The sequence below is a fragment of the Saimiri boliviensis genome, chromosome 5 (assembly GCF_048565385.1).
Source record: "Saimiri boliviensis isolate mSaiBol1 chromosome 5, mSaiBol1.pri, whole genome shotgun sequence".
Classification (NCBI taxonomy): domain Eukaryota; kingdom Metazoa; phylum Chordata; class Mammalia; order Primates; family Cebidae; genus Saimiri; species Saimiri boliviensis.
Window position 1 is genome coordinate 88661141 of NC_133453.1, and position 65067 is coordinate 88726207.

At 38.6% G+C, this 65067-nt stretch overlaps 1 protein-coding gene across 1 annotated transcript; it reads left to right on the plus strand.

Moving 5' to 3' along the window:
- Window positions 1-39239: 39239 nt before the first annotated feature.
- Window positions 39240-58653, plus strand: RND3 (Rho family GTPase 3). Its single transcript, XM_010330268.3, has 5 exons — window positions 39240-39661; window positions 40144-40231; window positions 51876-51985; window positions 55110-55244; window positions 56607-58653. The coding sequence occupies exons 1-5, from the start codon at window positions 39512-39514 to the stop codon at window positions 56856-56858; spliced, it is 735 nt and encodes a 244-aa protein (XP_010328570.1). The 5' UTR covers window positions 39240-39511; the 3' UTR covers window positions 56859-58653.
- The last annotated feature ends 6414 nt before the right edge of the window (window positions 58654-65067 follow it).

The following is a 65067-nucleotide window of genomic DNA, read 5'->3' on the forward strand; positions in this document are numbered from 1 at the left end:
TGTATAAGTTACTCTGCTATTCCCATGGTTACCAAAAGGGGAGAAAATACAATACCCTTCAAATTTCAACTGCTTTGCTTTTCAATCCCAAGCATAAAGTGACCTTCATCTGAACACTGTCTCCTAGAAAGTTTATTTTTTCTCCGGATTTGGATATGACCTGTCCCTTTGAAAACAATGTAAAAATATCCCAGACAAACAACAATAACACTTATCTCCTATGCACATAATAAAAGCTAGAGTTTTGCATCCAGCTACACTGCTTAACTTTAAATAATTTGAGGGGATTGGACAGCAAGGAAATTACCTAGAAAAATATTGTCTGACAAATATTTTTAAACGAAGCAAAATAGAAAGATGGAACAAATGATTCTTTGAATTGGGTTGTTGGGCCCAATAAGCTATGTGAAAGATTCCAATTAACTCCAGTTAAAGGGGCTATGTTAAGTTTTGTAGTTAGCAGGAGTTGTTAAGATACAAAAGGACAAACCATCCAGGTTTTGTGGCTCATCATTTTACCAACTCTTTTTTCCTCAAGGAAATCCAAGAAAGCAAACAAACAAAACAAAACAAAAAGACTTGTAAACCAGAAATAAAATTCTAAGGCCTCCTCAACCATCTGAATAGACTTTCTCCTTGGCAGGGCACCCTTTTAAAATGTGACCTGAACTGTTTCGGGCCATGAAGGGAAGTGGAGGTCAGACACGTCTCATTACATCTCTCCAGCATCAATGTCAACACAGACCTTACGTCTCATAAGAAGCATTTAAAATCTATTCTCTCTGAAGCCTGCTACATGGAGGCTGTATCTGCATGATGAAACTTTGGTCTCCACAACTTCTTAACTCAGACATTTCTTTCTGTTGATCCCAGGTCTTCAGATGAACTCAGCCAACTGTCAACCAGAAAATTTTTAAGTCTACCCGCAAACTGGAAACACCCCACCACCACCCACTTACACCCAGCTTCAAGTTATGACACCTTTCTGAATGGAACCAATGTATTATTTATTTATTTATTTATTTATTTAAATGGAGTCTTGTTCTGTCACCCAGGTTGGAGTGCAGTGGCACAATCATGGCTCACTGCAACCTCTTCCTCCCAGGTTCAAGTGCTTCTCCTTGCTCAGCCTCCTGAGTAGCTGGGACTACAGGCACGTGCCACCACGCCCATCTCATTTTTAAAGTATCTTTACTAGAGACGCATTTCACCATGTTGACTAGGCTGGTCTTGAACTCCTGACCTCAGTGATCCATCTGCCTCGGTCTCCCAAAATGCTGTAATTACAGGTTAAACCGATGTATTTCTTAAATGCATTTGATTGAAGTCTCATGTCTCCCTAAATCTATAAAACCAAGCTGCATCCCAGGCACCTTGGGCACACGTTCTCAGGACAACCTGAGGGCTGTGTCATGGTCACTTATATTGGGATCAGAATAAATCTCTTTAAATATTTTACTAGAGTTTGACTCTTTTTGTTGACAGACTGCAACAGCAATGCAACATATATCTTGGTTCTTCTTATCTAAATAAATCTGTAGTCTGTAGTCTTAGAGTCAGCTCAAGCCTTGTTATCAGTCATAGAGGAGATGGTCTAAGATTGGTGTTTCCAGCAAAGTCCTTTCCTGTTCTTGTCCAGGAGCAACAACACAACAGAATGAACACAAGCAATTCAGTACTTTCATTGTGTCCTCAGTATGAGCCCACGACACTAAATAAGATTCATAGATATTCCAATTCTTGTGTTCAGTGTACTTACAGTCTAGTGGGGAAGCTAAACACCTAATTTTACCTTTTACCATAATTTAATTTCCTCTTTTGTGCTTTTACAAGAAAATGAAATAAGAGTTCAAAGGATGAAGAATTAATATCTCTTTGGATTCAGAAATTACTTTCTAGAGGCTGACTGTGAATGTGTTAAAAGGGGAGGATTTGAATAGGTGGCAATCAAAGGGAAGATTATTGCATGCAGAGGATGTAGCATCAGCAAAGGCAGGTAAGTTGTATTTCAGTCATAATTAGTTTATAATTCGTGTTACAGGGAGAATATAGACTGCAGGCAGAGACCAGTAGTGGATAACTAAGTAGGGGAATTCTATGGCAGTCCTAAAATGTTACTTTAATAAAAATTCACTTCACCTTGTAGACAATGAAGTCATTAAATATATATTTAAAAAGTAGTGGTTGAGCTTTCTAAGGTGCAGTTCTGACTGTATCTATCCCTTGAAGGACTGTATAAAGCAAGTGCAAGGAGGAGATATATTTAATGGGAAGCATGGTGTATCAGTCTGTTCTCACACTGCCATGAAGAAATACCTGAGACTGAGTAATGTAAAGAGGAAAAAGGTTTATGGAAGGGGAAGGAAACACATCCTTCTTCACCTGGCAGCAGCAAGGAGTGCCCCCAAAAAGGGGGGCAAAGTCTCTTATAAAACCACCAGATCTCATGAGAACTCACTCTCATGGAAACAGCATGAGAGTAAGTGCCCCTATGATTAAAGTACCTCTCACCAGGTCCCTCCCATAACATGTAGGGATTATGGGAACTACAATTCAAGATGAGATTTGGTTGCGGACACAGCCAAACCATATCATTCTGCCCCTTGTACCTCCCAAATCTCATGTCCTCACATTTCAAAAGACAATCATACCCTTCTAACAGTTCCCCAAATTCTTAACTCATTCCAGCATTAACTGAAAAGTCTAAGTCTAAAGTCTCACCTGAGACAGGGCAAGTCCCTTTGACCTATGAGCCTGTAAAATCAAAAGCAATTTAATTTCTCTCTAGATACAATGGGGGTACAGGTATTGGGTAAATACATCTGTTCCACATGGGAGAAATTGGCCAAAACAAAGGGGCTGTAGTCCCCATGCAAGTCTCAAATACAAAAGGGCAACCATTAAACCTTAAAGGTCCAAAATAATCTCCTTTGACTTCATGTCTCATAACCAGGTCAAGTTGATACAAGAAGTGGATATACCATTCTGGAATCTGGAAGGATGGTGGCCCTCTTCTCACAACTCCACCAGGCAGTGCCCTGGTGGGAACTCTGTTTGGGGGCTCCAACTCCACATTGCCCTTTCACACCACCCTAGCAGAGGTTCTCCATGAGAACTCTGCCCCTGTAGCAAACTTCTGCCTGGACATCCAGGCATTTCTATACATCCTCTGAAATCTAGGTGGAGGTTCCCAAACCTCAATTGTTGTCTTCTGCATAACCACAGGACCAACACCATGGAAGCTGCCAATGCTGGGGGCTTTCACCCTCTGAAGCAACATCCTGAGTTGTACTTTGGTCCCTTTTAGCCATGGCTGGAGTGGCTGGGATGCAATCCTGAGGCTGCACACAGCGGGGGGTGGGGAGGGCGCTGGACCTGGCCCCAGAAACCATTTTTCCCTCCTATCCCTTTGGGCCTGTGATCAGAAGGACTGCCGTGATGGGAAGGACTGCTGTGAAGGTCTCTGACACACCCTGGAGACATTTTCCCTATTGTCTTGGTGATGAACATTTAGCTCCTTGTTACTTACACAAATCTCTATAGCCGGCTTGAATTACTCCCCATAAAATGGATTTGCATCATCAGGCTGCAAATTTTCTAAACTTTTATGCTCTGCTTCCTCTTGAACACTTTGCCATTTAGAAATTTCTTCCACAAGATACGCCAAATTATCTCTTTCAAGTTCAAAGTTCCACAGATCTTAGGGCAGGGACAAAAAGCCACCAGTCTGTTTGCTAAAGCACAGCAAGAGTCACCTTTGCTCCTGTTCCCAAGTTCCTCATCTCCATCTGAGACCATCTCAGCCTGGACTTCATTGTCAATATCACTGTCAGTATTTTGGACAAAGCCATTCAACAAGTCTCTAGGAAGTTCCAGACTTTCCCACATCTTTCTGTCTTCTAAGCCCTCAGTCTCCAGGAAGTTCCAAACTTTCCCACATTTTCCTGTCTTCTTCTGAGTCCTCTAAACTGTTTCCAGCCTCTGCCAATTACCCAGTTCCAAAGTTGCTTCATTTTGGGATATCCTTATAGCAGCCATCTACTCTACCAATAACAATTTGCTGTATTAGTCTGTTCTCATACTGCTATGTAGAAATACCTAAGACTGGGTCATTTATAAAGAAAGAGGCTTAATTGACTCACAGTTCTTCAGGGCTGGGGAGGCCTCAGAAAACTTAAAATACCCTTCTTCACATGACAGCAGAGAGAAGTGCAGAGCAAAATGGGGGAGAGCCCCTTATAAAACCATCAGATTACCTCCCACTGATTTCCTCCCATGATATATGGGGATTATGGGAACTACAATTCAAGATGAGATTTGGGTGGGGACAGAGCCAAACTATGTCACATGATCTGTGGTTTCCAGAAAAGCCAGTGATGGCTATTACCACCATGCTGAGACTTTCATCTCTCCACTCTCCCCTGGGTCTGCCCACAACACTTCATTCCTCCTCACTCTCCCCCCACTTTCCTGTGCTGAGAATCCAGATAAGCCCACTCCATCATCAATCCTTGTTATATTGGTAATATTTCATAAACAATGCATATGCTGTCCAATGTCTCTATATCCTTAATATTTAGATAAAGAACCAGGCAACAATAGGCCTGAGATCAGAATGCTTTCTGGATAGTACAGTGGTTAACTCCACAATAATGTCGTACATCCTTTATTTCTGCACCACTCTCATCTTCACTGCAGCCCTACCTCTGGACCCAGGCAGCCCTATGGACATCTCTGGTGCTTCCCAGTGTTGAGGATACAAAACAAAATACACTAGAGCTGAAAGAGTGCAGTAAGATGGTGTCCACAGAAGAACATCTCAGGTAGGAGACCTAAAAGCTAGGGACCTTGGTTATGCCAAATTTAATGTCAGCCCTACCTTAGCCATACCAAAAAATACATACACCATGCATTTAAACAGGGATGATATCACTTCCAAGAGGTGAATATTGGTTTTTGGAGGGGTGAAAACATCTAACTTGTGCTATGTATAAAACACAGATACACATACAGTACATAAGCAGATACACAGTACACCTGTGCTATTAAATTGTTATGGGGAAATGTTAACTTGGTACTAACATGTTAGGAAAAACATGTCTAAAAAGGCTCAGAGCAATGGTGAGAAAAAAGGTTGAGAAATGCTGTCATCAGAGCCTCAACCTTGCTCAAGGGGTTTACAGGGGAAGGGGAAAGGGGGAAGGAAAAGAAAACCTCTGAGAAAACCCCACCTTGACTTTTTATGCCATGAGCCAAGGTGGAACTGTTTGAATACTTCAGCATCCACTCTCACAGGCTGAAGGTAGCTATTCAAAAAGCTGATGACAGAATATGAGACTGGCAGTTCTTGCCAGGGTAGAGAGAGAGCCAGGGCAGAGAGAGTGTGGCAGCGGGGGAAGAGGCAGGCCTGCCAGCTTCAGTGCGGTGCATTAAGTTTGAGGGTGGGGATTTCCCATGGCCTTCCTTAGAGCTTAGGCTTGTAGGGACAGAGCTGGAGTTCCCCGGGTATTGCTTTGTACTCCGGAACACGCTTGCAAGGCTGAGCTTAGCCCTAATGCTGTCTCTCCAAGGCCTCAAAGTCTTTCCCTTCTTGTGGAGTGGGGAGGTGCTCTAAAAGGAAGTGTCCTGGCTACATTGGACCTTTGGTAAGCCAGTGGACTGACATGGAAGGGCACGTGGGCAACCAAATCCTGCTTAGAGTGATGCCATATTCTCCTCTTTGCGGCTAAATAATAAACAGGTGGAGAGAACCAGTTGTGGTCTAGGACCATTCACAACCTCAGACAGGGAATCTTCTGTGTTTCTATTAGAGTTTCTATGTCATTGTTTTATCCACCCACAAACAGGTGGAGTCTGGCCCAGTATCTGAGACTCGGGAAGAGGGTGGGAGACTGAACACAATCAGAGCAAGAGGAAGGAGGTGGCTCAGCAAGGAAGGCATAAAATGTGAAGGATGATGGGGGAGAGTCAGAGGAGAGCAGTGGGTGAGAGAGACACTGCAGAAGATGAAGGTAGGGTTATCAAGGCTATTTTAGCTAAGGAGGAAGAAAATATGAAGAAAATTATTCTGACAACTAATTGGCTAGATACATAATTTTCTCTATTTATGCTGTATGAGAAAATTACACACATCTATATATGCCAGAAAATATATAGCCCCATAAAAACATGCAAACACATGCATATCTCATCTTATTATGTATTTGTGTGATATTTAAGTATGTAATTTTCTAATTTGATAATTGTTTAATTAAGTTCTTCTTTCAAGGTCTCTTCCTTTGAATTTCCTTTTGTGTTCCTATATGTAAAGGAGAAAGTGAGAGGATACTTCCCAAAATGGAAAAGCATCAAGGTGGGCAATGAAAATTTAATAAGGCTGTCACTCTTTAGATCTTTAAGGCATTTCTTGTAAAGGGTGAATAATATTCAATAGAATTAGTTGCTAAAGGATTAGGGTACAGTTTTTAATTATAAGTTTATATAGGTAAATGTTCAAGGGCTTGCACTGACAAGCTTCAAAAGAAGTAAAGAAGTTATAAGTACTGTGGGAGGAGATACAGGTCCACAAAAGGAAGTAATATTGTTATCCCACGTCATTTCATGTAAAATCAGCTTTGGAATTTATGTTCATGCCTTTTATGGTTAAAAAAATGAAGACTTGATTTGCATTCGTAATATGTACTCAGGTTCACATCCAGTTAAATCCAACTAAGCTCACACACCCATGTCATTTTGACAAGACTGAGGTGTAGATGAAACTAAGGATTCTCTGTGTTGTTCAGACCAACGTTCTTTCTCAGCCTGCCAAGAGGAGAGGAAGGACAGAGATTTTTTTACCTCAACTTCAAGAAAGAAAATATGTCTTGCTTTTCCATGTTTCTAATGTTTTTTAAACCCAAGTTGTCCACATCATTATCTCAAATCTGCACTTATTTCAAAACACACACACACACACGCACACCACACACACACACACACACACACACACACACACACACAAGCACAGAGAGAGAGATTCTGCCAAAGTCATATTCACTACCTTGGGAAAACAGAAGATTTCAGTCCATTCTAAGTTTAAAAAGAAAAACTATTTAATTATATGGGGGTACTAACATGGCATGGAGAAAAAGAATTCTTAATCATAAATCAAAATGCATTATAGAAACCACGTGCTTTAAAAAATAATGGTTTCCATCTTTATAAAAAAATTACAGTATTCGAAAATTGTAAGCTATTGTACCTAATTCCCTCCATCATCCTGCGTAGACGGGGAAGAGCCACCTGTCATCGATGCACCAGAAATAAACCTCTGTATTCAAGTCTCTATGCCTTTTTAAAAGGCACTGCCAGAAGCACCGCTCATTCCTAACTGCGCAGGGGGTTCAGCTGCTTTAGAGTGCTGATTCTTCCCTCAAAGCTAACACATAACTTGGGATGAATATTTTGTGTGTGTGTCTATGAGCTGGGCCTTATACTTGGGTTTCTAAATATGTTTTTGTTTGCTTAGTTGGTTGGTTGTTATGAGTTTACTCATGTCTCTATTGTATGTATGTGAAAGAGTCCAATATTGGCATTACTAAATTCAGATTCTAAACAAGTACTTAGGCATTACAAAACTGGAAAATATGAGAAAAGGATGCTTCGTTCAGGCTTCATAAATCTACTTTATCATTTCATTTTAAATACTCTAAAAAGGATTTTTTTGCAATTAAGACCTTTTGTTCACAACAATTTCTCCAATATGGTTTTATTTTACAAAAGAGCAAGGGTTAAAAGAGGTGAATAGATGCCAAGATTTGGGGAGAATGTTGCTGTGTTTTCTCTTTTGTTGTTTGAAGAATTTGGGGTGGTTTTATTGTTCTTTTCTCTTTTCAAAATCCAGTTAATATAAATGCTTTTCTAATTGCAGAATCTGGCTTTGATGTCATTTAATGAGACATTCTTGAGGAAGTACAAAGTAAAAATAACATAAATAGTTACACTGCAATTATTAAATCATCATTCCACCATGATAAAACCCAATATATGGTGAAATGAAAGTCATCTGTTCTGTAGGCAATGAGAGAAATTAAAATCTTTTAAATAAAAGAAAGAAACTCCCACGTGTGCAATTGTAATACTGTGAATCTAAATACATGGTCATTCGTTTCTTAAAAAAATATTTTGATGAAAAAGCAATTTTCCAGATAGAAATATATACATTAAGAAAGAGCTTCTCTTCTGAAAAAGTTTCAGTTTTGAACATGTAATGCCAATACTGATGAATTTCTTTTACTTAGTCACACATTTGTCCCTTCCTGAGATGAAACAAACTGTATAATCTGTTGGTTTTCAAAACAGTCTACCTTAATTGGAATAGAAGCTAAAGAGACAAAGATAAAAAAGATTTCAATTGAAATAGTATGGCCTTTGCTAAGACATAGGTCACTATGGCCACCACAAATACAAAGTCAAAAGATCCTGAATCATACGGGAATGATTGCCAAATGCTGCTTCTCCACCGAGGAGATATTTGAAAGGGCAACAACAGAATATTATTTGTAAAAAAGGTGCTAAAAGGTTTTTTAAAAAGCCAATTTCTTCCATACTGAAAACGAAAATGAAAAAATATATATATATCCTAAAAGAAAAACAGGAATCTCATTTTTTCTAATTAAAGTGACTGAATCTATAAGGAATTTTAATTTCTGCAAATGGCTAAGAAATACTGAGAGCGGGAGAATTATTGTCATGCCAGATACAAGCAAGGCGGTTTGCATATCTTGAGGCTTGCCATCACCTATTCAAAAGCTATTCAGAATTGTTTTAACTTCACTAAAAATCCAAGAGGAGTTTATTGTAACCTCTGCAGTAGGAACCTACTCAGCTAAAACTTGCAAAATCGAATTTTTATGATGTTAATGAAATTTGAAGACTTTAAAATTTGATAGCCATGGCAAGAAAACACTCTAGAGAAAGGATTCTACTATGTTAGCCCTACGAATAATAACAAACGTTTCATTGGCTTCTCTGATGAACCTTAACATGTTCTCTATTAACGTTTTAAATGGGCAACTCTAAATATTGACACAACCATTAATAATAATACTTTTAGGGTAAAAGAAAATTTTTGAACCATTGAATTCGGTAACTTGGGTCATGCTCCCTTTTGCTCACTACTTCATATCTTTTATGTAGATTACGCCTATAAACATCTTGCTTAAATTTCATGTCAGTTTGTAAAGTCAATGGATTAAATCATTCAAATGTACCTATTTAATGGTCAATAACAATCCCTAGAAACCTATTTTTTCATCTGTAATACTAGAAGACTGAATTGATTGATCTTGAAAATCCTTTCCAGATTTACAGTTCTTATTCTAATAGTAAAAGAAACACGGAAAAGTTCCAAACAAAGTTGGACAGGAAGCTAATATTTGTAATGTCACATGGAGAGATTAGCTCAACAATTTCCATTAATAGGAGTCATATGGTGAAATCCCCTAGAGCTATTTAGAAACAAATCTCTGATTGCTTAGAACTACAGGTAGAGCCAATTTACTTAGACTTTTTTTTTATTAAAAAATTCAGGGCATTCAAAGGTTATGCTCTGTCTTTCTTGGGATGGAGTAATAGACACTTGGAGACTAAAGTTGTGTTTTTCAATAAATACTGATAGAGGACTGACCTGAGTAACACTGGGTAGAGAAGAATGGGAGATGCTATAAAGGTTACAGTAACAGAACTGGGCTGTGGACTGGCATGTTACAAGTGTTTCAAGGCCCCATGGTTTCTTGTCTAGCGTACCAATTTTACTGAATAACTTAAACAGGGAAAGAGGTATTGAAATACTATAAGCAGTGTGTTTGCCATTTTATTTTAAGTTGGCTGTTGGATAGCTGAGGCAGGATTCGAAAAATGCCAAAGTCCAAAAAAGGAGAAACCAATCAAAGGAAGTTTTTAAAGATTTAAAAGAAACATTCTAACATGTTTTTTTTCTTTAAAAGTCAGTGTATTTGGATGGAGAGGCTGTGTAGGGAACTGGGAAGAATTGCTATTTTCATAATTATGTGAATTTATAAATTAGTCTTGAAAATGGAATCTAATTGTTTTTAGAAAGTTGCCAGGTGTTTCATATTTCTGTAAATATGAAAAAATTTCATATTCTTGAAAAATCAGAATAGAAATATTAGAATGAATGCTTTAAGAAAACAAAGGACTGTTTCTCACATTTCTAATACTCATCCTTCACTTGCTCCTTAAAAATATTTAATTTAATGGCAATGAAATACATAGATTTTAAAGAATTTATTAAAATTTTTGAGAATAAAATATATTAAAAGAAAAGTCTACAAAGGAGTTGGGACTTATATTTGATTCATACAATACAAGCATATACTAAAAATTCAATAGGCATGTCAAATCAATGTGTATAAAAAGTTAAGAATTCATAGAAATAAAAATTCTTTCTTCTCTGTGAGTTCTTTCCTGATAATCCATAGGGAGTTTTAGGTGTTCTTTCTTTCCTGTCCCCAATAGGCATTATGTTATAAACTTACTGGAGCAGAATTGTTTCTTTATGGGTCTATCTGCTCTTGTCCTAGAGGCTCTTTGAAATCAGGATTTTCTTTTCACCTTAGTATCTTCTGTGATTACTGGACAGAATGAGCATTCAGTACAAATTTACTCAATAGCTTAGTATTGCTTTGATTTATTTTTAATGTAAAGAGAAAAGTCACACAAATAAATAATTTTATCCAAGTGTTTAAAGCCCTGGAGGGTAATATTGAAATACTTATAAATTAAAAACCTAAAACAAACATCAGCCTGGGACAAAATACTTGTATCATATATAATAAAAGGAATATCCCAAAGAGACAAAGAACTATACAATAATAAGAGAAAGACTAATGACTAAATAGAAAAGTCATAATGATGGAGAGATACAAATAAAATATATAAATGACTAATAAACATATGAGAAGATGAGGGAATTATTAGAGAAAGTAAAATGAAAACAACAGTGAACTAGCATGTTTGCCCATTACATCAAGTCCAATTTTAAAACATCGTTAAGATCAGTGTTGGTAAAGACACAAGGAAATACCTTCTCATATATTGTTAGTGGGCATGTTAAATGGTACTGCCCATTTCAGGGACTGAGGTTTTACATTCGATCTATTAAAACTGAAGGCACATGTATCTTTTGAACCAGCAATTTGACAACTTGGAATTAATGTTAGAAAAACAGCCAGGCGCGGTGGCTCAAGCCTGTAATCCCAGCACTTTGGGAGGCAGAGGCGGGTGGATCACAAGGTCAAGAGATCGAGACCATCCCGGTCAACATAGTGAAACCCCGTCTCTACTAAAAATACAAAAAATTAGCTGGGCATGGTGGCGCGTGCCTGTAGTCCCAGCTACTCAGGAGGCTGAGGCAGGAGAATTGCCTGAACCCAGGAGGTGGAGGTTGCGGTGAGCCGAGATCGCGCCGTTGCGCGATCTGGGTAACAAGAGTGAAACTCAGTCTCAAAAAAAAAAAAAAAGAAAATAAAAGAAAAATATTTGCACAAAAAAGCATGTGCCCGAATGCTTCTGGTACATTTTTGTTGTGTATTAGTGAAAAATTGGAGGCAAGCTAAATATGTATTAATAAGATACAGCTGAAATAAATTGTGGTGTGTTTATCTGCAAAATTCTGAATGGTCACAGAAAATAATAAGTTGACTATGTGTTCATAGACAAGAAAGTGCACTCGTGACATTATGTATGAAAAAGAAAGTTGTAGATGAGTATCTATAGCATGCTCCAATTTTTTTGGTAAAATACATAATCACAAAAACTATGCATGCTAGTGTCTGGAAAGATGCATAATGTCAATGGTTATTGACTACTGTAGCAGAGACAAGAGACATCCAGAGATTTTCATTTTACTTTTACATGTTTTTGCAATGAACTTAGTTGCTATTTGAGAATTCTTTAAAACACAATGTTTCGACTGGGCATGGTGGCTCACGCCTGAAATCCCAGAACTTTGGGAGTCAAAGGCAGGTGGATCACCTGAGGTTGGGAGTTCGAGACCAGCCTGACCAACATGGTGAAACCCTGTCTCTACTAAAAATACAAAAAATTAGCCATGCTTGGTGGCGCAGGCCTGTAATCCCAGCTACTCGGGAGGCTGAGGCAGGAGAATCGCTTGTACCCAGGAGGTGGAAGTTGCGATAAGCCACAATCATGCCATTGCACTCCAGCCCGGGCAGCAAGAGGGAAGCTGTCTCAAAAAAAAACAAAGCAAAACAAACAAAAAAAAAAAAAACAAAAAAAAACCCACCAATGTTTTAAAAATGTGAAATGCAGGGCTAGGACTTTGTATGCCTGAAATAAAATTTGTAGCATTAAATATGATGTTTTAATCTTAAGTGTTTTTAATGAGTATAATACTTGCATGTAGTTTAGAAAAATCAAACCATACAAGAGGAGTTTATGGATCAGTTCGGATGCTTTTGCCTGTAAGGAACAAAAGTCTTGATCAACAGACGAAAAAAAAAACCAAAAAACAAAAAAAACAAAAAACAAAAAACTAAGGCAATTATGATCTCAGTTTATAGTATGCCAAAGGGAAGGCAGAGTTGGTTGATTCAGCAGCTCATAGATGGCAGGAAGGCTGAGTTCTTTCCAAGTCTCTGTATTATTCTCAGTGTGAATTTCACCGTTAAAAGGCTACAATGGCTCTCGTTGTCCCATCTAGATATGGGAACTTCATCAGGAAGAGGATACAGCGTATCTCCCTATAGTTCTCTCTCTAGCAGCAAGGGGCACTTTTCTCAAAAACACCCCTTTCATACCTCAGAACCCTTCCTTTTGCATTTCATTGGTCAAACTAGCATCCCAGGCAAAAGGAGGATTATCCTTGGAGTTTTTGGTAGAACTGGCCTCCCTTGAGCTCCATGAATAAAAACAAAATCTGGGTTCACTTAGAAGGGAAAAAGGGGTGGATAGATGCTGAACAGTCAATGAACAATGTCCATTACAGTGCATTATAAAAAGGAACAGCCCCTTTTTTTGCTTCATTACCTCCTTCTTTAATCTCTCATGAAAGAACAACTTTTAACTCTGTATTTCTTAGATAGCTAATTCCTTAGTTAACTCTGTATTTCTTTTTTCTTTTTCTTTCCTTTATTTTATTTTATTTTATTTTATTTTATTTTATTTTATTTTATTTTAGACAGTCTTGCTCTGTCACCAGACTGGAGTGCAGTGTCGCAATCTGAGCTCACTGCAACCTTCGTCTCCAGTGTTCAAGCAATTCTCCTGCTTCAGCCTCCTGAGTACCTGGGACTACAGGTGGGCGCCACCATCCCCAGCTAATTTTTTAGCAGAGATGGGATTTAACCATGTTGGCCAGTATGGTCTCGATCTTTCGACCTTGTAATCTGTCTGCCTCAGCCTCCCAAAGTGCTGGGATTACAGGTGTGAGCCATCATGCCCAGCTGATAGTTAACCCTGTATTTCTAACAATATGCTTAAACTGTTATAACTTGATTTATTAAGTTTAAGGTTAGGTATAGAATTGAAAAGAAATTAGTTTATGTTCTCTACCACCACTGTTCATCTTCTCCCAAATGTAATTACATCATTATTTTTGCTTCTTTTAAACACTACCTTCGAAACTCTAAGAAAAATTATATTTACATTTTAAATTTCTTATTCAACGATAGATAGTATCTTATGACTCCACGCTTTTTTCAGCTGAGGCTTTACTCATTTCCACCATTTTCTATAGCATTTTTCCCTGGCTGCAAACCTTCCAATTTCTATCATTGGCAATTTTATTCTGACATTGACATGTCCATAAGATTTTATAAGCACGGGCAAATTTATATTCTATAAGCATTGTTAAGATTTCTGTGCTGTGACTATAGTTTTTTGCTTAAAGGTTGAAAATCAGTAATTGTTATTTATATTAGCACAATTATACACTTTTCAGTGCAGTTTCCTTTTGCGTAAGCTTTTCTATTGATACTTTCGTTTTTGTTGTTCTTGAACCGTTTGCTTTTATCGTACTTTCAATGGTTATCAGACTCTTCCTTTGTCATTTGTTCTCTGTAGTTTCGTTTCTGCCCTTCTCAGAGTGATCCTTTTAGAGTTCTTTCTGCCTTGCCTCTGTCCTGGTTGCTCTGTGGGCCTGCTGGGCAGCTGCCCTTCTTTGACTTCCTTCAACTGTTCTATTGCTTTGGATAGATTATTTATTTGAGTTCTCACCTCTTTTTCCTTGGCCTTTCCCTCCTTTTGCTGAAAAATATTCTCAAAAACTCCTAGGAAAACTTGCTTGGAAGGTTGAATCTCTTCACAGTTTTATTCTGATACCATGGTTATTTGATAGTTTGACTGATTTTTATATCACATTTCCGGCTTGGAAGGCATTGTTTTATTGGATTATCATATCCAGAGTGATCTATCTATCTATCTATCTATCTGGATATATGTACACATATGTGTGTGTATATATATATGTATATATTATATATGTATGTATGTATGTACAATTGACCCTTGAACAACATGGGTTTGAACTGCATGAGTCCACTTATATGTGGATTTTCTTCTGTCACTGTCATCCCTGAGACAAGACCAAAACCTCCTCTTCCTCCTCAGCCTTCTCTACCTGAAGATAACAAGGATGAAGATCTTTATGATGATCTACTTACACTTATTGAAGAGTAACTACATTCTGTTTTCTTTATGACATTCTTATTTTCTTTTCTATAGCTTACTTTATTATAAGAATACAGTATACAATACATATAATAGATACAATATGTGTTAATCAACTGTTTATGTTATCAGTAAGATTATGAGTAGTTACGTTTTTGGGGAGTCAAAAGTTATATGCAGATTTTTGACTGCATGCAGTTTAGTGCTCCTAACCCTCATGTTGTTTCAGAGTCAACCGTGTGTGTGTGTGTGTGTGTGTGTGTGTGTGTATGTGTGTGTGTGTGTGTACACTGAAATTTACATATATTTTCTCTGGAAGCTTTTAGAGACTTCTTTTTAATCTTAAGTGTTCTGAAATTTCCAGCAGATGTTCCGACATATGTGGTTTTCACTGATTTTCTGTAGATGTTGTTGAGTTCCTTCAATATGAATGTCTCTGTCTGTTTCTACAAGAAATGCTTTTGATTTTTTTATACTGCATCTTCTCATCTGATTTTATTATTTTTTCTTTCTGAAACTCATTATTTGGATAATATATTTGCTGGATTGATTATCTTTTTAAAATTTTTTCACAACCTTCTTTCTTTCCCATATATAATCATTTAACTGTTTTGCAAAAGATCTTATCTACTTATATGCTTCTTTTTTTTTTTTTTTTTTTGAGACGGAGTTTCGCTCTTGTTACCCAGGCTGGAGTGCAATGGCGCGATCTCGGCTCACCGCAACCTCCGCCTCCTGGGCTCAGGCAATTCTCCTGCCTCAGCCTCCTGAGTAGCTGGGATTACAGGCACGCGCCACCATGCCCAGCTAATTTTTTGTATTTTTAGTAGAGACGGGGTTTCACCATGTTGACCAGGATGGTCTCGATCTCTCGACCTCGTGATCCACCCGCCTCGGCCTCCCAAAGTGCTGGGATTACAGGCTTGAGCCACCGCGCCCGGCCTCTTTTTTTTTTTTTTTTTTTTTTGAGAGAGAGTCTCAATCTGTCATCGGGCTGAAGTTCAGGGGTGCAAACTTGGCTCACTGCAATCTCCGCCTCCCTTGTTCAAGCGATTCTCCTGCCTCAGCCTCCTGAGTAGCTGGGATTACAGGTGCGCACCACCACAGCCAGCTATTTTTTTTTGTATTTTTAGTAGAGATGGGTTTTCACCATGTTGGCCAGGATGATCTTCATCTCCTGACCTCGTGATCTGCTCACTTTGGCCTCCCAAAGTGCTGGGGTTACAGGTGTGATCCACTGCGCCTGGCCTTATATGCTTCTTTTATAAATTTTGCTTTGTTTTTTCTTATCCTTTCAGCAATAATTTTTAACTTCTAGAAGCTCTTTCCTTTTATCTGCCCATTTTCATATTCTTGTGTTTTTTGATGTACATAATACCATCTTCTTAAATCTGAGAACACTGTTTAGAGATTTTTGTTTTAGCCTTATCTGTGTTCTGGATTCTTTTATTTTCTCTGAGGTAAATATCTTTATTTATTTATTTCTCTTTCATGCTATAGGATTTCCATAAAAACCTTGTTTCTTTGTTGTCTTATTATATTAATGAATAAGGCAACATAAAATCTCACTTTGGATGATAGTATAGAAGCAGGTATCTTTTTTACAATCTCCATAACCAACAATTTTCTCTCCAGGGAGAACTAACAAGGAATGAGCTATCATGCTTTGGTGTCCCTAAATGGCAGAGTACGGAGAGTTGATGTGGATTGTCAACTCCCACACCTTCTAACCTAAATTTCCCCAAATAATTACTTCTGCTTCTTTAGAGAAAAGTCCTTTGGTTGCTATGGTTGCAATGGCAGTGGTAGTGGCAGTGGGTAGATACCTTGATGCCAGGCATTTTGTTACTGGAAATCAACTGGGTTGTACTCAGAATTTAATGTTTCTTTTGCCATTTCCACAGCTTTTTCTTTACCTTTAGAGGTGTCTTCCATTTCCGAGTCCTAACCTTTTCAGAGTTCCTAAGTGAGGATGAACTCCAGCCAGGGTCATGGCTCTCTCCACATGAACTCACGGTTGGCCAACTGCATCACCCACCAGTCCTTCATTCCCTGTTTTCAGAAATCTGTTCAAAGTTTTTGTCTACTCCTACTATATATATAGTAGGAGTAGACATCCACTATATATATATTTTTTACTGTTTGGGATTTTATCGCCTTTATTCTCTACTACTATTTTAATGAGGTTTCCTGGGGTGAGGGGGGAGTGATAGGCGAGAGATAAACACATGTACTCAATCTACCATTTGGAACCAAAAAGATCACAGATAAGCTTCTAAAGACAAATTTTCACCTCCTGTTTAACATTATGGTTTACAGAAATCTTTACCACTTACAAGCAGCTTGTCATGCAACATTTTCTTTAATCTTTACAAACTCATGAGATAGACAAAATTATCTCTAATTTACAAATAACAAAAATCAGCTGCAGTAAGATGGGCTTTGTTAAGGTTAAAACACTAATTAGAACTCAAAGTTAAGTATTGTAATTTTATGTAATTTTATGATTTTGGTACCATGGCCAACAACATAACTATGTTAAGAGGTCATTGCTTTAGAGATGTGCCTCAGTTGCTGACATTGTTTAGGATGAATGATAGTGTCATATAAAGAACCCTTGGCTGGAGAAGTCAGGAGGCTTAAAATCTACTGTCATTCCTCTGAACTAATTAACCACAACTTCACAGGCTTTTATTTCCTCATCTGTTAAGTAAGAAGGTCAAATGCAATAATATTTTCAAATTTCTTTTCAGCATTCATGTTTTATGTTTCTATAAACGTGGAAAATGTGATCCTCGATGATATTATCTGAGGCTTGATAAACCTCATATAGAAGTGTGTTTTGGGCATGTTGCTTTGGATTTAAGCAGACAGTGCTCTGCCTTTAGTGGGATGGCATTCATCAAGAGTTTTCCTAGGGCATCAAATTAAGTCTAATGATATTTAATAGTTAGGACTCTTGCCTAATTGGGACAGTCATGCTCACTTAATTGAGATGCCTCTAGGTAATTGTGTGGTGTATCTACAGAACTTGAGGTGACCAGAGACTAGTCATGTTTTGCACTTAAATAATTCCTAGTGCCAATTCAGCAGAGCAAAAGCAAAGTGAACAAACTCTTCTTTAGAACAATAATCTCTTCTAGGTAAAAATAATCAATTTTCCTAGGAAGAAGATGACTTGTCAGTTGTCTGGTAAAAATCAATTGGTACATGCCACTCTTGCTTCCAGAGAGAAGGCTAATCACTGATAGGCTGGTATAATACGTTGAGCACTCATCATAGGTTTGTATCATAGCAGGCGTAGTGGTATGGTGTTGTCTTAGAGAACCTCATAATCCACACTAAAAGACAAACCCATATAGAGAAAAGAGGTAGGTGCTGACTCTGAGGTATAAGAAAAAGGGAGACTTCAAACATGTGCACACATACACACATGTTTATTAGACAAATCAAAGCAAAGCACAGGGTCATAGATTCTTCTTTACAATCTCCATAACCTCAACAGGAGGTGTGCTGAATTTAACACCTGGCTGTTTTATCTGTCAGTCTTCTTTCTTTAAGACTGAATGAGGTTTCTGGTTTCTTAAACAATTGCTATATTGAGGTTTGTTGCCATGAACGATGAAAATCTTCATGTTTTTCAATATATTTATTCCATTCTATCCTCCACTCTCCCTATGACAATATTTTCCTTATAAGTAGCATTTAGGAAAGTTTTAAAATTCAGAACTTCATTATTTTAACATTTATCTACCTGCTGGGGAGGTGGAAGTGGGAGGATTGCTTAAGCCCATGAGTTTGAGGCTGCAGTGGGCTATAGTAGTGTCATTGTACTTCTGACTGGGTAACAGAGTGAGACCCTCTTTCTGAAAAATAATCATCATCATAAAATAAAATAACAAGTAATTTTTGAAAGATCTAAATTAAAGCACATTGATTTAAAAAACACATAGACCTATAAATTATGATTTGATGCCCTTCTGAGGACACCTTTGGCTTTATCTGATATATACTGATATCATATAATAGTGAACATACCTAGAAGAATCACAGTATTTCCTGAGTAGTTGCACACTGCACACAGACAATTTGTTCTTAATCCAAATAATCTCAAACCACATGTCCCATATAATCACTGCAGTTGTCAACGGCAGACTCACACTGATTTATTTTTTTCCACAGGGGTGGAGCTGTTTAGATCATTGATTTAACAAAGTTAAAGGTGTAAGTTTAATTATTGCTTTTCAGCAGTTTATATGACATTTGGGCTCAGTAACACCACTGAGACTTTTTTCCCACCCAAAGCAGGAATGTTCCATGCCCTTGCTCTAACCCCATCTGAACCCAGGCACTTACCTACACTATTATTAGCAAAAGTGTTTTACAACTCACTGCAAAAGCAGAGAGTTACCTTTCTCTACTATCTCACAGAGGCAATCAGACTGGGGCAAGAGACCAATGGTGGTTGAGCAAATATGCTATCAGGTAGATTTCAGCATCCCAAAGAATAAGCATTTATTTAGCATCCCTCTTTCTCTTCCCTTTTGGTTCCACCTCACCTCTATGTCTGATGTGTACTGAGTAGTAAATGGGTAGTTTTCATGACAATGGTTTGGGCTATGAGAAAATATTCTCTAGCTTTACAATATTTGTGATTTTGATTTTCAATTTTAATTATGTTGTTCTTGTTATAAACATCCTCAGTTTATGACACAGTGAATATATTTCATATTAGTTTATAATACTTTAAGTGCCATTGAAAGGTTGTCTGCAATTTGGGAAGCAGAGTCATGCCATTTTTCTATTTGATGCTGTGTTCCTGATAGGTACTGAATAAATGACAATCAATGCTGATTACTTAACTGCTATTGATGTATTTCATAAAATAACCTATACAATATTTTATCAATATGTTAGTCCATCTAATGAGCATTAAATCTGCCAAGAATAATGTCATATTTATTACATAATTCTTCTGAATAAGGTCATCTTATGACCTTTTCAATTCCTAAGAATCTCGATTTACTTTGAAATTCAGATTTATTGGATCAATTTATAAGATCAAAGTTGTGCTATCACCTCACAGACATAAAAATCTGCTCAGCTATAGACTCAGGTTACACTGGCATGCATTCTGCAGCAGAGTTTTAAATTTAATTCTGGACTTTAAATAAACCTGGATAGAAGCTAGAAAGATTGCTGGATGGAGTACTGAGGAAAGCAAGGTGAAGCTGAGAGTCAGAAGGCTGGTCAAGGTTGCATAAGTGCCTCAGTTGCTAATTTGCCCATGGCTTTCTTTACACCTCGGTTTTATAATTTTTATAGTGGAGATACAGAACTGAATCTCTCTGACCTTCTATCATGTTAATGTTTCTTGCATCTCACGTAGTTATTATAAAGGCGCTCCAAAGCTATGGTGATTTTCTGAACTCAAAAGGCGGTGATATAACAAAGGTTGTTTTCTAATCTACGAAATGTCTGAATGTATATTTTTTCGAGAAATGTCTGAATGTATTTTATAAATATAAAAGTCTATCAAAGTTGGGCAAAGATACAAATGTATTTTACTTTTAAAAACACAAGCAAAAATTTAAAAATCAAGTCACATTTAGTTACACATTTAAGTAATTTTCTATCTAAAAAAAAATTTTAGCAATTGAGACACTACCAATAAATCTCCATATTTATTTTCTGTTATAGGCTGAACTGTGCCCTCCTCTATCCCAAGTTCATATGTTGAAGCTGTAACCCCTAATGTGCCTGTATTTGGAGATACGTCTTTAGGAGGTAAATAAGGTTAAATGAGGTTACAAGGGTGGGGTCCTAATCCAGTAAAACTGGTGGCCTTCTAAGAAGAGGAAGAGAGAGAGAAACCTCTCCTTGCGTATGCACAGAGCACAGGCCATGTGAGGACATGTTAACAACGTGGCCAGCTACAGGAAGATAGACCTTACCAAAAACTGAACCTTGCCAGATCTCAATTTTTGATTTTCCAACCTCTAGAACTGTGAGAAGATTAATTCCTGTTGTTTAAACCGTGCAGTCTGTGGTATTTTATTACGGCAGTCTGAGCTAAGCCATTCTCCATATTTAATAAAAGTATTAAAAGTAAGTTAAATATTATGCTGTGGAAACTCATGGGAGTCCTCAAGATAGATCTGGTGCTATTCCGTCTGAAATATTTGGCTCTCTGGAAATAGTACTATCTCTTAAGAAATTCACTCTATTAGGTTGCAGGACAGAAGATCTTACTCTGGTATAGTTCTAACTGTCATAAGGCATTGTGGAATTAATATTCAGGTGATGTTTAATATATGTGTAGTTTTAAACTGAACAATGGCAATAGTCATCTATTTACAACCATTCAAGATGATCTGTAAGATTCATTTTGTACAAAATAGAGAGGGGTATAGGTGTCCCCTGTAAGATGAAAGAGTACTGTGGGCATCCTACAGGGCTGCAGTGTGGTCACTCCAAGCTTTCCTGGATTTGCCAGGGGGTTCTGTCCTCTCTCACAGTGAGTAAGCAAGCACAGGGACAAGCAAAGATATTAGGGAAGTCAAAGATGAGTGTTACTTTCCTTGTCACTACAATCTAAAGAATGTAATTGAGTCATTGTCCGCAAGCACAAAGAAGATAAAAGTTAAGTGACCGGCCCACAGTGCTCATTCAGAGGAAGTGAAGAATCAAAATCTGAAACCAGCTCTCCATCAGATATTCACTCCATTGTTCAAGCTTTTATCCAGTCAACTACACATGATTTTTCTCTCTGTATGGAGATATGACTAAGCCTAGAACATGAATACCACAAATTCTATGACACAGAAAAATATTTTATAATATACTGTAAGGTATATACATTTCCTCGATGAAAAACAACCTAAAATATTAGATTTTTAAAAAACATTTATGCCATTCCAAACAACCAGATGTTATAGAGCGAATGTTTTTTCTTTATAAATAAACTTGGTAGCATAAGGACCCCACATATATTCAAGAAAACAAACTTATGTTTTTTCCTTGGATGGTTCTCATTTTGTTATTTCTTATAGTAGTGCATTGAGGAAGACAAATAATGCTTTTGTTGTATGACCTTTGTCACAATTATTTATAAATACTCTTCCATAATAGAAAAAAATCAACTTCTAAATAAACTAAAAGATAGTTAAGTTATTTTTCTTGATTGAAAGTATTTGTCTAAAAAAGAACTTTACTTTTAATTATTGAATATGCTATATTGTTTTATTTGTAGTAGGGACTCTTTCTGGGAAAAATAACTAACAAAGAGCAATCTTTAATTTCTAAAATCATTGATGTTGCTCTATTTTATTTATCTTTTATATAATACAGATTTTAATGTTACTTGAATTTGCTTTTCATTTTAAAACTATCATGCAAACAAAAGCCCCTACAAGTAATTTAGTTTTAATTATAGTTTTTAATGTAGTTTGTAGCGTGAGTATCTTATTTCTACCATAAACCATGCAAACAAAAACCCCTACAGGTAATTTAGTTTTAATTATAGCTTTTAATGTAGTTTGTAGCATGAGCATCTTATTTCTACCATTAACTAATAAGTTATTATTTTGAACCATTAACAACCTGACAATTTAAAATTTTGCTGCAATATTTATCAAAAATTCCATTTGCCATTGACAAGCAATATCATACTCTCTAATAAATCTGAGCACATTTTGGTCAGCCAAGGTGAATGCTTAAGTAATTTGTCCCACCTAACACCACAATTCTGTAGTTTACAATAAAAGACAGAAGCAGTGATATCACAAGAAAAGCTTAGCAGGCAGTTAGCTCACTCTGGGAATGGCATTAGACAGTACTAAGACTGAAAACATTCAACTGACCTCAAGTTTTGTTTCTCTTTCTTGGAATGATGTAGCAAGAAAAATAGAAAATAGCAAAAAATAAGAGCAAATAAAAATATCTAGCATGAAATTTTAGGGATCTTGAACAAATATTTTGTTTACTTCTCTCATTTGTAAGTTTTACCATCTTCGATATGTACGACTATGTCCTAATTTTTAAAAGAATCAAACCTCTGGAGACCAGATATTATACCCTACCATACTAATTAGTAATACTTCCTATTTGGAATAGTTCATGTGTTTCCTAAACTCTGAGTTTTGCAAATTTTTGTGCATTTCCTCTTGTTTAGTCCTCAGTGGAAATGAAGTTCCTTGTTAAAGAAGATAAAGGATGTCTAGTCACCATCTTTTAAATTAGAACATTTCATAGGCTTGATGATTGATACAGTTTGGTTGTGTCTCTATCCAAATATCACCTTGAATTGTAATTCCCATAACCCCTACATGTCATGGCAGGGATCCAGTTGGAAGTAAGTTAATCATGGGGGTATTTCCCTCCATGCTGTTCTCGTGATAGTGAGCTCTTATAAGATCTGATGGTATTATAAGGGACACTTTCCCTTTTGCTTGGCACTTCTCTCTTCTGCTGCCATGGGAAGAAGGATGTGTTTGCTTCCACTTCTTCCATGTTGTAAGTTTCCTGAGGCCTTCCTAGCCTTGCAGAATTGTGAGTCAATTAAACATCTTTCCTTTATGAATTACTCAGCCTTGGGTAATTCTTCACAGCAACATGAGAACAGACTAATACAATGATAGATATTGTATCTGAGCTGTCATTTTCTTTCTAAAATAAATAATCTCACTATCCTGTATATTTTCTCATCTCCTTTAATTTCAAAATTACTAGTTCACACTGAGAACTGGAAGGAGCAATAGACAGATTAAGAGTTAAGGCTGTAGTCACAATTCTGTCATATATTAACTATGTGGCTTCCAATAACTTGCTTCAACCATTCTGAGTCTTATTATCAGTTAAATGGGAAGTTTGGACAGTTATCTATAATTATTCTTGTGTATCTAAAATGAGTTCTAACTCTTCCCTGAAATTTATATAGTTCCCCTACATTAATCAGGGAATCCAGAACTGGACACAGCATGCTGGTGCTAAATATATAAGCAATGTCATTATTCTGACATGTTTTACAACTATGTCTGAATCACAGTCTCAAAATAGAGTTTTTAAATTATTGGACATCTGCAGTCATATAGTAATTTTATTATCCATGTTGACTTCAAGATTTTTTTTTTTTTTGCTAATCTTGCTCATCCTTATGAGCTTTGAAATGTTTAACTTTGTTTTCAGCTGAAGATGCACCTATTGACATGCCTTTTGTTTACTACTGATTATTCCTCCAACATGTCATTATATACATATGACCTGGACAACAGCTCTCTAGCTTTTATGTCTGACAATACATCATTTACTCCCTTAATTATTATTTCCACAAATCACCAAAGAAAACATTTATCATTGTCAGGGGTGGTGCTGGCCCTGGAAAAGAACCACCAGTGTTGACACTGATCCTCTGATAAATCCTCTCATTAAAATGACCAAGAATAGTGATCCACCCTAGAACCTATGTTCCCAACTGACTTATTTTCCACTTCTCAGTTTATTTGCTTCTATTTAGTGCTATGTGTTCCATTGATCTCCTTTTCTTGAGAGATACAAAGCAGCTCAAGCTGAAGAGTATGAAACCTATGAATCTATTTAGATAACACATGAAACCTAGGAATCTATTTAGATAACACATGGTTAGGAGAAAGAAAGGCAGTAAAAATTACAGCCAACTGAACTCTGTCAACCAATATATCTTTAAATATAAAGAGCTCAAAAACTCTAATTACAAACAGAGATTATCGGAATGGGTAACAACACAAGACAACTATACGCTGTCAATAAAAAATCCACTTTAACTATAAAGACGTAAACAGTCTAAAAGTAAAAAGAGGGCTGGGCGTGGTGGCTCATTCCTGTAATCCCAGCACTTTGGGAGGCTGAGGTGGGTGGATCACAAGGTCAGAAGATCTAGACCATCCTGGCTAACATGATGAAACCTCATCTCTACCAAAAATACAAAAAAAAAAAAAAAAAAAAAAAAAAAAGCCGGTGTGGTGGCTTGCATCTGTAGTCCCAACTACTAGGGAGGCTGAAGCAGGAGAATCACTTGAACTCTGGAGGTGGAGGTTGCAGTGAGCTGAGATCGTGCCATTGCACTCCACCCTGGGCAACAGAGAGAGAGACACTGTCTCAAAACAACAACAACAACAACAAAAAGTAAAAAGAAAAAATATACATCATGTAAATACTAATGACAAGAAAGCCATTGTGACTTACATTTATATAGGAGAAAATAAACTTCAAACAAGAGGTGATATGCAAGATAAAGAGAAATACTTTATGATAATGAAAGGTTGAACTCATAAAAAAATTTTAAATGTGTTACAACCATAACAAAGCCTCAAAGTACATAAAACAAACTTTATAAAACTAAGGCAATAATCTCTTCCATATTAAAAATCTATAAAAAGAAATACAAATCATTTTAAGTAATCGAAAGAAAGGAAGTACAGATAAGAACAGAAATAAATCTCAAACAATGCAAAAATCAACAAATTAAGTTTTTTCAAAAAGTTAATAAAATTAATAATCCTCTAGTGAGATTAAGAAAAATATAAGGAAATCACAAAATATCCAAGTCAAGAATAAAAGAGAAACTATCACCACAGATCCTGTAGACATTAGAAGGATAATTTTTTAAAAATGTATTATGAACAGCTCTATGCCAATGATTTTGATAACATAGATGAAAAAGATGACTTGAAAAATATAATTTCCAAAGTTATAAAAGAAGGTATGTGCAATCTGTATAGCAGTGTACATGTTTCAAAAATTGAACTTGTAATTAATAACCTTCCTACAACAAAAAACTTCTGGGCCAGATGCCTTTGGGAGTGAATTCTACCAAACATTTAAGAAAAAAGAAACAAAAATCAATCTTACACAAACTTTTCTAGGAAGTAGATGGTGGGCAGGGGTCTGATGGTGGTGGTGGACAGTACACACATCCCAATTCGTTTTATGAGGCCATATAACCCTAATACCAAAATCTGAAAAGGGATTATTTTGTAAATTTTTACGAAAGAATTTACAAGGAAATATTTCCCATTAACATACAAAGAAAAAAATCCTTAACAAAGTATTAGTAATTAAATTCCTGCAATATATCAAAAGGACAATACATCATGACCAAATAGTGTTTATCTTTATACAATATTGGTCTAGGTAAGGTGGCTCATGCTGGTAATCCCAGCATTTTGAGAAACCGAGTTGCCTTGACCTCGGTAGGTAAGGAGTTCAAGACCAGCCTGGCCAACATGGTGAAACCTAGTCTTTATAAAAATACAAAAATTAGCTGGACATGGTGGTGCATGCCTGTAATCCCAGCTATTCAGGAGGCTGAGGCAGGAGAATTGCTTGAACCTGGGAGGCAGAAGTTGCAGTGAGCCGAGATGGTGCTACTATATCCCAGCCTGGATCAAGACTCTGTGTCCAAAAAAAAAAAAAAAAAAAAAAAAAAATATATATATATATATATATATATATATATATATATATATAGGTTTACATTCAAACAATAATCAATGTAAATAATCTATTTTGTCAAAATTGTTGGCATAGAGCTGTTCATAATATATTTTCTTATTATCCTCCTAATGTCTGTAGGATCTGTGGTGGTAGTTCCTCTTGTATTCTTGACTTTGATATTTTGTGATTTCCTTATTTTTTCTTAATCTTGTTAGAGGTGTATTAATTTCATTAACTTTTTGAAAAAAACCTTTTAAATTTGTTGATTTTTGTGTGTAAATCAAAAAGGAGAATAATCCCACGGTCACTTCAATACATATAGAAAGGGCATTTAACAAAATTAAACAAACTCCCAGTGAACTTCGGATAGAGGATAACTTTCTTAATATGATGAAAGAACTCTATGAAAAATCTTCAGCTAACATTATACTTAATGGTGAAATACTAAACATTTTTCCACTAAAACAAATAAAAAGTATATTTATTTCACTAATTTGATTCAACATTGTACTTGCCCTAATGATTGCAAAAGACATAAAAGTTAGAAAAGAGGAATTCAAATTGTTTTCATTTCAGACATGATTGTATATGAAGAAATTCCTAAAAAATCTACCCCCTCCCAAAAAAAAGCCAAAAAAAAAAAAAAAACCATAAAATCTACAAGATCTACTAGATAAGAAGTGGTGCCATGATTTGATCAAAGTTCGGGAATTCAAGACAAATACAAATACATCAATTCTATTTCTATGTGCTATTAACAATTGGAAATTAAGGCACAAAACATCATTCTTTCGGGATACATTTAACAATATATGTGCAAGATGTGTACACTGGAAACTAAACAATATTGCAAAGTTATAAAAATGATACAGTGGGCAGGGTGCTGTGGCTCGTGCCTATAATGCTAGCACTTCAGGAGGCCAAGGCAGGTGGATCATGAGGTCAGGAGATCGAGACCATCCTGGCCAACATAGTAAAAACTGGTCTCTACTAAAAATACAAAAATTAGCCAGGTGTGGTGGTGTGCACCTGTAATCCTAGCTACTCAAAAGGCTGAGGCAGGAGAATTGCTTGAACCTGGGAGGTGGTGATGGCAGTGAGCTGAGATTGTGCCACTGCACTCCAGTCTGGGCAACAAAGCGAGACTCCATTTCAAAAAAGAAAAAAAGATACAGTGGACTTTTGGTACTTGGGGGAAAGGGTGGGATGTGGCTGAGGGATAAAGGACTACAAATTGGGTTCAGCATATACTGCTCGGGTGATGGGTGCACCAAAATATCACAAGTCACCACTAAAGAACTTAATCATGTAGCCAAACACTACCTGTTACCCCAAAACCTATGGAAATAAAAAAAAATTAAAAAGAGAACAAGAAAAAAAGAGAAAACAATTAAAGTACCAGGCTAGCTATATTATGATGTTTTACGTGTCTACAGTGTCTTTTTATATGAGCATCTCAGAGGACATTACTGATACTTTGATTTTGCCCCAATAAACCTACTTTTTCAATTAAAAATAAATAATAAATGGAGGGATATACCATATACATGGGTTACAAGACTCATTATTGTTAATATCCCAACTGTCCTCAAATTAATTTATAGATTCAATGTAATTCCAATCACATACACAGCAGGAATATTTTTTAAAACTAAAATTTAAATGGAAATGTAAAAGGCCTACAATCAGTAAAACAATCTTGCAGAAGAAAGTTGGAGAAGCTAGTGTACAGAATTTCAAGACTTAGTGTAACACTCTAGGAACCAAGAGAATGTGGTATTCACAGGAGGTAAGATAATAGATTAATGGTGCAATATACAAAGCCCAGAAACAGTCCTATCCATTTATGGCCAAAAGTTTTTTTTTTTTTTTTTTTTTTTTTACAAACTGTCAATAAAATTTATTGGCAAATGATTTTCTTTTTCAACAAAAGAGGGTGGAAAAGTAGATATCCATACCAAGAAAAAGTGATAAAGATGACCAACTTTTTATATTGTACACAAAAAATTAAGCAGAGAAGTATTACAGAGTTAATGTAAAAGTTAAATCTATAAAATAAACAACTGGAGGCTCTCTCTGTGAACTTATGTTCTGGCAACAATTTACAGACAAAATGCAAAGAGTACTGATTGTAAAGCGAAAAATGGATAAATAGGAATTATCAAAATTCAAGACATTAATAAAAAATAAAAAGTTAAGCCACCTACAAAGATAAAATATTCTCAATGCATATAACTAACAAAAAATTGGATACAGAATATTTTTTACAGACTTCTGCAAATCAATAAGAAGATAAACACCTAATAAAAGTGTGCAAAACTTTTAGATAGACACTTAATAAAAGATAATATATCATGGCCAATAAACACATGAAAATATATAAAATACATTAGGGAAATGCACATTAAAACTACTAAAATATCATCATATATCCATTGGCATTCCTAGGATTAAAACTAGTTAACGTCAGAGAGAAGGTAAAGCTATGGATGACTCACACATTGCTGGTGGAAAGTAAAATAGTACAACCACTTTGGAAAACCGGCAGTTTCTCCTAATGTTAACGGTACACATAACCTTTGACCAGCGATTCTAATTTTAGATATTTACACACAAAAAGATATCCAAAACGTTGGGTAAATGGTCACTCCACTTAATTTATAATCATAAACGTTGGAATTAATCCAAATATCCTTCAACAGAAGCATAGATAAGCAAATTGTAGTATGTTCACACAATGAAATACTACTCAGCAAAAAAGTAACAAACTAAAATACGTGCGATCACATGAATGCATCTAAACAATATGTTTATATTATGCAATACATCCAGTCCAAGAATAGGCAAAACTAATATGTGGGGGTAAAATCAGAATAATTGTTGTTCCTGGAAGAAGACAGATTGACTAGGAAGGGGCATTAGAAAATTTCTGAGCAGTGCTTTGTATCTTGTTTGGGATATTGTTAAAAGGTGCATACATTTGTCAAAATTCATTCCTTGGTACACTCAACATCTGTACGTAATTATACTTCAATGACATAAAGTATAAAAAGAAGCTCTTCAAACCCCCAAATCTGGCATGTATGGTATGCCATATTTATGCAGTTATATTTCTGTGTGCACATTTAAAGAAACCAGTTTGTTTGCCCTTGTTAGAATCTACTCTTCCGAATTGGATTTGAATGAATTTTTTCAATGCCTTATAAATATTATTTAGATGAGACAGAAATCCAATATCTTACTGATCAATGATTTCAACATGATATATAGTTGAACTCATAAACACAAATATAGAACTGCTTGCAGAGGATCTGGGGCCTAGGAAAATGAAGCAGGTGCACCGAATCTTGCATTTGGGAACCTGCATACTGCGGGCTTTTGGGAGGCAGGACATAAAGGATACAATTATTTCAATTGCTCTAAAAAATAATCTGAGTAATAACCCATAGCATATGAGAGTCATACAAGATCTCAGAGTTCTTATAGGTCAGCCCAGTAATGGTACATGTGGAGAACTTGACACCCCAAGAGGTTAAATATTTGCCCAAAAACACATAGCTTGTTAGTGGTAATCTTGGGCTAAAATCCAAATATTCTTATTCCTAACACCATGTGAAGTCACTGTATCTGTATGCTTCTCACAGCTATAATTACTCACCATTTTCAAAGCAGAAGTGAATGGATGGACCGTCAAGATATTCCAGTCTAAATATTTTTTTTTAATCTCCCCATCCCCTTTATGGCTTCCTTTGATATATATTCCAACCAGATTTAGATCAGAAAAAGGAGAGTGAGTAACTAACTGCTTGCTCGAGCCCATAACCCTTTAGGGCTGGGTCATGACTGAGAAAGAATTTTATTGCAAGGTAATTGCATTTCAGTTTCTTACAGCAACTTCCCTACAGAGGTTTTAAGATTAGAGTAGAATGCATTGCATCACTGAATGCAACTGGCATGCATCTATTCCATAATGTGAGCATAGAAATTCATTTGTAATTACTGTACTCATTGTAATACGGTTGCCTTTTTCTTTCTTTCTTTCTCTTTTTTTTTTTTTTGGAGGGAATTTAAAGATCATTTGCATTTTCAAGATACAAGCAAAATTTTACTCTCCAAATTACAGCCTCATTTTTTGCAGTCATTGTGTAATTTTAGAAAATGTAGAGATCTTGATTATATCCCATATTTCCTTTGGAAGATTGAATTTGCTGTCTGATATTCTGTTTATATTTTAATGCAAACTATTTTTTTTCCACACTAGTGAAGGCCTTCAGGGCTGTTGTGTGTATGGGAAAAGTGAACATCAGGGACCTGGGATTACCCAAATAATTTGCTCTCCAAAGGATTTCTGTTATTCTTGTACCCATTCCCTAGCCTATGCCCAAGCCATTCTGGACTGTCACAGAAAGAGAATTTATGGTTAGAATTGCAGTTTCCAGAGTTTTAAAAATTTATGCACTGAGGAATGTTTGAGACCCCTGTGAAAAATTCTATCCACATCAGTCAGTTTGGGAGGACTCAAGGTGTCTTATAACCCATAGGCAACTTGAGGTAGGTGAGCCCCAGAAAACTGCAAAGTCTTCTGATTCTCTTTTCTCCAACTCTGTTTGACCTCTTTTTAAATTAACATGGGAGGTGAGGTAAAAAAGAGTTGGAGAAAAGAGAATGAGAATGTTAATTAACATGTATGGGTTTTGCAAAACTTCCATGTTAATTTTCTGCAAGCGGGTATTGTGAAGTCATATAAAAAGAGAGAGGCTTAGCAGGGAACAGCCAGAGAGAAGGAGGACCAAGAAGAATAGGCCGGGACGCATTCAACAAGACTGTTGAAAATGCACGCTGAAAAGTCTGAGCTAGCATTAAACCATGAATTTGTGTATTTCAGACTTTTCTGGAAAGCACCATTCTTGGAAAGTTCCCAAGACATATTAATTGAGCAATAGCTAGTTAGCTTTTTTGGAAAATGCATGAAAGTTGAATGACTTCCATTGTACTTTATAATAAATAAACCTCTCTTTTGGAATGCTAATAAATATTAGCATTTCTTTTTAATTCTTGATTTTTAATAAAAATAAACACATTCACATTTCTTGTTTTTTTTTCCTTTCCTCACCATGCCAAGATTTCTGGTGTATCACAAAATCCAGTTTCACGTGTCTGTCTTAATTCTACATGAGCCACCTTATGTGCCCTGGTGCCAATGTGTTAAGAACCATTAATGACTTCATCTAGTACTAACTTGGACTTCTATATGTGGGACTTGATGACATGGAGTACTTGGGAGAGCAGTCATTTGATTGATTTCATAGTGTGGCTGTGACAGTTTAGAAGCACTATGGGGCATTTTTAGAGGCAGCATTAACGTTATATAAGCCAGAACAAAATGTACTGGCATAAATCCTCAGTAAATATTTATTAAGATCAATGGCTTCAAACGATGTGCTGACTGTAGCTTTTTGCTCAGTTAGAATTAAGATAAATTATACTATTGATGTATTAGGACCTCCTCTTTGCTTTGAAAGCACAGGACAGTAGTTCTTTTTTTCTCACATAACCTATATACCTTCCTCGTCACCAGAAATGGCACCACAATGCTTTCATGTTCCTTTAATTTGCGGCCAGTTTGCCCTGGTTTGGTAACAATGATGTGACCGACAGAAATGTCTTAGATAAGTGCCAGTATCAGATTGTGATGACTCATTTGACCTCTATTTACGTGGCCAGTGTTAAGGTGTTAACAATCAGTTCACAGTCATACCCTACAGTTATCAATGAGTAATATCTCAGCTAGCACTGTAAAAAGCAGTGAAGACTAAGTCAACACAGCCTTTCAGAGCACGTTACCAGGAGCTTGTGATGGAAAAGGGCACAGCAGGCCCCCAACATGTTTATAGAATGTAAGATAATTGTTGGTCAAGTTTATACTTGGCCATGAAAGAGTACTTTCCTTCTCCCTGACATGTTTTTTCAAAAATAAGTAGTTGCAAGACCTTATCTGGTTCTTCATGACTTTATATATTCTTGAGTGCTATTTTGAACATTTGGGTATATTTTCCATGATGCCCTCTTCCCCCAGACTAGTGTCCTTCAAAGGAAAGAATAAAATTTGGGGTTTTAATATATAGCCTGGATATAAAGAAAATTTAACTAGATCATTTAAAATAAAAACACCAAGTGTTTTAATAATTAAAAGAAAAGAAAATAATTTTTTTCCCATTTCTGTGACAAAAAGAATCAATACTGTCATATTTCTACTATCTTTATCAGGTAAGCCATAAACTAATTGGTAAGTGTATTTGGCTGCTACCGATTTACTTGAAACTATGATCTGAATTACTGAATTAGCTCTGCTGAAGTCAAATCAGTTGTGTCAAAAGGAAACATCACCCTCTGCCCACCAGAAGAATAATAAACTGGTCTACAGCAGTGGTCTTCAAATTCAGAGCCAGTAAACACTAGTGAGCCATTATAAGCTTTGTTCACAAGTTACTCAGGATTTAAGTTCTAATAAAACCCCATCTATGGCACTTGACTTTTAGACAAATATGACAGACAGAGTACAAGGCTTAGATATCTCCTTATAGGTTTGCCATCAAAATTTTTGCAATCTCCCCTCTAATCCTGGGTACAGTGGCCTAGAGAACACCTGTGTATTTTTTATTTGTTGGCTGGTTAGCTTTGCCTTCCAAATTAGTAGCCCTTGGCTCAAACATATTTGACAACTACTCGTGTCCAGAACACATTAGGTTAAATGCTTTAAAATCTACTCTCTGTGTTTGCCTTTGCCTGGGATAATGACTCTCTTCAAGACATCCTAGCCATTGTTTTCTGTTTCCTCATTTTGAGTTCAATAATAATAACATAGTGGCTACCAAGTGTTTTTTTTCTTAAATAATTACTGCATTTAAAAAATTTTTATTAAACTAACTCTGACCTCAACTAGGTTTTCACATTTGTTGTTGTTGTTGAATATTTCAATAGAAGGGCAAAATTTTCCACTTAGAATCTTTCCAGAAACTTGATAGAACACCTTTAAATCTCTCTCTCTCTCTCTCTCTTTTTTTTTTTTTTTTTTTTTTTTTTTTGAGATGGAGTCTTGCTCTTTTGCCAGGCTGGAGTGCAGTGGCACGATCTTGGCTCATTGCAACCTCCGTCTCCCAGATTCAAGTCACTCCCCTGCCTCAGCCTCACGAATAGCTGGGACTACATGTGCACGCCACCACACCTAGCTAATTTCTTGTATTTTCGTAGAAACGGGGTTTCACCATGGCCAGGATGGTCTCGATCTCCTGACCTCATGATCCGCCCACCTTGGCCTCCCAAAGGGCTGGGATTATAGGCATGAGCCACCGTGCCCTGCCTAAATCTCTCTTTTAAGCCTTAGATTAAAATACTCATGCCAGGCGCGGTGGCTCACGCCTGTAATCCCAACAGTTTGGGAGGCCAAGACAGAGGGATCACAAGGTCCAGCGATCGAGACCAGGTTGGCCAACAGGGTGAAACCCTGTCTCTACTAAAATACAAAAATTAGCTGGGCATGGTGGTAAGTACCTGTAGTCCCAGCTATTTGGGAGGCTGAGGCAGGAGAATTGCTTGAACCCGGGAGGCGGAGGTTGCGGTGAGTTGAGATGGTGCCACTGCACTCCAGCCTGGCCCCTGGCGACAGACCAAGATTGTAAAAAAAAAAAAAAAAGAAATGTCACCTGACTATGTACATAACCATGAAGAACTCAGCTCAGTACATCTCATCAGCTTGGCAGTGAAGCTCTGGCAGTCTCCAAAAGAAGGCCTAATTGCTGCTCAATAATGATCTGTTTTCCTTTTAGTACTCCTAAAATATTGGAAAAGGTGTATCTTTGGAATGTACTACATGTTTCAGGAAAATAACGTATAAAGAACTCATCCTTAAAAGGGTTTTCTTAGAGCAATTCCTTAAATATTTTTCATATTTCATTGACAAATTGACATAAAGCATAATTGGCTGTTTAGTAGATAATCAATGGGTCTGATAGTTTTGTATTTTTGTTTGTTTGTTTTCTTTACCTAGGAAATAATGAATTATAAACAAATGGCATCAGGCATCAAAGATGCTGAAATTTGAGAGGGGCAGTTGGAAAGAGTTATTTGTGCCCTATAATATACAGAACCAAAATCATGTAGTCTGGGTTTCTAATGAATGCAACGGACTATGTGTCAAATTTACTATGAACGGAGAAAGGGATGATCAATTTCAAAACGACTTATTATTCAGTGCTCATGCAGTTGTGTCATTTCCTGTTGGCTAAAGAGTGAGTACTAAGTCAACACAGCAACGGTAAATCATAGCAGTCAGCATTAATGAGGAAAAGCAAGGCTGAATGTTTCAACTCAGTCTGGAGTGCTCTTACCACACAGCCTAGACAACTTAGTGCTGTGTCCTTGAGAGGGCAGATAGACATAATTTTAAGAGAAAATAAAGGAAACGATTCTCTTCCAAGAAAACAAATTCTTCCCAAATAAGCAGTTCAATCCATTAGATTTTATGGATCATCTTTCCTTAATTCCTCACTTAAAAAAAAAAAAGCCTCCTATTTTATTGATGTTATATAAGGCCAATTGAGTGATCACCCTCTTCTGACTACCCCAAAAAGAGACATTGTGAAATCCCCACCTTTCAGTACAGAGCAGTTTACAAGTTTGCACTCTTGTCTTTAATTTTATATTGAAATGCCTATATTTGAAACTATTTAATATCCATCATCTTAAGTTCTCAAAGAGAATGCCCATGACTCATATTCATATTTTGTGACATAACATCTATGAAGGCATCCTGCACGTTTTCTTGCTTTGATGTCAGCCATCTCTCTGCTCCATTGACGATGCCTCTAAGAGACCTGTGCTTCTTCCTCATTGTGCGCTTGCTCCTTCCAACACTTCTGCTGGAGTTGAAGAGAGGCAGGTGGCCATGGAGAAACAACTAGTATTATGCCTTATGATTATTTCACTGTGGGCCAAGATCTTCTTAAATACACTGAACATGAAAAGGGAGGTGTCTGTAGTGTGTTTCTAAAGAATTCTGGAAAGTGCTGGGCACATAATTTTCTAAGCAGTGCTATTGTGCAACTTTAAGGAGGCAAATGTCAACATCCTCAGGTAAGGATGGAACTGCGGAGAAGAATTCAGTCAGCATTTGCCCAAGGACAGACAGTGCCTTGGTTTAGTCTGGTCTAAAACCCAAGTCCCTGACTTGTAGTCACTCGAATCACAGAAACAATTGTTATCCGTCTTGTGCTATCCCTAGATGGGGACCCTCTCAATTGTTTCTAATCTCCAGGCCTGGAATCAGCCCTTTTTGTGTCAAAGGGGATGTAGTTTCTATGGGAGGAGAGATTTCCTCTAATAAGTAAAGGGTTAGCCCTGAAGAAAATAATTTTTAAACTCAAGTCTTTTAGGGCAACTGAATGTATTCTATTAACTAAGTCATAGAGAAATATTTGCTATTGGTTTTCTATTCTCTTGGTCTTAAGGAAAAATCAGAAAAAGGAGAGAGTGACAGGAAGATGAAAGAAGACAAACGAGAATAACAAAAGGAAGGATGCTAGGTAAAATACAATCCTCTCAGGTGAGGCTTCACATTTTCTAAATGAATGTGTTTCTTAGGGGAAAACCTTTTATTGCAGTCTAAAATTTTAGTCTTTTCCAGGAATTTAGGTATACTTGGATCTCATATTCTCATTGAAGACGAGCAGTTTCATCAAGGTTTCACAGCTAGTGAGTGACAGTGCAGAACAAGAACTGGAGTTACTCCATTCATTCATTCATTCATTCATCCATTCACGGAGTCATGCTGCTATCCTGCTCCAAGTCCTTCCATGACTGACTCCACATTACCCTGAGAATGAAATCCAAAATCTACAGCCAATTATTCAGCCCCTGGCTACTTCCTTTTGCTCCCCAACCTACGCTCTCCCTCCTTCGGTGGGCCTCAGTCATTCTGGCCTTTCTTCTGTTCCTCAAACCTGCCAAGCCCTTCCCCTCCAGCCTATACCCTTTCTATTATCTGTGAGCGTTTTTCTGCTGGACCATGGGTCTGATCCCTGCCCTACTACACTTTAATCATCGTTTGACCGTGTTTTCTATGAAGAAAACACAGAATGATCTTACATCTTCATTTACCGTTTATCTCCTGGCTGGAATGTATGCTTTGTGAGAGTAGCGAACAAGTCTGCCTTGTTTACTGCTCTAACTGCAGTTCCTAGAACAGTGCGTGGTTTACAGCAGATGCTGAATAAATAATTGTTAAACTAAATGTTAGATGAATTTTAAAATATATTAAGTATTCACTTCACACTAAACACTAAAGATTTTAAAAAGGAAAAGGAAGAATTCTCACCCTAGAGGGATTCAAAGCCTGGTGACTTCAAACAGTTGGTTTTTCTCCTCTATTAGACATCCATTAAATTTTGCTCAGCAACTGGCAGATTCCTGGAAATTCAGGTCACCTGATTTCCAAAAATAGTCATCCACCATGATTCCAGATGATTCTATGGTGAAGTGATCATGCATCTTGTTTTGCCTGGGATAGACCCTCTTTCCCTCTGTTGTCTAGCCACAATCACTGGTAGTGTCCCTTTTTGCTCTCAAAAGTATTCCAGCTTAGATGATAAATTATGTGGTTACCCTATTCATTGATCAGCCAATTCTTAAACACTCTTAATTCTTTCTAGTTAGAGTGATTTAACCATATAAGCTACATCAATTCAGGAATGTGGAAGGTCAAATCATATCTCTGGAAAGGGGTAACTTATGAAGTTAAAAATAAGACAAAATGGGATGGACCCAACTCCAATTAGTGAGTCCACTAATGAAGCCGGAATTTCTCAAGACACGTTCAACAGTCATGAGAAGTGCAAATAAGATTTTACATGCAAACTATAACATAGGTCAAGGACTCTTTATTGTGCCAGAGACTGTTCTGCACACATCACTTGCATTTCCTCATAATTACATTATGACTCCTATTTTACAGATGGTGAAATTGAGGCTCAGGGAGGCTAAATAATCCATCCACAGTCATACGGAATATGTGAAGCTAGGGACCCAAATACACCTCTTTGTGATCTCCTGCCTCAACTGCTATGTCCATTGCTTCTCAAATAAGTAAACAAACAAACATGTAAATAATTCAATAAATGTTTGCTGTCTTTAAGTCGTTTTGGGAAATGCTAGGTTAAACTGTATTAAATAGGCTGCTTTTCTCTAGGATTTTTACATGTTTGTAACATATCAGTGTGCTTGCTGAATCTTCAGTGAGTGATGCGGACACAGTGTCACCCTCACTAATTGGGCCATGGCACCCTTTGTGTCAGGAGGCACTAAAGCTCTGAAGAGCAAACATTGGCAAAGGCTGCTCTAGGAACCCCAGCAGGGCCAGCAACCTACTTGTCTGTGGGTCAGCCTTCCACTTGTGTAAACACAGACCCACCGATGGAGTCCGAGTCACTGCTTTTTGAGGGGGTTCCAATCTTCTCAGCCCTGAACAGGACAGCATTCTTGGATCCCCTACGCTTCATAGGCCTACCAGTCCACTACGCCCATCAGTGCTTTCGACCACTCTTTATTGTGCCTTTTCGCTTCCCATGTTGAATGTTCCGCTTTGTTTGTTTTCACCCCATCTTCTTCTCATTTAAAAGCCTAGGAGGCTCCATCGGGGACCATGTAAGTTGGTTTTGGCCAATGTCCTACTACAGTGTAACGATTGAAACCTCCTGCGCATTTGCGGTGCACGAGAGGAAGATGAGAAAAAGAAAGACTTCTGATAGAAAAAGAACAAATGTGTGGGCTATTCTGGTCCTTTCTAAGACTCTTGCTTTGGGGGAAGAGTTGGAGGGCTAGGGAGATAGATGTGGAGGAGGGGAGAAGAGAGAGTGGAGGGTTGTACCTGCATTTTTTAGCTAAAGGTGTTTGTGCCTTCTGAGTCCAGCCTAGGGTACTTTGATTCCACGAAGATGGAGGAGGCTATAGATAAATCATTAACAGACAGTATCAAAATCTGTCCACCTCTCACCTGCAAATGCGGAGAGGTGCAACTCAGCTGACAAGTATTTGTGTCCCGAGCACAGTAGGGTTGAGTCTCCAATGGCCTTTGTCACTCAGTCATGAGCATCTTCCACTTCTCTTTCTTCTCGCCTCCCACCTCCTGTCCCCACTCCTCAAAACCTTTCTGCCTCCACCTTTATGACTGAAACTGACAGATTTCAGAAGCCATTCCACTACTGTGACCCAGCCACACCAGTTCTTGCATCGGGAATAAACAGGCTGATCTATTGGTCCATGACCTATGTGCTTGACACAAACCATTAAAAAAAAAAAAAAAAAATAGGGCCGGGCGCGGGGGCTCAAGCCTGTAATCCCAGCACTTTGGGAGGCCGAGGCGGGTGGATCACAAGGTCGAGAGATCGAGACCATCCTGGTCAACATGGTAAAACCCCGTCTCTACTAAAAATACAAAAAACTAGCTGGGCATGGTGGCGCGTGCCTGTAATCCCAGCTACTCAGGAGGCTGAGGCAGGAGAATTGCCTGAACCCAGGAGGCGGAGGTTGCGGTGAGCCAAGATCGTGCCATTGCACTCCAGCCTGGAAAGTGCGAAACTCCATCTCAAAAAAAAAAAAAAAAAAAAAAAGAAAAGAAAAAAAATAGAACCTTAACTCTTCAGTACCCAAGATTTGCTTTCTATGTTTTATAACTGTGCTTTAACTAGGGTGGTAAATGTTTTTGTTTTCGTAAATGCTTATGAGGCTTCTAGACATAATCCCCTATTAAACTGTATTTAAAGGAATTGTAGTTCAAATCAATATGCATAGATATCCGTTTCCCACCTTGCCCCGTTGGACTTGTCAACAAAGCATCTTTGGGGTCTTGGCGTTGTCCCAGAGCCTCGGTCTGAAATAGATCCCTAACGGGCACCCTAGAGGGCGCACTGCTTACATTTTCTGCGAGCAGCGCAGAGCGCTCACTCCCAGGCTCCACAAAAGGGGAGGAGGCAGATCAGTTTCCTCCTCTCATTGAGAAAGCAGAGGATTGGAAGGCAGGGAGTATAAAGCCGCGCAGAGAGCGTGAAACAAAGCAGTCGGATCGGAATTGGACTTGGGAGGCGCGGTGAGGAGTCGGGCATAAAACTTGTTGGAGGGGAGTAACGAGCCTGCTCCTCTCGCTCTCCTCCTCGTCGGCACCGCGTTTCAGGGGTTTCCCATCAGCCTTGCGATTTATTTTTATATCTGCTTTTTATAAAGAGAGAAATATAGACATATATATATTTTTTCTTCATAAGAGAAAATTCCTGTTCCAAGAGAAAATAAGGCAACATCAATGAAGGAGAGAAGAGCCAGCCAGAAATTATCCAGCAAATCTATCATGGATCCTAATCAGAACGTGAAATGCAAGATAGTTGTGGTGGGAGACAGTCAGTGTGGAAAAACTGCGCTGCTCCATGTCTTCGCCAAAGACTGCTTCCCCGAGGTGAGTGTGGCCGGCCGCGGCTTCCCGGAGGAGGTAGGCCCGTGGGATACCCGTCTTGAGGTGGGCTTCCCCGCTTCCACCCGTTTCTCTTAAAAAAAAAAAAAGCCTTCTTTCTCTCCCCTTACTACTTTCCCCTGGTTAGACTGCGGGGAAAGGGAAAGTGCGTTGGAAGCTTCATGGCTGGGACGCGCCTGCACATGGGCTGGTTAGCTCCTGAAACTTGTTCGTTCCTGTGTGCAAAACCCGGGGTTGGAGATTAGGGTCAGCACGTCTGTGAGAGCCGGGTGGAGCAAGCGGGGAGTAGGACAGGAATTTCGGAAAGGGTCTATGTGCTTAGTGTGTGGTCTGATGTGTGTGAGGGTTTTCTTTCTTAATTGGGGAGCGGGGAGGCGATTTTCAAAGGGTGTGCAATGGGTTTCGTGCGTTTTAAGATAACCTCTTCGCCCTCTTTCCTTCCTCTTTTGCCCATTTTGTCTATCCAGAATTACGTTCCTACAGTGTTTGAGAATTACACGGCCAGTTTTGAAATCGACACACAAAGAATAGAGTTGAGCCTGTGGGACACTTCGGGTAAGAGTGGTAGGACCGCGTGGCGCTTGGGGCGGGTTTCCAGCCGCTGGGGGATGCGCGGCGGGTCTCGGGAAACCGCGGGCTACAAGCCGTTTGCGCCCCTCCATTAACTTTGCCCCTTCCGAGGGATTCCCACGGTCCCTGCTGGGCGAAAATTGTATTCCTTCTGGGTGGGGGCGGCAGACGGCAGCGTGGACGAGGAAATGGCATTGGGGTGAGGAGGGCGCCGTGTGCCCGCAGGCTGACCCCGCGGTTGGAGCCACTAGTGGCCAGGTGGCCGGGCGCAGTCTGCCCGCGGAGCCGTGGTCTGGTCGCTTTGGGGCGGCCGAGGTGGTCAGACGCTGGGGGCTGTGCGGAGGCTCCGTTTGCGCCCCAGCGGAGCCTCCTGGCTCGAGGCGGGCGCCCCTACTGATCTAACCTGCTGGTTGGCTGGAAGGCGGGGAGCGCCGCGGGGGTGGTGGGAGGCGGGAGAAAATCCCCGAGGCGACGCGGTTACGTGCGATTGCCGCTCTTGAGGGAGAGAAACTGAGCGCAGGCAGCCGCGGCGCCCGTGACGCCTATAGCCAGGAATGCGCTAGGGCGCAGAGGCCGGGCAGCCGCTGGGCCTCCTCTTTGAGCCGCCGGCCGCCCGCGGCGTCTCGGTGCCCACCTGTACCGAACCTCCCTTTCTCCCCCACTCCATCCCAGTGATCACGCGGTTCCCCTCCACCACACCAGCCCCTCCTGACCTCTCTTGCATCCCCCACTCTGCTCGCCTCCAAGTCCGCGGGCAGCGCTATTCGCCTTTGACCTTCCCGTCTACTTGAATTATTGGCGCCGCGCTGGGTTATATTCATGGGTCCGAGGTTCAAGGCCGGGTTATTGCTTTCCCATGCGCCCACCCACCTACCTGGCGCTCGGTGTTAGGGAGGGCTGGATACCCTATCGGTGGGAAGCCATCCGGCCCCCCGGCTGAGTTAGGGGTTTGGGCCAGGTCAAAGACCGGGGCGTGGCAGGGGGGCACCATCTAAGGTCTTGGTCTGGGACCCAGGCACCCGCCACCCTGACCAGCGGTGTCTGGCGAGTCTGTTTCCAAGAAGGGTGTCGCCTCTGGAAAAGCAGGAGTCGTTGGGAATGCTGGGTCGAGGCCCCTGCTTAGGGCTGGGAGTTTAGCCGGGAGCTGGGTTGCTAGCGGACCGAGCCAAATCCGAGGTGAAACTGGCGAGGAGGAACGCGCAAGTGCCAACAAGCAGGTTTACTCTCAGGCGGGGAGGCCCCGAGGTGGAGCCGCGCCCAGCGGGGAGTGGCCTCGTGGAGGTGCTTCTGTGAGCTTCCCACAACCCTGGGCTTGAACCGCTGGAGCCCCCGAGGCACGCCGGGGATCTGAGAGCAAGAGGAAGAAACCAGACTGACAGGGTCGCCAGAGGCGGTCTCTGCACAAAGGCAAGAGAGAAGTCTCGCAAGAGCGAGCGCCTCTCACGGTCGGTGCCAGATGCTGCGACTGCTGCAGTGAGAAGGGCTGATTTTGTTTCCCCCTGGAGAGTCGGGGTCTTTTTTGAACGGTTCCAAGAGCAGCAGAGTCAGGACTTTGCCGCCTTGTTTTGTATTGGCGGTTGTATACAGACACCAAACTATAGAGAAGGTGTTGGTAGACAGAATTCAAGTGATTCCTTATTTCAGTAGTTTCTGTCATCAGAATTATTATACAGCCTCGTACTTAATGGGCTCTGATTCCTAGACATATCATGGTATGTATTCGTTATGCCTAGTGGATGTGACAGCTGGTGTGGTACCAATAATAAGCACCGATACTCCCTGCCCCCACCCGCAGCCCTGTTTGGACCTAATGCACGATAAAAATTATTTTGGCACGGGATGGAGCAGTGGGTCTGATCCAGTCGTCGATACAAAGCTGTGTTTAGATCTTAGCTCTTGGTTACCATGGATTTCTGCGTGCAAATCCGCTACCTCCCTGGGTCTCATTTTCATCATCTGTAAAAAGAGGACACTGAGCTAGATGATGTACAGGCTCTCTCCCAGCTGTACACTTCTTGGCTTTATTACGCTGGACAAGGCAGGTCTTTTTGTTTCCCAGGATGTTGGTTGGTTTCAGCTCTTAGTCTCAGGGGATCTGGAATCCAGTGCTGGGGTCTTCACAGCCTACAGAGCAAGCTAGGCTCTGGGCAGAGGCAAGCTTCCTGGTGGATTTAGGAATGAAACCCATTTGATAGGGAGGGGGAACGGGTGGTCTTATAGGAATGCTGGGCTATGCATTCTCTATCTCAAGCTTCAAGAGTCACAGGACCACCAGCGGAGATTTTGGATTGGATGCCTAAAGGGCTAAATTGACCTTTTTAGGGGAGAAAAGGCACATTATTTGATATAGGCTAGAAAATAAACAAAATGTGGGCTGGCCTTGGAATGTGCAGATAAATACCACTTCAGGTATCTTACTGCATTTGATGAAAACTCTACAGTTTGTAGACTCTGCACACATAGGACAATGCCTTGCACACAGTAGTTATCCAATAAAATCTGATGAATGAATAAATGAGTAATGATATGCATAGTTTCCAAGGAGATGAGGTTCTCTGACATTTATTCACACAGAATTACCTGTGCACAAAGAATGGCAACTTTATAAACAGTACCTTTCATCGAATTGAATATAATCACCTGAAATGGAGTTTGTAGTGAAATAATCATTTGTCTTTTTATTTAATGAAACCAAAACCTATGTGTTTCAAACAAAGGTTTGAAAATGAGGTTAGAAAATTTTGTACTGCAAAATTATCCAGTAATGAAATCTTAGTTAGAATTTAGATTTAAACAAATGGAAAAAAGAGGCATAAGGGAATTATTTATAATTCCATTGTGTTGTTCATGAGGTGAAATGCTAGTTAATTAAACACACGTCACCAAGCACTGCTTACTGAAATTCTAAGAACAGCCTGCTTCCACCAAAGGTGGTTTGTTGTATATATCTAACAGGAATTATTTAGTTAGTTAGTTGCATCAGCAGCTAACTATTTCAAGGATCTTTAACATTTTTCCATTTAATTCCAAGCTCTTCATGGCAAATTTCTGGACAGGATTATTTGTGGTAAATGTTTGACATTTTCTTTGCCTATTAAGACATTTTAGTTCAGATTGTAAAAATAATTGCGTATGCCTTATGCCTCTTGATATTTTTTTCCCCCCAAAGGCCATCAATTTAACTCTGGAGAAAAAGATCTAAGCCAAGTCTGCAAAGTTCTAAAAGTCAGATAAATTAAACTTTCTATTTCCCTCCTATAACTTTGTGAAAGAGACTTGTATAGGAAAAATTGGGTGTGCCTGACTTACATAGGGAGAGAGATGAGGTGAACATTGTCCTTCGAATGATATTTCCTGTCCTGTTTACCCTCCTAGCAGGAGGGCAACCATTTAGAAGATAGAAACAGTTCCTCTCTTTTCTGGACTCTTTAGTTGGACAGCTTCTCCTGGGGGTATGCTTTTTCGCCCAGCAGACATGATCATGCATAGACAAAACTCTGCCAATTTGGATGTGGGAAGAAATATCAAGTGGAAGTAGGATATGTGAAGTCTCTTTGCACCGAGAGAAAAAAATAATAATTCATTTCCTGCTTTTTGAGGCACAGTAACATAATATTTCCTTCCTTTTTCCATCCATCGCTTCCTTTTTCCACATCTACTATAAACATGTCCCTTGTTAGACCTTAGAGATACAGTGTGAATTAAGTATGGTCCTGCCCCTAAGAAGCATACAGTTCAGGTAGGGTAGTGGAGAAAAAGAAGCCCTTCCGGTTTAGGGTGTAATACATTGACAGCTCATGATGTACCCAATTTTGTCAGGTTCTTGAACTCCAGTGCCCTCTTCCACTTGGTTGCAATGTTTTTCCTTTGTCAGACATCCTAGGGCTTATAGATACTCTGGATCCTCTTCAGATAGGAAGGAGCTGCCCCACTCCTCCCATTGCATACAGCAGTTAAAGCGACCACCAAAGGCACTTTGCCAGTCGATTCGTAGGGCTACAGTACTCCAGCCCCCTTCCAAAATAAACAAAATCTTTGTAAAAATGCTGTATGAATCATCTAAAAGAGGTAATTTTTAAGGCCCATAACTATTTTATTTTCCTAAAAAATATTTTTTTCATGATAAAATGAACATTCTTAATAGTTGAAGAAATGCTCCCGTTGATTTTCAAATTTCACCCAATGAGTTTCTTCGAAACAATGGGTAATAATTTGGACATTGTAAATAGTAAGTACAAGCAAAGTAATTCTAATACCTTGTGCTTTGAAATTGGCCACATTTACCAAGCATAGAAGTAATTTGTAGCATGAAGCCAAATGCCTACTAATAATAGAAATGTAGTCATTTAAGGATCACAGTATCTTTTCCTAAGAGATTTGATTGCAGTATAATTTCAGCACATGTGATTTAGGGAGTAATAATCATTCATTCCAGCTTTTAACCAAGGCAAGTTAATGCACATTTTATTTAAGGCTTATTATTACTTTTAATATATTCAATTCAGCTGTTAAAATTCCCCACAATACCTATACTATTGCCTCATGAATACTCTTTTGAATCTTGTCATGATCCAAGCCGCTTTCAAGCCCTGAGTGCTAAAGTTAGTACTTCCTATTTTAGTTTTTAGCATTATTAACAGTTAAGGTAGTAGTCTTTATTTCTTATACTTACAGAAAAAGGGAGGAAAAAAAATCTTAATTAACTCATGGCCTTAATTTGAGGACAAACTTCTCTATAAACAGAAGTCTATCTAAGTTGTTATATTTAGCTTAGACATCAAGTATGAAGAATGGTCTTGGTGACAAGCTCTCTAATGAAATATTTCTTAATAGGGATGGAAATGGTTCAGCAGTACTGGAGATTAGTATATAATTAATCCAGAAAAGCGGTTTAAAAAGAGATCACTGCTCTCTCTCTCTTCCCCTCCCCCCCACTTTTTTAGTGATTTAGCATATAAATGAACACATCTGGATAAGACATATAAAATGATTATAAAACCAATAAACATAGTTTAGGGCTTTCTGTGTGCATACAATCTGCTAGGTGCTATGGAAGGGGTACAGAGCTGGGCTAGAGCAGCTTCTGTCCTTAGGTACTCACAATTTCACCATGCGATAAGGCAGATGTGGTTAAAACATGAGTGACAATGAAATTTGAAATGTTCAGGCTTTTCCAAACTAACAAAAGAAATCAAATGAGGAGCCTAGATTAAGTGTCAGGTGTTTAGATGGGAGGAGATGCCTGTAGACTGAGACTTGAACAGGGTAAGGACATCCTTCTTCCCTGATACACTTCTTCGAATACCCACAAGACAAACAGAGGACATAGAAAGACTTCTTCCTATCTAGTGCTATAGTACCTGTTTATAGGAGGGTGAGCCTGGAGGTTCTAAAGTTGGACTTTTCCAGGAGCAGCAACATCCAAAGAGTTATTGAAGGTCACATGGGTAGCCCAGACTCCTTAACTCATGACTTATATGCTTATATTTAGCGGCTCTCAGAGAAAACAAGTTTCTGGAAGCTGAGAATTATAACTTAAACTAACCTTCTTGGAGAAAGGAAGAGGTTAAAAATTTAGGAAGGATCCAGAGAAGCATGGGTGCTTGGGATTTGAATGTCAAGTGCAAAATTGCAGGAAACCAGTTATTTTATCAGGTAGTAATGATTTGTTGGAGCTTAGGGTGTCAAAACTAGGTTTAATTCTTAACTTGGGTTTTCACACTGAAACTCTTTAAGAGAGCTGGGTTAAGGTAAAGCAGATAGTTTGGATGGTGGTTTCCATTCAATAAGATAGTTTGGATAGTAGTGAGTACCATCCAGTAAGTTAGGTTGGATGATAAGCAGTACACAAAACAGTACATTTGGGAATTTGTCCACCATGCAATAATTTCCATTTAAATCATGGAACCTCCCCAAAACGGGAGGCGGAGGTATGAATGCTCTTTCTAAGTCTACATATGTCTGTAGATTTGTTTTTTAGCCCCATTTAGTGCTGTTTTTTTTCCAATTTGGTTTCTTGCTAAGTTGCACATTTCAATAAAGCGTCCAAATTGGTCATTCTGATACCACCTGAAATAACCAGATGTTTCCTCATTAATCCAGTTCTTTTGCATGTAAATATGACACCAAGGACCAATACTTTCTTCAGTTAGCTCATGGTGCCTGGTGGTCTGTGCCAAATGAATTAGTCATGGCTCAGTCATTTTCTGATATCCTTTAAATGTCTTCTCAGTTGCTACGTATTGGCCACTTTCTCAAGAGTCCCTCTTGGCAAAACAGACATTTTATTAACATGGAATGCATGTTGTCTCAGAAGTTTGACCAGGTGTTGTACACATTGGTTTTGAAAAATGAGCCTGATGACATAGTTGGTGGAAAGATGAATTCACTCATGGGATTCTACCCTAAGAAATCTGATTCTTAGATATGATATGAAACAAAAACTTTAATCCATTATCCCTATATACTATTTTAAGGATATACATATACATATACTCTACTCACTAAAGCTCTTGACCTATCATGGTTCCACTGTCAGTAAAATATTTTGATTCTTACATATTTTTAAGTATCTCAATAAGATTAGGAGTTTAAAGCTACAGCTTTATTTAAAGGCCAAACATAGCTACCTCTCTGACTTTCTAATTTTGTATCTACATTGCCCCCAGAAATAGAAAATATTTATTCCATTTTAATAGCAACACATAAATGCCCACAAAATTGTATAACATCTGTTCATAATTCTGATTATCTGAATCGATGGAAGAGACAAACAAAATATTATTCCTGGAAGTGTTTGTTGCATATTTTCAGGCATGGTATTTGTCATGCAGACTACTTGAGATGAGAACTAAACAGTCTTAGTATTGAGTCAGATACAAAAGCTCTGCCCAGACTTGATTCACATTCTTGAGATTGCTGCTAATTTAAAGCTTTTACTCTGATTAGAGATGGCATGAGGAAATGCAATCTTATAATAATTGGGCGAATCATGCTGTCTCACATGTTAGCTGCTGCTGGGTTCAGATGTGCTCGTGGTGGTCACTAAAAATACCAAAACTTAATCTACTTTTCTTGTCCAAAAAATATGCAGTAGTTTTAACTTACTGTTCTTGGTAATAATTTCTTAAGGGGGAACGGGAAGCTTTTCAAATTAAGGTTCAAGTTAAATAAGTTATATTTGTGAAATATTCAACAAGAGGAGTTTTCAATTCTTCAACTTTTCCAACGCCTCACAGTGTTTAGACTTTAAACTGGTTTTGCAAAGGGTTCCGCAAAGCCTCCCTTTTGGGCAGGAATCTTCTTACATATACATTTAATTATGTACATATATGGTGTGTTCTATCTTTGCGAAAGGGTGACTTCAGCAGGTAGGTATGTGTCTGAAGAATTAGTTTCTGGGTGAGGCACGTTGTGACTATTCTTGGGCTGGAAATTTCACTCTCACCCAGAATTAATGATCTTGAATACAAAGATGGATAGATCTGAAATTTCAAAAGCTCTCTAGAACTTTGCTGATGTTTGCCAAACTTGAGAAACTCAGAGAGTCCCAATCATATGCTTGTTCCAATCTATCCCCAGCAAAGACTTTCAACTATATTTTCTGGGGGAGGAGGTTACACATTTTGCATACATAGTGTAGTTATTTCTTTACAGAGTTTCCAAAAGTTTTCCCTTCGGAGGTCTGGCAGGTTGCTTAAAAATGACCTTGGAATAGTGTTGTGAGCTTAAAGTTTTATATAGTACCAGAGAAGTGCTGCATCTGAGAATTTCCATATTCATGAAGCCTATTCCACATGCTGAAAAGAGTTTTATTTGACAAACAAAACGCAGTACCTAAATGTTATTGGACTTTAACTGTAGTCCATTCTTAGGTACTAGAGCACACACTCTATGTATATCAATACCTACCATGCACTGAAGTTGAAGTTGAATACTTTCATACATAGTAAAAAGTGTTGAGCCCTCTTGATTGTGATGTGTTTAGTTCTATAGTCAGCACCTTAGGAGTTTTTCACGTGCATCTTTAAAAAAACCTGTAGAAGTAATTATTATTATTATTTTGGGGTCTACCTTCACAGTGTGTTGCAAGACTTTTCTGGAGGGATCTAGGAGTTAGGGGCAGGTACTGTTCCTCCTTTACCCACTTACTTTCAGCTCCTTCCTTTGGTGTCATTTCTGCTTCTCTATATTGCTTCTCACTTCACAGAGTCATTCCTGGAATTCCTCCTCTTCTTTTGGCTTGTGTAATCTCACGCATGCCTGTGATTCCACCATGCCCTCTCCAGCTTTGCTTGCCTTACTTCCTTTGTTCAGTCTCTTGGGCTTTATGGGGAAGAAAAGGAAGAATTCCAAGTTCTTAAACACAGAGAAAACACTGTAAAGTTACACAGGAGGTGTGTTGTGTGTTTTTTAAATTTTTTAAATTTTGTTTGTTTGTTTGTTTGTTTTTTATCCTGAAAGTCCTGCTTAGCTGATGAATTACATCTTTCCTGGTAGGATAGTTCTTTGATAATTCTATATCAATTTTTTTCACTATAAAAAATAGAGACAATAGATATTTCCTAAGTTTAAGATAAACTTAACCTATCAAAAATATAGTAAATAAATGGTCTTGTTTTTAATAAATTACTCTTGTCATCGATGGTCAAATTCTGCTTATAACTAAGAAATATGGGAATCAGTTTTACTAGTACTTTTGGACACTCTTGTTGATCTGAAAGCAGCACTGTTCATTAGCAAAATTAATAGAATGGGATCAAAGTGTCATCCCTAATTAGATCATATTAAAGCTCTTAAAAATTACCTGCCTGCCTTTACAAGCACGGTGGTTTATTTCTCATGAACCTTTATACTACATAACATATATATTTTCACTCATACTTTTAACTGGATTAAAAAAAAATAGCAGAACTTCCCTGAGAATCTGGTTTAACTGGAGAACCCTGTTTCATTTTAAAATCAGGCCAAAGCCTAATTTGGCAGATATTTGGATATATGCACTAAGCACAGAAGCCAGCCCACTTGATTTTAATAGGTAGCAATCTCCAGCAGAGGACAGAGGGCAGAGCATAAAACCAGATCTCCTTTGTGGCCATAATATGGGTGGGGGATGGGAAACACAGTCCACAAAGGAAGGGGTAATTCCCAGCAGCCACGTGGTGACCCGAATGTTGAAACCATTCCTCGGGATTTTCCTGGCAGTCTCAATTTTAATTAAACTATTTTACCCTCTTTGTATTTCTTCAACCGCTTTTCCTATTTTTTGTATTTGAAGATGGTCTCCATTGTCACAGAGTCGTCTTACATCTGGAATGTAAGCCCTGGTACTCTCAGGCCATACAAATCATATCCTGAAAGGAGCAGGTACCTGGAGATGCCAGTCCTCTAAAGATCAGGTCTGCTTGAGACTGGAAGCTCTCCACAGAGAGACAGTGGTTTTTCCTGATGTGAGTGATTTCTGGGAAAGGAGATCTCTGAGGCCTGGTTAGGTTTCTGACAATCCTGTTGGCAGCTTTGCCTTCCTGGCTCTGGGATCAGGTCATCTCTCGCTGACTTTGAGGAACAGAGGAAACTGTCTTTTATATGGCCAGTATTTGGAGCTCTACTCTGTGATCTGGACTTTTCTGACTGCCTGTTTGGAAAGAGTCATTCAACTGTTTACAGCAGGAGCTCTGCTGGAGTTAGGCTTTGGACACAGAAACAGGAAAGGTTGTAGTTGAGAAAGCGTGAACTTCTCAGAATTAATACAGAAATACTAATGTAGCCATAAATAATGTTCAGCCATCTTGTTTCTGATGCCTCTCAAGTGTTCAAATGAGTGAACTATTTGTGAATTATTCTATTCACCTCAGAGTTCTTTCAGTGACTGCCAAGGCAGCCACAGCTTGTCATTTTCAGAGACAGCCTCATTCTAATATACCTTAATATTTAAAATAACTTGACTTTTTAAACTCTAAACTCTTTAAGCTTTTGGGAAATATCTTTCAGCTGTCAGCCTCTGTTATACCATGGTCCTGGTTCCAGATGTAGATAGGCAGCTCATGAACAGTTCTGACTTCACTCTATTTGTTCACACATTTCTTCCTGATTCTTGTAACATTCTTTTCTTCCTTGCTTAGCAGACACACATGGCTTCAAGTTGTCACTCTCCAGTGTAAAGCGGCTAGCGGAAAAGCCACTGTTGCCTGGGGTTCCACAGTGGATGCCAGGGACCCAGATTGTACTGTGTGAATAGAGGGTGATGCCCCTGACTATAGTGTCTTTTAGATCACAAGAACAGCCTCCAAGCAAATGTTGTTTTGATGGAAGTATAAACAGTGATATTTTTTAAAGCTGCTTTTTGAGTCTCTCTTCCTGACTTTGCCTATTGAGGTTTTGATTTATCAGGGGACAACATGTCCCGTTTTTCTGCTCAAAATGGAAAGTGATGTCAAAATGAAATAGACTTTTAAAAAGAGTTTGGTGGTTTAGATTTTCTTTTTCTACTCTGGAGTCAGATACATATGTGTGTATGTATTTGCCCAGTAAAATCATGTTCATGTGATGCTTGTGAAATCTCAGTATATGAAAAATGATTTCTTCAACAAGCAGCATTTGGAAGGCTGTATTTAGTTTTCCTGTCACACATCACTTCATAACTATTGGCCTCATGTAATTGTCCATCCTTTGGAATAACGGAATGGAAGAACCTTAAATGACTAGAGAGTTCTGTGCTTAAATTAATTGGCTAGTGCCTTGACCCTTTAGGGTACTCTGGATTTAATTCAGGTGAAGACCCTTGGATCGTATCTCAGTGTCACTCTCAGAGATGGGACTGTGTAAAAAAGTGACATGACCCTATATAAGTGACATGACATTTATTATTTTTGGTTGCAGCAGGAAGAAAATCTACGTAGGGTTAAAATAAGCAAGCTCAAAGGTCAGTGGTCTATCTAAACTGATAACTTGAAGATGGGTGACACTGGTATGATTTACTGTGGTTTCTCTTGGCGTGGTTGAACCCACTCTTTTCCAGTCTTCCTCATTCACCCTCGTCCTACTGTCAGATTGATCTTGACTTTTGGTCACTTTCCCAAGACGTAGCTCAGTTTATGATTCTTGCTACCACTCAGCTTTTATCAGTAGCGGTAATATAACAATAATACCCATAGTTAATATGTATTGATCCCTTACTAAATACCAGGCACTTGCTGGGTTTGCTTAATCTCAGGTATGTATGTATGTTGTCAACATCTTCATTTTATGAGTGAAGAACTGGAGGCACAGAGTCCTAAAAGTACCTTGCCCCTCCCTCTTGAGTGCAGGTTTGCACTTAAGACCACCTGGCCCCAGGTGCTTCCCCACTTCACCCAGGTGACTTTAGGCCCTGCTCTGTGAACCATACAGATTTCACCTTAAGATCCTGGCCCTCTTCTTGAATTTATGTCAGACACATGAAAGGCTTCATTCATCATCTATTTCTAAGCAGGCTTTTGTGTGCCTGTTTGAATTCTTTTTTAAGAATTCAAGGAAGTGGGGGTCGGGTTGTGATGTGACAGTCAAGGGACTTAGCCGAAAGGGTAGAGTGAATGCATGGCAGACAAGAGGACTCTCATCTGAAAACTTGTGTATCTTCATTTCTTCTCAGGTTCTCCTTACTATGACAATGTCCGCCCCCTCTCTTACCCTGATTCGGACGCCGTGCTGATTTGCTTTGACATCAGTAGACCGGAGACCCTGGACAGTGTTCTCAAAAAGGCAAGTGCTGGGGAATGATGACACAGTTCAGTACCGGGTGATGTATAAATAGAAACATGGGGTTTGCGGGGGAGCTCAAAGACTCTAGTCAATTCCCTGCCTTACAATTGGTAATTACACACCAGAGGGAACCCCCTCACACCAAAAGGGGTTTCCAAACATATGTATCGCAGTTTTGGTGATGAACCTGCTTGAAATGTTATTTTATGAAGCTCTGAAACAAAATACCCTTTAAGGGCCTGCATGTTTGTTCTTTGAGTGGAAATGGCACAGCTAAAAACAGTTATATCTGATGACTGTCATAGTCATGTCTTCCTTCCTTCTTTCAGTGACTCAACAGATTGCACCTTAGTTTACAGATTTGCATTTGACCTCAATTCAGATAGTGAAAGGAATGTAATGATGGCTATTTTAATAAAGAAGCTGTGCTTTAGTTATGGCGCTACTTATTAGAAACAGAACTAGAACTAGTATAGGAGGAAGAGGGGTATGTCCTCAGACATCGGATAATGTGAATTGTCTGATGATCAGGTATCTTTCTAGTAATATAGAAGCAGTGCTTGTGAACATGTTTTAAATTATAACATATACATACATATACGTAGTTTATGTAGGCAAAGATAAGTCAGGTTCCATCGATAAAGAAGGAACCTAACTAAGGAAGCTATGGATTAAAGGAACCAGGGTGGGGATCAAGAAGAGGACCCTATTACACGATGGGCCACAGGAACTAGGGAGGCCAGTGGGAGGAAGGGGCATTTCTTGACCTCCAGCAGCCGGGACTCAGCCTCCAGGTAGTTGTAGAAGGCACACGCCATGCTCGTCCATAGACCAGCATTTATTCATCCCTTGCTATTTTCTCAGCCCTGGCCTGAGAGCTGGGGGGTTTCAGAGTCAAACCCTTGGTGGAGCACTCCCTGTCCTCCACTCACTGGCTTAGACACTGGACGTGGCTGAGAGCAAGGCAGTGTCAGCTGAGGGGTGGCCCATGCAGCCCAGTCTGAGTGTGGTAGGGATTGAGAAAGACAAACACTCACGCAGTTGGCTGGGTTGGTTTTGTCTTTGTGGTTTCAATTTTTAGTGGAATTTGTTTGTATTTTGTGTGTTTTTATTAGTTTACATTCCCCTATTATGTTTGATTGCTTGGCTTGTGTGTCATTGTGAAATCAAGATTTGAAGTATAATCATCCTCTGTCTCTACTAAATATTACAAACAGTACAATGGAATATGACTTTCTTAATAGATCAAAGGCTCTTTTCCCCTTTTTAGCTTCATTCAATTTTGAGTAATACATATCTAACACAAATAATGCTAATGCTTGTCAAATTCAGGCAGGAATACACCTTTCCTGTCTTTAATGCTTGTAAACAATTGCTAGACATGCAGAGGGAGGCCAAAGTCATTACACAGTTGAAGAGCAGCATAACAACGTGTCTAGTTCTGTCTGGAGATAAAAGGGGTTGCTTATTTACTGGAGATTTTACTTGATGTAGTATCAGGCTCTGCATAATTTATGATGAAAAGCCTTTCTTCTGTTTTATTTTGCTTTTGGCTTCTAAGACCAAATGAATAGTGACTTTGGCCTTATAGATATTAATGAGTATGTTTTACATTCCTGTGAGGTTTAAGGCTCATGATAACCCCTGTGGTTTGTCTTGATTAATGGAACCCTTTTAAGTCCTTCACTATCAAAGAGGAGGTTAGAATGACTTGAAGTAGGAAGGATTTTTTCTTTCCCATTTACCTTCCACTTCTAATGCCAGTGCCACCTAGCATGTGGTAGATGTTCCTACATAATTCCATAATTCTGAAAGGAATAGAGGAAGGGAGGGAGGGAGGGAAAAAGGGAGGAAGGAAGGAAGGAAGGAAGGAAAGGAAGGAAGGAAGGAAGGAATGGACAAAATGAGCTCTTATGGAAAGTGTATTATTTCTTTGAATCCACTGGTGTTTACACTAGAGTTCATTGCCCAAAGTACACTTCTAGGTTTGGAGATGTCTCTTCTAGTGATCTTTTAAGGTATTCTTGCAGGATGTCCCTCTTATCTAGTGTTATACTTAATACATGACTTCATCACCCCCACTATTCTGTGAATTTTTTCCAGAAAACACAGCTATATCTTAATCATCATTATCACTGCCACAGTAGTTAGTAGAACACTTTACATATTTGTGAAGGTGGTTGGGAAGAATTAAGGACCACTTCCCCTTCTCAGCCTCTCTAGGCTCTGCCCTCCGGTAACCAGGTGTCTCCTCTGAGTGTCCTGAACCCTTGACTCCATGCTATTGCAGAGCTCAAGCTTGAGGAAATGAAGCCACAAAAAGCCACTCACTTGTTCTTAAAGAGGACAGTGGGAATTCCCAGACAGGCATTGCTGAAGTTCTAATAATTCTTGTTAGAACATGAAACAACTAGACAAATTGGACTAGATTGAAATATTTAACAGTTTATGTAATTTAAAAACTTAACTGAAGGGCATATGAGCTACAGGACTAGACGCCTTCCTGATCACCCAAGACATGTTCTTTTGCAAATGTCATGGTCTGTGTTGATGCAACCATGTGATTAGACTCTCCTTCAAGGCAGGATGTTCTGTTTTATTACTATCTCAGGTACTTAAATAGAGCCTCAGCTCACGGTGGTGTGCTTCAGTGTTTCTTGATGGGATCAGGGAATGCACACTCGTGATAGCGTGGCCTCTGCCTTATCCCCAGCCTTCTAGTTAAGGAGGATTAGATCCATATATCAGAGGATGTGGTCACTCTTCAGGGTTATAATTATTCTTAAGACAAATTTATCTTTCTGAGACACACCAATAATTAAGAAATTATTGAACCTACCTTTGGACAACATCTACCAAGTCTCTTTCAGTAGCAACAGATGAGTCACAGAGAGGGAGAATTGATCATAATATAAATAATCATTCTCTAACACTTAAAAAGTAGTAAAACATCATCTATTCAGGAGATGAATGCAGAGTTTGCTTCTTTATCTCAAGGGATACTCCTTTTTTAACATCTTTTTAAAGTGTCTTTCTCCACAGTGGAGAAATGGTTTTCATGATATGGATACCGTTACTTTCTTCCTTTTTAATCTTTTTGTTTTGTTTTGTTTTTTTCTTATAGTGGAAAGGTGAAATCCAGGAATTTTGTCCAAATACCAAAATGCTCTTGGTGGGCTGCAAGTCTGATCTGCGGACAGATGTTAGTACATTAGTAGAGCTCTCCAATCACAGGCAGACGCCAGTGTCCTACGACCAGGTATGTATGTTGCCCATGAGCAAAAAGAAGTAGGTTTTAGAAGGAGTGAAAGAAATGGACTATATCACGCATAATAAATTACATAAAAAGTAGATTGGAATATTTAACTTTTCTAAAGGCTCAGCCAGTGGTCAGTTGTGAAATTTTAAAATGCTGTCTTTTATTAGTGTAATTACATGATATTTGAGTACATAAACAGTTGATATGCTACCCTAGTATATTTCTGCAACCCCCAGTAGGTTTAAAGTTAAATAGGTTTAAGAGAGAATGTGGTCAAAATCAGTAATACTCTTTAAGAGAGGTAATCTGATTTTACAGTCAGCAGCACAATAAAAAGGCTCTTGCCAGTAAAGTGGAACACTCCATAACACCGTCTTTCAGAGTCTTCATTTCTATAAGCATTTCCCTAAGTATTTAGAAATAAGAATCAGTTTCGAAAGCTCATTCTCTTAAAACCTACAACCCGATTCTAAAGAGAGTTCATGTTGAAATACCAGAATTTTATTAAGAATCATCATTTTAAACACTGCAGTCTTCTTAGTCTTCCATTTCTCATTAACAAAAATATGGTTTTTGAAATAAGTAGTTTTGGTTGATGTGCACATACTTATTATTGTGTATATTGGTGGTATTGTTCACACTAAAGTAACAGATGTCACAATAGTATTATTCCTTTCCTCAACTTATTTTGGCCCTAAGTAAGACACAGTCACATACATTTCAAAATTGATTTTAAATTTCATTCATTGCCTTGTTTTTGGTCCAACCTAGTCACTAGTCTTGAATGCCATTTACCCTCAAGAAAAGAGAAATGAAGTGCCCCATGAGGTGCTGGAACAGGCTCTAGAGGCCACCTTGCCTCGGCCAGAGCTATGTGGAAAATGCAGAGCTTATGTTCATGACCTTCAGCTAACTTATTACACTAAGATTCTCTGGGTTATTCCATGCTTGCTGTGATCCTGGAAAAACCAGTTAACTCTTGGTTGCAGTTGATAGTGAAGATGAATCACCTCCTTAGCTCCACTCTCCACTTCTTTGAATCACCTTGTATTAAGTGTTTAATAACCAGGGTCCTCACCTATTAAGATCAGCCTTTAGCATCTATGCAGAGCTCTAACACCTTCAATGAGCCATGACAGTTGGGCATCTTAGGACTGACTCTTGACTGCAAATATTTATGAAGTAATAAATAAGGCAGTTCAAATTTTAACAACTTTTTTTTCTGCAATGACACTTGGAAAATTCAGTTAACATATTAGCAAACATTTTGCAATGCAGTATTATTTTGTGGTATTAGAAGATACTAGCTAACTTTTCCCCAGAGTCTTATTGCTGATTAAAGTCCCTTCTTTTGCTTTGCAGGGGGCGAATATGGCCAAACAGATTGGAGCTGCTACTTACATCGAATGCTCAGCTTTACAGTCCGAAAATAGCGTCAGAGACATTTTTCACGTTGCCACCTTGGCATGTGTTAATAAGACAAATAAAAACGTTAAGCGGAACAAATCACAGAGAGCCACAAAGCGGATTTCACACATGCCTAGCAGACCAGAACTCTCGGCAGTTGCTACGGACTTACGAAAGGACAAAGCGAAGAGCTGCACTGTGATGTGAATCTTTCATTATCTTTAATGAGGACAAAGGAATCTAGTGTAAAAAACAACAGCAAACAAAAAGGTGAAGTCTAAATGAAGTGCATAGCCAAAGTCATGTATACCAGAGGCTTAGGAGGCGTTTGAAAGGATGCACATCTTTTTGGAATCCTGTCCTTAGGTTCGGCATGTAGACCAAGTGGTGAGAAGTGAATACACGGAAGAGTTTTGAAGCGTGACTTGAAAAATATGCCAAAAAGTGAGAGATACAAATGAGCTAGAGGAAGATGAGGGGGGATGCGAGTACCTCCAAGAAGAAAAATCACACTCTGAATGGTGCTTGCATTTTTGTTTTTTTTGTTTTGTTTTGTTTTTGTTACAATCTATTCATGGATCTCCACTTTGATTTAATTTTTAAATGTTTTACTCTCCTTTACAAAAAGTATATGTTAATATACCATCCTCACTGGGGAACTGGCACTGTGACCTTAGCATTTAGTTTTCTAGAGGATGTGATCTAATTTCTTTCTAGCTCATCATTAAAATGGAAATTGTATCAGGACCCATGGGGGTATCCAGAGGAAAACTTTATGAGGCTTTGAAATCTTGCCTTCCTCAAGATAGCTGAGTAGGATGGTTCTAAGGAAAGCTTTTGCAATCTTGCAAGATTTATAGATCAACACTACAAAGATCGCATAGATCAAATAGGAAAAAAAAAGTGTCGATATTTACTCAGTCTGATGGTTCTGTTCTTCATTGTGATTGTCATTAAAAAGTGGTAAATTGCTCAATGTAATATTTTTGTGCGCTGTTTAGAAAAGAAGTTGTGTGATTTTTTTGCCATCGTTGATAAAAATGCAAAGTCAAAAGGTGTCTTGGTTTGACGTCATAGAATGATCCAAGGAGAGAAAAAATGTAGTTACTGTTTTCAGCGGAAGAGGTAATGAGTGAAGGAAAGAATAGTAGCAGAAAGCACAGTTTGTGAGTAAAGCTGTCTGGAACTAAGTTACCAAAAATACAAAGCAAAAGGACGATTATTTTGGGTGGAAGCTCCAAAACTGGCAGCATCTGAGGATCTGTTGGTTTATATCACTTTCATTAAATGAACACTGATAAGAGAAGAACCCACTTACCCAAGCTTTAGAGAATCCCTAGTGGAAGATTATGTAACAGAGTTTCAGCCCTGACACAACACTAGGGCATTTCTAGAGCGTGATTGCTAAACCTCACTGAACAGATGCAGCCCAGGTCCATGTTCAGCACTTATTCGCTGTTGTTCCATAAAATAATAAGCATTTGAAATAGTTTACAGATATTTTTGACCAGTTCCTTTTAGAGATTCTTTCAGAGAAGAAACCAGATCTGACCTGTTTATTGTTGGCGCTTGTTGAAAACGAGCTTTCTTTCCAATGATGATGCTTCATTTTTGAAGTGTTGAAGCTGTGCTCCCCTTAAATTGTGGCAGGAGAGGAGATTAAAGTAATTACAACACTCAGTTCTATGTCTTACAAGCACTTTGTTTTGTCTCTGCAAGAAAATACCATTCCAGTCATTTCCCATAAAATGCAGACATTTTCCCAACATAATATGCTTTGATTGATGCAGCATTATGCTTTGGGCAGTATTACAAAATAGCTGGCGAGTGCTTTCTGTATTTAAATATTGTAAAAAGAAAATAAGTTATAACTGTTATAAAGCAGAACTTTTGTTGCATTTTTTAAACTGTTGAAGTCACTTTGTATGTTTGTTTGGTCAATGTTTCCGCAGTATTTATTAAAACATACTTTTTTTTCCCCTCAAATAAAAAAGTAACCATGTTTTTGTCTAAATGTGATCTGTCTTTTATTATCTACTTCCTGATTTAGCTGTTTAGCTTTGTTCTTTAATAGAGGTGATTACAGAATCTGGCCTAACATTTCCTCAACTAGAAGGCTTTGGAATTTTTAGATTCTTCATAGTAGCAACAGATAAATCTGCATATATAAAATATTTTCACAATGCTTTTATAAATCACAAGAAAAAAAGGGGCATAATTAGATTAAGTGATTTCATCCTATATAAAAAAAGAGCCGTAGTACTGCCCGAGGTTAATTTATATAAAATACGGAAGTCCTAAAAGTCTTTAAGAATGAAGTAATATGTTGCAGTCTTGAATCACAGGTTTAATGCTAATATGAGCCTAGTTTGCTTCTCTGCCCTGTGGGGTCCTGAGCCTTGGAACTTAACCCAGTCCATCCACCTTGAAAGCCATATCCTTGTTCACAGTGGTTAATTGTGTAGCTGACCCAGCACCCAGCTTTTGCAAAAATTAGGGGAAGGATTAAAAAAATGCAAAACGAAAGTTGTCTCATATATGGTAGTAGCATCTTTAAATAACACAGTACAACATAATACAAGTTTCCCCACTGACCTCAGAGATGTACAGTAAGCACGGAATAGCTCAAAATAGAGGACTATCTCCCCATAAATTCAGTTGATTCTCGGTCTTCAGCTAAAATACAAATAAGTTTTCTGTAAGTGTCCAAAGATACTCCATGTGGGATTTTAAAACTTAGTGCTTCTTTCTACACAGCTAAGTCACTTCATATAACAAGTGCGTTCTTATGGCTTCTTTTTTTTCTGAATGGCTTTGGGAATCTTGAAGGTATAGTCACTTGCTTGGAAATAATTCTCAGAAGCCCAGAGCAAACGGGGAAGCAGAGGATCCAGCATGAGTGAACAAATTAAAGCGCACTGACATTATGAAATGGCCTTATAAACAATTTTTTAAAGCATAGAGATTTACTGAAAATGCCTGTAACTCATTCTTGTTCTCATCAAATAGTAAAGGAAATAAAAGTACTTTCCAAATTCTTGGTGTTGAGTAAATTCTGAGCATAATGTCTAAGACAGGCTTGCAAGAAACTATTTCTCAACAATCACTGGCATGGAAAAAAAAAAGCTAAGGTTTTGCTGAACTTGGCAGTGTTTTATATGCTGTACACTAATGTTCCCCTCTGGTCAGTTGTTCTTTTCTAGCAGCTTTAATTTATTGAAGCAAAAGAAAAACGTTTGTCTTCAGCCTTGGGCATGGATGTCTTCCTTTTCTCTGACTTCTTGCCTTAGCAAACATTTCTTTTAAGTGTTCTGCGAACATTCCTTTCTATTGATTAATGATCACGGTTAATGACTTTTTAAATACTAAAAGGTGTTTTTCAAACTCTGAGTAAGAATTACACTGCATCTCTCTCACTTCTGTTAATCTTTTACAGGAATAGTTTCTTAGAAGATTCTCGTCTTACAGGGAGTGTGTCTTAAGTGCAAACTTAGAAGTAACCCAGGGAGTTATTTTTACTAGAAATAATCTTTTAAAATGACCTCATCTTCTAACTCTCCTGAAACTCTTAAAACTGCTTATCCTTTTTCTGCTGGATTATTTTGACACCATCATTCTGTTTTAACCTCAGAGTTTTTATTTTTTATCATTTTTCTATTCACCAAATATTTATTAAGTGCTTACTGTATTTCCTGAATCCTATGACTCCTCCATCTCCTATTTCCCCCTCTGCCTTCATCTCTCTGTTTGCTTTTCTTCTTGGGTGGCGAGATCACTGCAAGGGGACAATGAAAGGACCCATGATGGTTGACACACATGGCCTGTCACAATCTAGAGATTCTTGAATTGCTCTCGAACTAAGAGGTTCCACAGCAAGAGTTCTAAAATACTTCAGCCTGAAATGGATGCTGTAGATGCCAGCATTAAAAGGAGTCAGTTTTTCTAAGTTTGGCACATAATCATGAATGAAATGCAACCTCCGATGTGGGGAATTTGTGATGTAGTAGTGGGACACAGTCACCACTGAACCATAGTGCACAGATCTGGTTCTCGTTACCATGGACCCTTAACTGAATCATAGAAAGTGTAGGTACTAAATGTTCCAGTACATAGCCAGGCACATGAATGTAATAGCCACATATGTTACAGCACATATGCAATGCTATCAGTGCGGCAGGAAATTTCGAGTGCATCTTAATGCCCGGGGTCCATTTATGGTGATTGTAGCAAAGCAATGTGAATGATAAGGTGGCCAGTCATCATTACAGTGTTTGCACAATAGGCATACCTTTTTGTGGCAGGTTAGGAGTCCAGTAGGAGAAAATGTTCCTCTACAATTGAGTGGGAACAGCTCTTGAACAGTCATCCCTTTGTTTTAAAATATGCTGGCATTACTACAGATTTGTATTCTCTTTCTGCTGTGATATCTTCAATTGCTGACCATATTAAAAAAGAAATTAAAATGATGTTTGAAGTAAATGATAAAAATTCAATTATAAAAATAAAATTAAATCTTAGGAGATGACAAAAAGACAAAGTAAGCATTTTGGTTAAATATAGAGAACCCACTATTGATCTAATGTTGAAAATACATATTTTTGGTAGTCCAAAAGACCTCTTAAAAAGTGTTTGCTAGCAATAAATTCTCAGGCTCTATGTCTCTTCCCCACCGGAAACACAGGGAACAAATTCTGGTGAACCCCAGAATAAAAATTTGCAGAAATGACAAAGCCAATTCACTCTTCGGGACTTTACTTTTGGACTTTGTTTCTTTTTAAGGGATCTATAATGATTTTCCTCCATGAACACTGAAGTACTGACAGTGGATCTCTGCAAAATGACTAAATTTTTAAAAAGACATTCCACAATAATGGAAATTGGGTCAGTATACGGTCAACCCCATTGTCAAAGTAACAGCTAATACTGAAATTGCACAAATTATGTGCCAGGAGGTGGTTGAAATGATTCACGTAACTCACATATTCCCCACTACAAACATATGCAGTAAGTTAAGTATCATCAAGGTCCCAGTTTTGCAGATGAGAAGACAGATATCTTCTCCAAGATCATATGGAAGAACGAAGATTGGAGCTCAAGCAAGGCAGTGTGCTCTGCAATCCCAAGCTCTCTAACACAACACCACCTTGGCACAGACAAATTCTTCATGTGCGTGGCATGCTGCCCCAGGCACATGAAAGCTAAATTCCATGGCCATACAGCTATGGTCTGAGCCCCAGTGTAGCCACGTCCCCCTGGTATCCCCTTCACTTTCCACATCCTTCTTTGATTCTGACCTTTTCCTGAATCCCATGACTCCATCTTCTGTATCCCGCTCTGCCTTCACCTCTGCCTTTGCTCTACTTCTTGGGTGGTGAGATCATTGTGAGGGGACAATGAAAAGCCCCAGATGGTTGACACACATGGTCTGTCACAATCCAGAGATTCTAGAATTGTGGTTGAACTAAGATGTTCCACAGCAATAGTTCTAAAATGCTTCAGCCTGAAATGGATGCTATAGACGCCAGCATTAAAAGGAGTCAGCTGCAGAAGAGAAAAAGATTTGACACTGTGGTTGCAGAGCAGCTACTGAGTTGTGTCTTATGTTTTTGTGGGCAAGATATAAAATTGATAGTATAAATGCTGATGAAAGATGATCTGCTACATTAGTCATAGTCTTCTGATTGCAGATTCCTTATTTTGAGGAAATCAGTTGTAGGGGAGAGGGGAGATTTTTCATTCACATTTAGTTTCTCCAAAGTGTACCATCAAGTTGCTGGTTAAAGTATTGAAGAGTAGCTGATATGGTTTGGTCCTGTGTCCCCCGTCATCTCAATTTGTAATTCCCACATGTCAAAGGAGGGGCTTGTAATCCCATGTGCGGAGAGAGTAAGGTGATTGAATCATGGGGCAGTTTCCCCCATGATGTTCTTGCGATAGCGAGTGAGTTCTCACAAGATCTGATGGTTTTATAAGTGGTGGTTTCCCCTGCTCTTCTTTCTCCAGCCGCCTTGTGAAGAAGGTGCTTCTGCTACGGTTGTATGTTTCCTGAGGTCTCCCCAGCCAGAGGGAACTGTAAATCAGTTAAACCTCTTTGCTTTGTAAATTACTCAGTCTCAGGGAAGGTCTGTATAGCAGTGTGAAAATGAACTAATACAGCAGGTATGAGTTACTTTTCTTCACAGAAGACTGACACAGTTCCAGAGAACAGGGAAGAACATGGAAAACCTGACTCAGTTGAAATCATGCAGTGGTTTTTATTCAACTGATGGTCATTAGGGTGATTTAACTGTCACCAGAGCTGAGAGAGGTGTTGTGTGCAACCTGTGTTCAGGATTGCATTATGTTTCCTTGAAGTGCCATTGTACACAGCTGGGAAAGAAATTAGTTTCATTGCTTTTGCTTACCTGCTGCCTACCCTGTTCCGCCCCTGCCCTTTGTCCATTCATGGTCCAACAGAGCCAAGTGATCATTTCTAATCATTTGTTCATCTTTCTTCAAACATATTCTGTGAAAAGAAGGCCAGAAGCAATCACATAAATATAACTTTACGGTCTTTTTAACATTAACCAAAAGCTCAAAAGATTTGGGTGTTTTTGGTCATTTTCTCCAATTTGTGAGTATGGACATCTAGGTCCCCTCCTTCCCAGACAGTGGAATCTTTAGGGTGTCTTGAAACACCCCAACTCTTAGCTCCATGGGAAAAGAAATATAATTAATTCACCAACACATACTCATAACAGACTATATAGTTGGTAGTAGGTTAATGAATTACTGAATGGCTTGAACTATTAGAAGCAAAGAAGCTCTTAGGATTGCTAAGCCTGACTTGAATTACCACTAACACTCTGGATTAAGCAGAGGTTTCAGAATTATTTCAGCAGCCCCCAAGAAGCTTATTAGGCCTGGAATTGCCCTAAGCAGAAGGCAAAAGCAAGCAGGAAAGATTTGTGTTCATGTGGCTCTCTTCTGGCATATACTCGCGTCCTCCCTGACACTCTACACTTTGCATCCTCTGCACAGAAAACATTCCTGCCCCAGAAAAATATGAGCTGCTGTGGTCTAAATGTGTCTCCCAACATTCATGTCTTGGAAACGTGATCCCCAGTGAGGGGGTGGTGGGGTGGTGGGTGGTGTTTGGAAGTGGGGCCTTTTTAGAGGTGTTTAAGTTATGAGGGCCCTGCTTTCATGAATTGGACTAATGCGAACATAGAAATGGGCTTGTGGAGGTGGATTTGCTCTCTCTGCTCTTCTGCCATGTGAGGACAAAGCATTGGTCCCCTGTCTGCCCATCTGACTTCTGCCATGTGAGGACACAGTGAGAAGATGCTTATTGGATACTGGTGTCTTGATCTTGGGCTTCTCAGCTTCCAGAACTGTGATTAGTAATTTCCATTCCTTATAAATGACCTGGTCTCAGGTGCTATGCTGCAGTAGCACAAATTGACTAAGATATCAGCATATTAGAATGTTACAAAACATTTTATTTAGCTACCAGGCACAGCTATTCTATTATGATATTATAACTATAGTAGTATTATATTACTATTATTATTTTTAAATGCCCCTATTTTTTCAGTCTTCCACATAAGTATAGAAGTGCAAGATGATCGACTGCTAGTGAGAGGAGTCTCCTTCATTCTTTATGTCTCCCAGAGGCAACTGGTAACTTACTTAAAACTTCAGGTTCCTCTCAGCTCTGGGCGCACGGTTCTTCCCTCTTTTCTTACTACTTTTTCATACACTTGGCTACATAAATTCCTTTTCTGTTTTTTCCTTTCCTGGACATAATTTCCACGATTTTGACTCTTTCTACAAAATGATGGCATGTAAATAAATAGATGCAAAGAAACATAAGATATTATGTGAGGTGGAAGAGGTTAAGGAAGCATAAGGCCTGTGGAAGGTGGAGAGGTTAAGGAAAGGAATTTGCCCCAGGGCCTCCAGAAGAGTTGCAGTCCTATGAACCTAGTTTAGATTTCTGGCCTCAAGAACTGAAAGATAATTAATTTGTATTGTTTTAATTCACTTTATTCATGGTAATCTGTTACAAGAACAAAAGGAAACAAATACAGGTATACTAGCAAAACCATTTTCTTCCTCTACCCCTTGCTTTAAATTGTGAGGCAATGATTTATATTCATGGAGCTGCTATCACAGACCCTGGGCACTCCTTTCACAGACAGCCTCCCTGCCATTCCTGGGTAGATCAGAAATGACCCACTTAGTGTCCTCAAACTCCTGGACAATCACCTCACCCTGTTGGCCTTTTATGAGAACATTCATAGTAAATATTCCCTCTAATATCTGCCTCCTGAGCACCTTTGAGATAGATGATAATTATAGTCTGGTCCCGAAAGGCATTGAATGTTGGAGGGAAAAGAGTCAGTGTTATGGGATAAAATGTTATCTATGAAAA

Coding starts and splice junctions, on each gene's coding strand:
- RND3 (XM_010330268.3), top strand. CDS start 39,512: ATGAAGGAGAGAAGAGCCAGCCAGAAATTATCCAGCAAATCTATCATG. Junction 39,662..40,143: donor CCAAAGACTGCTTCCCCGAG/GTGAGTGTGGCC, acceptor TTGTCTATCCAG/AATTACGTTCCTACAGTGTT. Junction 40,232..51,875: donor GAGCCTGTGGGACACTTCGG/GTAAGAGTGGTA, acceptor ATTTCTTCTCAG/GTTCTCCTTACTATGACAAT.